General features: G+C 50.2%; 3 protein-coding genes across 4 annotated transcripts; all 3 read right to left on the bottom strand.

Moving 5' to 3' along the window:
* Nucleotides 1–5,154: 5,154 nt before the first annotated feature.
* KRT4 (keratin 4) lies at nucleotides 5,155–13,595 on the bottom strand. Its single transcript, XM_055247165.1, has 9 exons — nucleotides 13,092–13,595; nucleotides 11,260–11,474; nucleotides 10,254–10,314; nucleotides 8,883–8,978; nucleotides 6,851–7,015; nucleotides 6,378–6,503; nucleotides 5,728–5,948; nucleotides 5,447–5,481; nucleotides 5,155–5,336 (listed from the first exon to the last, which is right to left on the bottom strand). The coding sequence occupies exons 1-9, from the start codon at nucleotides 13,593–13,595 to the stop codon at nucleotides 5,155–5,157; spliced, it is 1,605 nt and encodes a 534-aa protein (XP_055103140.1).
* A 7,342-nt stretch (nucleotides 13,596–20,937) lies between these two features.
* Nucleotides 20,938–33,882, bottom strand: KRT79 (keratin 79). Its single transcript, XM_055247533.1, has 9 exons — nucleotides 33,355–33,882; nucleotides 30,973–31,193; nucleotides 29,793–29,853; nucleotides 29,584–29,679; nucleotides 23,732–23,896; nucleotides 23,418–23,543; nucleotides 22,551–22,771; nucleotides 21,876–21,910; nucleotides 20,938–21,607 (listed from the first exon to the last, which is right to left on the bottom strand). The coding sequence occupies exons 1-9, from the start codon at nucleotides 33,829–33,831 to the stop codon at nucleotides 21,402–21,404; spliced, it is 1,608 nt and encodes a 535-aa protein (XP_055103508.1). The 5' UTR covers nucleotides 33,832–33,882; the 3' UTR covers nucleotides 20,938–21,401.
* Nucleotides 33,883–38,501: 4,619 nt separating this feature from the next.
* Nucleotides 38,502–48,646, bottom strand: KRT78 (keratin 78). 2 transcript variants are annotated; one of them, XM_055250593.2, is made up of 9 exons: nucleotides 48,171–48,646; nucleotides 47,530–47,744; nucleotides 46,384–46,444; nucleotides 45,817–45,912; nucleotides 44,183–44,347; nucleotides 43,718–43,843; nucleotides 39,296–39,516; nucleotides 38,985–39,019; nucleotides 38,502–38,904 (listed from the first exon to the last, which is right to left on the bottom strand). In XM_055250593.2, exons 1-9 carry the CDS (start codon nucleotides 48,552–48,554, stop codon nucleotides 38,654–38,656), a joined length of 1,554 nt encoding a protein of 517 aa, XP_055106568.2. In that variant the 5' UTR covers nucleotides 48,555–48,646; the 3' UTR covers nucleotides 38,502–38,653. The 2 variants fall into 2 exon arrangements, with proteins under 2 accessions (XP_055106568.2, XP_055106569.2); XM_055250594.2 differs by lacking the exon at nucleotides 48,171–48,646 and adding an exon at nucleotides 47,841–47,894 and having other exon boundaries at nucleotides 38,639–38,904.
* Between the last annotated feature and the right edge of the window lie 21,107 nt (nucleotides 48,647–69,753).

The following is a 69,753-nucleotide window of genomic DNA, read 5'->3' as shown; positions in this document are numbered from 1 at the left end:
GACTGCAATTCAAAGCACATCATGGGCCTCCAGGCCACACCCTGAGAGCAGGTGGCCCAGAGCTACCTCCTCATCCGTTTCTGAGCTTAATCTCTCAGACACGCCTTGTTCTGAGCTTGTTTAGTCTTGGAACATAAAGCCCAAACCCCAAACAAATTGGACAATGGGCCAGCCCATGTCCTCCACATCCTGGCCTCAACCTTTCTCTCTAGCATCCTCTCCCACCACTCCCTGCCCTGTCTTGAGCGATGCTAAGCTGCTTTTGGTTTGGTACTGCACTGAGCCACACTTCCCTGTCTTTACTCTGCAATTCTTGCTGCCTAGAGTACCCTGCTCCCCTGCACCCGTCTCGCAAGCTCCAGGTCCACACCCCTTTTACGTGGCTGGCTTCACAGGTGTCACCTCCTCCAGCGAGACTTCCTTGAATCCCTGGCAAAAGCAAATGATTCTCCCTTAGGCTTCCAGAGTCTCAGTGCTTGCATACACCATTGCTTTTAACATTTTCCTGAAAGTATGGAAAATGTGTATTTAATGTGTTCTACACTCCCCACACTTACGCACCATTTTCACATTAAACTCTGCCCTTCTCAAGGGTGAGGACCATGCTGCAATAAACTTTATATCCTCACAGCCCTACACAGAGTCTGACACAATGTAGGTGCTCAACAATGCTTCTCGAGCTGAAGCAACTGCCCCTGCCATGCTCTTGGGTGGTGGATTCACAGGAGAAGGAGCTCCCAGCCCGATGGGAGAAATGCTGCAGCTTCACAGGACACTACACAGAAAAAGGAGTGTGACCAAAATCCAGTATGAGGAGGCCTAAGGGAGACAGAACAGCAGGATATTCCAAAGGGGTGGAGCCACTCCTAGAAGACTTCTAGACGAAAGGACTCCTCTTAGGTATCAGAATCCTGCCCTCTGTAAGGAGAGCACCTGCCCCGTCTCTAGCATCTAGGGCCTGCTTCTCCCTCAAGACCCCACTTCAATACCGCCTCCTGCATGAAGCCTCCTGTGATTGTCAACCTCTCGCTCTAGACTAGAAGTAATTTTACTACCCTCTGGACTGTCATGTCCTTCATTTGTAACTTCCAAAGGCATTCATCTGTCTATCTGGTTACCAAGTTCTTTATGTGCATGTTTTTATCTAGACATTATCTGTATTAAAAGTTCCTTGAAAATAGAGTCTAATTCTTCTTTGTATAATGGGTCCCCATTGCCCAGTACAAACTAGGCACTCAGTAAACATTATTCAATTAACATTTGTTAAACAGCTACTATATGGCAAGCACAGTGGCCCTGGAATGTCAAGATGAATAAAGTTATGGTTTCTGCCCATAAATAATTTATAGACTAGTGGTTTGTTGAGTAAATGAGTGAATGGGTGGGTGGATGGATGAATGAATAGATGGATGATGGATGGATCATGGATGGATGGATGGATGGATGGACGGATGGATGGATGAGTAGATGGGTGAATAGGTGGATGGCAAATGACAATCAAAACACTTTCTCCAGAAAATGTCTTCCCAGCTTATCTAGCTTCTCATCCACTTTCTCGAATTTTTAAGGATCAAATCCACAACACTCAAAGTAAAAAAAACTGCAGATGCAGAACAATCCTACCTTGACCCAAAGCCAAACCAGAAAACCATGGGCAGCAATGAGCCTGAGTCCTGGGGCTCCCACCACCAATTTCCTTCATGGCCGCAACTCTACACTCCCAGCCCTCTTAGTGGAATAACGAGATGATAACGAGATGACTGTTCATACCCTACCATCAACACAGAAAAAAACAATGGAAGGTGCTAAAATGGCTTTTTTCCCTTCAGCCTGCTCCCTCCCTTTGTCCCTCATTGGCCCACAGTTACCATGTCCTGAGGGCCCACAAAGGGGACACAGCCCCCTCAACTATTTCCCCTCGTAGCTGTCTCACTAAACCCTGAACATCCACCCAAGACATGGGAGCAGCCATGCCTTATTCTGAGGTCCTCTGGTCTTAGAACACAAAGCCTGGCCCTGGTCAGTAAGTTAAACCAAAACCCCACAGTGGGACATTAAATAAGCCCCTCTTTGCTATAACCTTCTGGGTTTACTAGCAACGACGTAGGGAGACTTCAGAAGTATCGGTGAGAACTTTCTGGAACTGAGAGGGCTGAACCCAGAGCAGAGGGTCTTGGTGAGGTGGGAGGGATCTATGCAAACATAGCAGTTACAGGTGCCTGAGCCAAAGCGATGGTGGGGCTGCAGCCAGGGCTGGGAGCCAAGAGCTTGGGGAATGGAGTCAGGGCAGATGAGCCAAATAAACCAAGTTAGAGATCTGCCAACCTGCAGTTGGGCTCTTTAGATGTGAAAAGTTATTTCCGTATACTTAGAGGTGAAGCATTTAAAAGAAAAGGGAGAGCATGGGGCCTCCAACGGGGCAGATAATGAAAGCCATGTCTCCCTGTTTCCTAAGCACTAGGAGCTGGCCAGAATCCAATTAGAAGGATCAGAGAGAAGGGTGGTGTCTATTATCTCAGCAGTATATTTACCCCAAATAATCCCCTCTGACTAGCCAGCCAGCTTCAAACATATGAATCAAGGCCAGGATCCACTCTCCTGGACTGTTCTAGAAACAGAGACCAACATGAGGGCTTTTCCTCTTTTATGTAAAATAGAAGACTTTTTTTTGAGACAGAGTCTCTCTCTGTCCCCAGGCTGGAGTGCAGTGATGCGATCTCAGCTCACTGCAATCTCTGCCTCCTGGGTTCAAGCGATTCTCCTCCCTCAGCCTCCCAAGTAGCTGGAATTATGGGCACCTGCCACCATGCCAGGCTAATTTTTGTATTTTTAGTGGAGATGGGGTTTCACCATGTTGGCCAGGATGGTCTCGATCTGTTGACCTCGTGATCCACCCACCTTGGCCTCCCAAAATGCTGGGATTACAGGTGTGAGCCACCGCACCGCGCCTAAGAGACTTTTTATATAAATAAGAAACACTGACACACTCACATAGCCATGTGCCTATGAATACAAACACATTTATTCTAAGATGCATATACACATGTATAATCTACGGCCTGACCTTGCAGTGTAAATCACTGAGTTCAACCAAAGAGATGCTGAGGCACGGAGGGCTGCTCAGGCTGGTTGCTCCCACACTCAGAGGGCATGGGAAATGCTTTAACCTGCCCCTTGTCTCTCTGTGAGGCCCAACGCAACCTGCAACCTCCTGGTGGGTGAACCTGAGAAGCTCCACCCCTACTTTCAACCCTTAACTCCTCCTCCCCACTCCCAGAAACTCAAAAAAAAAAAAAGAGCCCATCTGCATTTTGCAGGGGAGGAGTGCAGCCCTTGGAAGAAGTTAAAGCCGCCAAATGCAGCTGCAGAGGCTTCCTGTTCTGACTGACACATGGGGCTCAACGAGCCCTAAGACAATAGGGACATTACGACCAGGCTGGTGAAGGACAGAGCCTAGGTTGCTCCTGGCAAAGTCCCCTGCCCAGAGAGCACAAGCCCCAGAGATTAACCCTTTGCTACTCTGTCCCCGCTTTCCCAAAGGCAGAACAACCCTGAGCCTACCTTGGATCTGCACGAGAATCCCATGGGCAAAGACTGGTCTTGGGCAAACCATGTGCCTTTCTGCCTGGACACCATTAGGCCCCATGGACACAGGGCTGAAGGAACTGGAGTCTGAATGAACTCTGTGGCAGTCAAGGGTGTGAGGCACAGTTGGGTGGCCAAGGCAAAGAGTGCATTCTGCATCTGCAGCAAACTGATTTGGGTCAGACTGCAGAGCAGGAGCTGGGAAATCTTTGGAAAACAGGAGACTGTGCTGCTCCGGGTACTTGGAATTGGTCCAGTATAGAAAAAGGGTGTCCTCAAAGGCTCTACCCAGACCCCCACCTCTGACTGTCCTCTCCCCGCTTCTGTAATCGGGCAGCTCCCTCCACTGCTGCTCCACAAGACCTGCTCCACCTCCAACATTCTTCACCACTCAGGGACAGCACCACAGATATAACCCCAGGCACCCCTGAGGAGCTGGGGAAGTAAGCAGCTGGTGAAAACTCTAGGAGAATGACGCGCATGCACGCCTCCCTCCAACAATCCAACAACCGTGACCTTGTTGATTCTTAGAACAGGTTCCTGAAAGCCTTGTTGGGCCAGTGAGATTTAGCCCCATGCATGGAATTTCATGAAAATAGGGAGGCCTTGCTGGACACAGAGTATAAGCACTCTCATAAGCTCCATAACTTCTTGCTCGATATTCAGCAGAGACCCCTGGCCTGCTTCTCTCACACCTATCAAATGCCCCCCACCTGCAGGCTTAAACCCCTTCCCTCCAGGTTTATTCCAGGATCAGCATTGAAATGGTGCTACCCCAGGGTGCCCTACAATGGACAATGTGTGTATAATTGTTGGATGCCCCTTGAATCTGTGCAACTGCCCTGTAGGCAACCTTCAGCCTCTGTACACTGTACTTCTCCCCCCAATAATTTGAGCAACTTAGAAGTAGAGACCTGAGAAACTAGTCGATGACCCAGATCTGTATGAACAGATCCTTCACACCCTCAAGCATCCACCTTCACCAAAATTATCTAGTTTTACAGGATTCTAGAGACCTCTCCCCAGGGAAAAAAGACCATTGCTCAGAATGAATGACAAAAGCATTTTATTGAAGATTCACCTGCAGATGGATAAGAGGGAATGAGAGGAGTAGAATGGGACACTAAGTGGTTCTCGTCCTAAGCTTGCAGGGCCAGGTGCTGCCGGGTGATGGAGAAGTAGCTTGGTTCTGACGTAGATGGATAATACAGGATCTAGCGGGAGATGGCGTTGGGCTGGGAAGGGACATACGTGACCCCAATAATTCTGGAGATGACACTCCTAGTCATTTTCTTCTCTGTCCATGGGAGGTGAGCGGTCAGCTGACATCCCTCCCATTCCAGGTGGGTCACCAGGCCCAAATCAAGAAGTAGCTACAAAACTCCAAGAGGCAGAGTCCCTGTCCCAGCACAGAAGATCATCCTGGGGCAGAGAGAGACCATGGGATAGTGGAGGGGACACTAGTAAGATGAGCCCCAGAAAGGGAGGATGGAGGTGAAGTGAAGGAAGCACAGAGACACCAGTGCTGGGCCCAGCTGGACACAGTGAGCCGCAGGGACCTCGTCTCCTCTATCGTCTCTTGTTCAGGGTGGTGGTAGAGATGATCTTGCTGCTGGAACTACCAGAGACACTGCCACCAAACCCAAAGCCACTTCCAGAGCCGGAGCCAAAGCCACTACTCAGGCCAAACCCGGAGCCACTTCCTAATCCTCCGCTGATGCCTCCAGTGCTGGTGCTACCGCTGACCACAGCTGCAGAAAAGACGCAAAGGACACAGTTATTCCAATGGTGCCAGCACCCCAGGGGTCTCAGCCAAGACCCGGGTGAATGAACAACTACAGCAGGTGTGGAAGGTACTTACAGATGCTCACGGCACTCTGGCATTCTCCAGACATTCTGTGGGGGAAAGAAAAGGCAGTGAGCCTCAGGGAGCACAGAATTTCGTTCAATAAGCACGCCTCACTCACCTCTCTTATCCTTGAGCAGCCTCTGAGTTTGAGGGTCCAGTGTGAACCTATTAGCTGAGCTGTCCTGGTTCGTAATGCACCGGCACAGCACTGACGCTTGCAGTTCAGCAGAGGCACAAGCTCATGGCCCTGGACCTCTCTAGCCCTCATGTTCACACCCTGCCTAACCCCTCACCTGTACTCCTCGCCCTCCAGCAGTTTGCGGTAGGTGGCGATCTCGATGTCCAAGGCCAGCTTCACACTCATGAGCTCCTGGTATTCACGCAGCATTCGTGCCAGCTCCTCCTTGGCCTGCTGCAGGGCAGCCTCCAGCTCTACGCGCTTGCTGTGGGCATCTTTAAGGGCATTCTCGCCACGCTGCTCTGCATCAGCCACAGATGCCTGAAGAGTCTGGCACTATAGACAAAGGCATTAGATATGTGGTCAGCAGTGCCCTGCCTTCAAGGCCTCTACACCTGTCCCCTCCCCTGGTCCAGCTTTCCTTGGGTTAGGATGTCAAGATTCTATCTGTTCTGCCCACTTTCCCTGACACTTACGCATCTCATTCACTCCAGCCATAGCCCACCAATGCCTCCACCAGACTGATTAAATAAAGATGAGCAAAAACCCATGAAGAAGAGCCAAGAAACCTATGCATAGGAGCCTCATGGTGTGCCAACTAGGATATTGCTGAAAAAATCTGGGTATGCTTTGCACAAAGAGCTATGAATTCCCAGCAACAAGTTCAGGGTCTTCTGGCCCGAAGCTTTATCTGCTTGTCCACTCTGGAGATGTCTGCCTGAGGCCCCTGGCCTTGTGCTCCATCTGGAAGGGAGTGACACCCACCTGCTTCTTGATGTTCTCGATCTCTGCCCGCAGCCTCTGGATCATCCTGTTGAGCTCTGCAATTTCACTCTTGGTATTCTTCAGGTTGTCACCATGTTGGTCAACCGAGATCTGGAGCTGCTGGACCTAATACTCAAGAAGACACAGAGAACCAGGGGTCAAGGGCATCTGGGTAGGGTCCATTCTCAAGTGAACTCAGTGAGAATTGCCACAGGTGGCAAGAATAACACCAAAAGTCAAGTAATTTCAAATCAGACCAGGACCAACAATGCCTGTTTGAGTCTGTTCACATCAGGTGGCAAGAATAACACCAAATGCCAAGTAGTTTCAAATCAGACCAGGACCAACGATGCCTGGGAGAGTCTGTTCATATCTGACTTCTGTTGGGCTTGAGCTAATGATCACCTGTTCACAGACATCAAAAGCAGAGCCCCAAAGCCAGCCCCATCTCCTGAGAGATCCATACCACCCACCTTGGTCTGGTACAGGGCTTCAGCCTCAGCCTTGCTCCTCTGGGCAATCTCCTCGTACTGGGCACGGACCTCGGCAATAATGCTGTCCAGGTCCAGGTTGCGGTTGTTGTCCATGGAGAGGACCACGGACGTGTCGCTGACATGGGTCTGCATTTGGGACAGCTCCTGCAAGGCAAATGTCTCACATCAGCCCCCCAGGAAAGCCTTCACTGACCTGATACAGGCTGAGATAGGAGTAGAGCTGGCATTCACAATGTGTAGGAAGGGGAGAGACAGGTAAAGTTCTAAGTAGAAATCAAGTGGTTGTGACAGTTCAGGATGGAAGAGCAATGCTTCTGGTCTTTACTGGTCCCCAGGAACCATAAGCCACTCTAATGCAGTGAGTGCTGGTGTGTTGGATGGAAGGGAAGGGAATGGATCCATTTCCCCAGAAAAAATGCTAGACAGCAATGAATTCTATTCCAAGCACTCTTTAGATCTAATCACCCCTTCTAAGACCAAGATCACATCTGGTTCTAAGAATCTCCCAGTTGATATCTGATCTTTGACAAACCTGACAAAAACAAGAAATGGGGAAAGGATTCCCTATTTAATAAATGGTGCTGGGAAAACTGGCTAGCCATATGTAGAAAGCTGCAACTGGATCCCTTCCTTACACCTTATACAAAAATTAATTCAAGATGGATTAAAGACTTATATGTTAGACCTAAAACCATTAAAATCCTACAAGAAAACCTAGGCAATACCATTCAGGACATAGGCGTGGGCAAGGACTTCATGTCTAAAACACCAAAAGCACATGGCAACAAAAGCCAAAATCGACAAATGGGATCTCATTAAACTAAAGAGCTTCTGCACAGCAAAAGAAACTATCATCAGAGTGAACAGGCAACCTACACAATGGGAGAAAATTTTTGCAACCTACTCATCTGACAAAGGGCTAATATCCAGAATCTACAATGAACTCAAACAAATTTACAAGAAAAAAACAAACAACCCCATCAAAAAGTGGGCAGAGGACATGAACAGACACTTCTCAAAAGAAGACATTTATGCAGCCAAAAAACACATGAAGAAATGCTCCTCATCACTGGCCATCAGAGAAATGCAAATCAAAACCACAGTGAGATACCATCTCACACCAGTTAGAATGGCCATCATTAAAAAATCAGGAAACAACAGGTGCTGGAGAGGATGTGGAGAAATAGGAACACTTTTACACTGTTGGTGGGACTGTAAACTAGTTCAACCATTGTGGAAGTCAGTGTGGCGATTCCTCAGGGATCTAGAACTAGAAATACCATTTGACCCAGCCATCCCATTACTGGGTATATACCCAAAGGACTATAAATCATGCTGCTATAAAGACACATGCACACGTATGTTTATTGCGGCACTATTCACAATAGCAAAGAGTTGGAACCAACCCAAATGTCCAACAATGATAGACTGGATTAAGAAAATGTGGCACATATACACCATGGAATACTATGCAGCCATAAAAAATGATGAGTTTGTGTCCTTTGTAGGGACATGGATGAAACTGGAAAACATCATTCTCAGTAAACTATCGCAAGGACAAAAAACCAAACACCGCATGTTCTCACTCATAGGTGGGAATTGAACAATGAGAACTCATGGACACAGGAAGGGGAACATCACGCTCGGGGGACTGTTGTGGGGTGGGGGGAGGGGGGAGGGACAGCATTAGGAGATACACCTAATGCTAAATGACGAGTTAATGGGTGCAGGAAATCAACATGGCACATGGATACATATGTAACAAACCTGCACATTGTGCACATGTACCCTAAAACCCTAAAGTATAATTAAAAAAAAAAAAAAAAAAAAAAAAAAAGAATCTCCCAGTTGAATTTCCCACTTCAAATCTTTCTATGCATGACCTTGATAAGAATCCACTGCCCTAAAATAAGGGAGCTGGAGTCCTTTCAAAGAACTGTGAATCCCAACCAGCAGCGTCACAGATGGGGGATTCCCTTTCCCTGAATGGAGGGGAGGATGGAGCCCTCACCGCATCATAGAGGACCTTCAGGAAGTTGATCTCATCATTAAGACTGTCCACCTTGGCCTCCAACTCCACCTTGTTCATGTAGGCAGCATCCACGTCCTGCAGAGGAGGAAGGAAGATAAGAGATGAGAAGCAGGAATGCCAGTAGGGGGACGGGGCAGTGAGTGACACCTACAGGTGTTCTCAGCAGCATTTAGGAAAGACTATTCAGCAGCAGGTGAGCTGGTGGGGGACCAATTATTTTATATATTCTTCCCCTAGAGCCACCTGAAGACATGGAAGCTGATTATCCAAATAGGCTTTTCTAACAGTATGGAGATCGCTCGAAGAACTAAAAATAGAACTACCATTGGATCCAGCAATCCCACTGCTGGAATTCCACTCAAAGGAAAAGAAATCATTGTAACAAAAGGATACCTGCACTCATGTTTATCGCAGCACAATTCACAATAGCAAAGATATGGAATCAACCTAAGTGTCCATCAACGATGATTGGATGAAGAAAATGTGATACATATACACAATAGAATACTACTCAGCCATAGAAAGAGAATGAAATTATGTCTTTTTGCAGCAATGTGGATGGAACTGGAGGCCATTATCTTAAGTGAAATAATTCAGGCACAGAAAGAAATACTCCATGTCCTCACTTATAAGTGGGAGCTAAATCATGTGTACACATGGACATAGAGCGTGGAATGATAGACAATGGAGACTTGAAAAAGGGAGGGGTGGGAGGATAATGAGAAATTACTTATTGGATACAATGTATGTTATCCCAGCAATGGATACACTAAAAGCCCTGACTTCACCACAACACAAACTATCCATGTAACAAAATTACACTTGTACCCCATGAATTTATAAAAATAAAAATTGGCTGTGTGCAGTGGCTCACACCTGTAACCCCAGCACTTTGGGAGGCTGAGGCAGGCAGATCACCTGAGGCTGGGAGTTCGAGACCAGCCTGACCAACATGGAAAAACCCTGTCTCTACTAAAAATACAAAATAGCCAGGCGTGGTGGTGCATGCCTGTGATGCCAGCTACTCGGGAGGCTGAGGCAGGAGAATCGCTTGAACCCAGGAGGTGGAGCTTGCGGTAACCCAAGATCGTGCCATTGTAATGCAGCCTAGGCAACAAGAGTGAAACTCCATCTCAAAAAAAAAAAAAAAAAGCAAATAGGCTTTCCTCCCAAACTTAATTACTTAGAACCTGGTTTGGTTACCCACTTTCTTTGACTGTATAGATCTAGATAGTTCCAAGTGAAGCAGAGATGAGGCAGAGATGGACCAAACCCATGACTTCAGCCAAAGACCACTCCCCAAGGGAAGGGGCACCCTGAGGGCACTCCCTATCATCCTTCATCTCTTACCTTCTTGAGGACCACAAAGTCATTCTCAGCTGCTGTGCGTTTGTTGATCTCCTCTTCATACCTGGAGGTGGGCACGGGGAGAAAAAGACAAAAGCCCACAGTGAGATGGTGTTTCTCAGATCTCTGCTGCTTGTTTTCAAGCATTTCCAAACAAATTTGGAAATATCCACGTAATTAGTTACTTTTCCCATATTCATACAGATATTCATTTAACCTACATTCATTGAATATAGGAAGTACCAGTTTAGGCCAGGGTTTATTCAGATACATGAAAACCAAATTTTAAAGAGACTGTTTTCGATAGAAAACCCAGCAATGATGTAGTTGAGTTAATGTCCCTGAAAGGGCTGTCCTTTTGGCCATTTTGGCAGATTAAATTCTCAGCAATGTCATCAGCACACTCCATTTCCCTTTGTTTGGTGGGTGAGTGAATTGAGAGACGGGGTTGGTACTTATTTTGTCAGTCCTATCCCATAGTGAGTTTAATGAGAGCTGCCGTGTATTCAGTGTCCCTCTGTGTCCTGAAATATGCCACATGCTTTCTCTATTTCATTTAATTCCATTTAATTCTCACAACCCATAAATTAGGAATATTATCCCCATTTCAAAGATGAATAAAACCAAAGCTCAGAGAGGTTCAGCTATTTACCCAAGGTCACACAGCTAGTAAGTGAGGACTCAGTATGCAAACCACCTCCATCTGTCTCTACAGCCTGTATTCTTCTAACCATACTATACTGCTTTTCATCTATTTGGGTTCTGATCTTGTTCATATATGGCAGACCCAAATCCCTGAATCTATCATTAAATTTCCATTTGGAAAAACTTGTGGTTACCAGACCTCACCCTGAGAAAACGTGACTATGTGGATGTAGGAAAACAGACTAGAGGGCCTTCCTAGTCCCCTTCAGAGCCTGAGATTCTAAGCCACTGGAGAGAGCCCCAGGAGCCTGGGCATGGCTGGGCACACGTGTCAGATGGCATCCCCTCCTTTCTCCCCACCTACTTGGTCTTGAAGTCCTCCACACTGTCCTGCATGGTCTTCAGCTCAGACTGCAGGCGCCCTTTGTCATTGCCCAAGGTATCTAGCTGCTTCCTCAGGACACTGAGGTAGGTCTCAAAGAGAGGCTCAAGGTTTTTGCTGGAGGTGGTGGTCGTCTGCTGCTGGAGCAGGTTCCATTTGGTCTCCAGGACCTTATTCTGTTGCTCTAAGAACCGCACCTGTGTTGATAAAGGTGCCAGCCAACTGATGAGGGCCTGAAGTGTGGCAGGAGGGCCAGCCAAGGCAACACCAACCCAGTCAATCCCAGGGAACCACACGGCCCAAGAACCACCCAAGTAGGGCCACTATGTTGCATCTCCAGGGCACCATAATGGGACATGATGGCCCCATTCTTGAGCCCATAGCACCAAGGGGGTCACATAGGTTGTAGAGAACAGAGCACAGCCAGAGAAGCAGGACCTGACAGTGCAGCAAGAACAACTTCCTAACCACTGGCACCCAACGCTCCAGAGAAGAACATTAAACTTCTATGAAATAAAAAATTAAAATTAGGAGACATCACAGTCTGGAGGCTCTTGCATTCAAAGTGATCCTGACCCAAGGCAAATGAAAGATAAAATCAGCACAGATTTTTTAAATAAGCTTACTTATCAATGGACCTGGTATGTCCCTGTGAACCTGTGAACAACTGAGTATAGATATTTAAAACCAAGGCCCTGTACACATTGTCTCACCTAAACTCCATTCTGCAAAGGACTTCCCTGAACTTTCCCTCCCTCTATGAAAAAATCTAGCCAGACAAACCAGGACAGCAGCTTAGCATGACATTTCCACTTTATCAGCCTCAGAATTGAAAGGAAAGCAGGTAAGGGAGACGGATCACATTTTGACCCCAAAAGGTAAAATGAGATGAGATGAGACAAGGATGCATCAAAGAGCCCTGAGTTTTTGCTATCATATCTGCCTGTCCTGTAGTCACAGTAAAACCTCTTTAAGCTACTATGGGTTTATTCAAACTAGCAAGAAGAACAAATATGCACCTTATTCTACTCCAAGAGTGTTCATTCTTGCCCCATATGTCGAAGCTGCCTAAGACTTTGATGCCTGGTGAACCAGGGCAACCTGGACCAAAGAGCGGCACTCATCCACCCAGTCATCAATCTTTGGATGACTCGGCTCTCTGGGGCTGCACCGCTCACTGTCATCCGTCATGCATGACTGTAACTGAGCTTAAAGAACTTGAACTTCTAGATGTTGCATGAAAAAGGAAGTTGGGCTACAAAAAGAAAAGAGACCTGTCTCCTTTCTTCGAACAGACCCAGACATGAGCAGTTTTGTCCAGTCAAAGGAATGAAAAAGGTAAATTTCCAAGGCCCTGGTGAGACCTAGAATCTGCCATAGGAGCCAGTCCCTTTTTCATTTGCAAAATCAGCTTAGTTTTCTTCTGTTCTAAGAACCGAAGTGGCCACTATTAAGTGATTAATGGAGTTAACTGCACTATATTCAAAACCAAAATCTGAGAAAAAGCAGAAAAATAATGAACCCCCTTTATAGGTGGGATGACTAGAGCCAGAAAAGCCAAATGATTTGTCCAGTATCCCACAGCCTGTCTCGGGAATTCCAAACACTTAACTGCCTTGAGCATCCCACCTTCCCACCAGCCACGGGACAAAAAGGAAGGCTCAAAGTCATGATGCCCCTTCAACAGCTGGAGAATTGGGGCCCAGGGAAGTTCAGTGGTCTTCCCAGCACCTCTGGCAGGCTCAGGTCTGAGACCCCAGGACTCAGGACCGCTCTCTTCTAACTGCCCCTCTCCGGCCGAGGACACAGCTCACCTTGTCGATGAAGGAGGCAAACTTGTTGTTGAGGAGCTTGATCTGTTCGCGCTCCTCCGTCCGGACTTTCTGGATCTCAGGGTCAATCTCCACATGGAGGGGGTTGAGCAAGCTCTGGTTGATAGTGACCTCCTGAATTCCCCCAGCGGGGCAGACAGGGAAGCCAGGGCCACCCTTACCACTGAAGGAGCCCCCAAACCCACCACCAAAGCCAACAGTGCTGAAACCAGCTCCAAAGCCGCTGGCACCAAAGCCACCAGTGCCGAAGCCTCCAGCACCCCCAAAGCAGGCGCCTTGTCGTGACCCAGCCACACTCATGGAGATGCTTTTTTTCCCTCCGAGGTTGTAGAGGCTTCTGCTGCCAAATCCCCCAGAAGAGCATCGGCCGGCACCTCCAGACATGGAGACTGAGCTGAAGGCACCTCTCTTGCCACCGCCTACAATGGCCGAGCCACAACTGAAGCCCCGGGGCCCGCCTCGGACACACTGCTGTCTGGCAATCATGGCTGCAGAGAGTGAGCTGGGAGCTATCAGAGAAGTGAGACGGCCCAGGCCGCTGAGTGCTGGAGCCCTCAGCCTTGGTCTCTTATATGTCCTGGAGCAGCAGGGCTTGGTTGCAGGGGCATAAAGGGAAAAATCTGAAACATCTCTGGGCTTGGCCCTTGGCACAAGCCCATCCTTCCCGCACCTGTTGAGCGTGTCACTAAACACACCTACAGAAGTCATCTGGAGGGCACAGGTTACTGGATCCCATCACACTCCTCTCTGGGAGAACCTGAACCGGCGCCCCAGGGCCTCCTAATCAGAAGCCCCTGCCTGGGCCCAGCCCTCCAGGCCCGCACCCACTGTACCTGCATCTCGCCAGGCTCACGGCACCTCTCTCCTCCAGAAAAGACACCCCATCACCCATCCTCTCACCCCACAGAATGTGGAGTTAGACAGCCTGAGTCTGAGTGCACAGCCTGCCACCTCCTAGCTCTGCAAACTGGAGCAAGTCACCCTCTGAGGCCCAGTTGCTTTCCCTGTAAATTGGAAGTAATACAAATATTTGCCTTGCCACTTCTCAGGATAGAGTGAGCTAGTGATTAATGGAGTGCTCTGTAAACTGTCAAAAGCCACATATATATTTGTTATTCTTAGCATTCTTATTCCTCCACATGTACTTGGCTCCATGTACCTATAAAAAGGAGAAATATTCTGTATTCCAGCCTTAGGCTTCCAACCTAGATCCAGATTCACTTCAACTTGGCCAACAGCTACTGAGAAACTGCCAGGCATGGAGCTAGGTACTAAGGAGATGGGGGAAGACAAAACACCTCCCCTAAGAAAACCGTGACTGTCTTTCTCAGCCCTGGGTACCCATGCTGCCCCACAGGCCTCCCTTCAATCTGTGCTTGCACAATTCTAGATGGGCGTTCTCCAGCGGAGCCTGGTGGTGTGCACTCTGCTGCTCCATTTGCTGTCCAGTTGTTTGCTAGGTGTGTTCTGGTTTTCTGCAATGGTGCAGAATTCAGGGCAGGAGTTCATAACTTTTTTGCTGCTGGGGATCCCTTTGGCAGAATGATGAAACCTATGGGTCCCTTCTCAGAGCAATGTTTTTAAACGCAAAATCCTAGTTTTAAGCCATAACTTAAATTCTTCCCAGCTGAGTGTAACAGATCTGTGTTCAAATCCCTCCTGTTGCCACTAACTAGCTGTGTAACCTTGGGTGGGCCATCTAAGCACTCTGAACCCATCTGATATGGTTTGGCTCTGTGTCCCCACCCAAATCTCATCTTGAATTGTACTCCCATAATTCCCACACGTTGTGGGAGGGCCCCGGTGGGAGATGATTGAATCATGGGGGCGGTTCCCCCATACTGTTCTTGTGGTAGTGAATAAATCTCACGCGATCTGATGTTTAATAAGGAAAAACCCATTTCACTTGGCTCTCATTCTCTTTCTTGCCACCACCATGTAACAAGTGACTTTCGCTTTCTGCCGTGATTGCGAGGCCTCCCCAGCCACGTGGAACTGTAAGTCCAATAAATCTCTTTCTTTTGTAAATTGCCCAGACTCAGGTATGTCTTTATCAGCAGCATAATAATGGATTAATACACCATCCAATCCATCTTCTCATCTACCAAATGGGACACCTGCCTCACAAGGAATTAGACAATGTCCCCATGGTGCCTCGCATATAGGAGGTCAGCAGGCATTCATTCTCTTCTTTCCCAGGCTTTGCCATTGCCATTTACGAGAAGAAATCTGGTGTCTTTGTTCTCCCTCGTTTCCTCAATTCCTCATAGGTGAAATGACCCCAGGTCTGAAGAAGAGCGGTCACTAGCATCTGGATGATCCCACAGACCCAAGCTGCCCCTAGCTGAATGAAAGCTGGCCAAGGAGACCGTGAACGGCTGCCTCCATGCACAGAGAGAGGGCAGGGGCCAGTGCTGAGGACAGAGTGGTCAGGAGATCCCACCCCAGGGATCTTCCCTGGCAGGGAAGGCCAGGCTGGCTGGGAGTTCAGCCAGCTCCTTCTCCAGCCACTTCCTCCCTTGTCCCCATTCCCCCAACCCCTCCCTCCCCTACCTCTGGTCTGTCTCTGCCAAGATGGCCTCTAAGTAAGTGGAGAGGGGGCGGAGGGGCTGTGACCATGAGGACTGGAGGCCCCAGGCCCCATCACAGAAGAATGCCTGGGTCATGGGTCAGTCCACCTGCAGTAGGTGAGCATTCTAGAGCCAGAACCATCTCCTAGAAGGAAGGGGTTGGACTTTCACTGATCCTTTCTGCCCAGATTCACCAAGCGCCAACTTTGTGCCAAGCCCTGTGCTGGATGCTTTACCTACACTTGATCAACTAGTCTACTTAGAGGCTCTATGCAGTCAGCACCATTAGCCTTCCTTACAGATACTCAGAGAAGTACAGTAGCTCCCAGGGTCACACAGCAGCACGTGGTGAAGCCAAGATTTAAACTCACATCAGTCTGGTCCCAAAGGCTCCATATTATTTTTGGGGGGTTTTGTTTTTGTTTTTTTTTTTTTTTGAGAGGGAGTCTCACTCTGTTGCCCAGGCTGGAGTGCAGTGGCGCCATCTTGGCTCACTGCAAGCTCTGCCTCCTGGGTTCATGCCGTTCTCCTGCCTCAAACTCCCGAGTAGCTGGGACTACAGGCGCCTGCCACCGCGCCCGGCTAATTTTTTTTTTTTTTTTTTTTTTTTGTATTTTTAGTAGAGACAGGGTTTCACCGTGGTCTCAATCTCCTGACCTCGTGATCCACCCCCCTTGGCCTCCCAAAGTGCTGGGATTACAGGCGTGAGCCACTGCGCCAGGCCCAAAGGCTCCATATTCTATGGCCTCTCACTCACACTGTTCTGCCTGGTATAAAGCCACTCTGTCTAAATTGTGTCACAACCAATCCAGAATGGGCATCCAAATAAACCTGATGGAACTGGCTGTTTGGGTCAAAGGGGCTCTGGGGGCACTAGCATCCCAGAGTCTATTGATTTCCACTGTTGCTCCTAAGATGGGCATGGCTTGGAAGGAGGGTGGGAACTACTGCAGGTCTTTGGGGGCTGCAGCTGCAGGAGCCAAGGAGACATGTGAGCCTCCCCCTTAGGAAGCTGAGATCCAATTGACTGGTTACCTGCCCCAGAGGACATGGCAGGGCCATCAGGATCTCACCCTGAGTGAGGCCTGGAGCTCAGCCCTCCGGCTGCCTCACTTCAGCCTCTGCACCTGCCATTCACTGCTTTCTTCTCTGGTAGCCCCTGGGATTTGATGGGGACTATCACAGGCCGGGGTATAGGCTTTGCCTGAGCACAGGTGAATCCCTGAGATGGCTCGTAGTGTGCTTATTGCGTCTTTTACTCTGTGGCTGTAACACTCCAACACTAGGAGAAAATGGCGTGGGTTTACTGCCCCTAGAGTTGTGTCTACTGCTTAGAACAAAAAGCAAGCCAGGATCCAAGGGGATTTTCAGGGAAACAATATAGAATATGCAATCAGTCTTATTTTGTGCTTGTAGGCCACCCAAATCATGGAGCTACGATTGAGGTGCTTCTCATGAAGGTGACTTGAGGTGTGCCATCCCTGATACAAGAAGGAAGATGAAGGAAAGGCAGCGGTGCCTCTTGGGTAGAAGGGATTCTCTGTTGGAACTACTGTTATATGCTGAACACTAGGTGCTTCTTCCAACAACCCAGCCAAAGAGGTGTTTTGCTATGTCCAGTTTGGAGCTGCAGACACTGAGGCTCAGAGGGGTATGTAACTTGCCTGAGATAACACAGCTAGGAAGTGGTAGAGATGGGAAGTCAGTCCTATCTGTCTGACTTCAAAGCCTGTGACCTTACAACGTATAAAACGGTAGGTACAGTGTTTTATATGAGTGTCTGGCCTGCACAGAATATGCAGGGAAAAAAATACACAGCAACTTATACAGCCCTGTAGCTCATGGTCCACCAGGACAGCCATGGGGTGTGGCCAGCAGGCTGCAAGCTCTGCAGATGCAGCTCCACTCTTTTTTATCCTTACCCTCAGCACATGGTCAGTTGCTTGGTTGATGTGGCCCTGTCCTTACAAGTACCCAATAAGGTATGACACTGTCCTGAGGGGCCAGTTTTGTATCCTCCAATTAACTAAATCCAAATTAATTTCATGACAAACCCTACAATAAACCCAATCCAAACAGGAAGAAAGTTCTAATCTAGAGCCACATTCTGTGTCCTTATATTAAATCAGAATTGCAAGAAGCTCACAAAATCTTCAAACTGAGCCTGAGAAACCAAAGGTAGACATAAGGAAGAACTTCCTATGCAAGAGTGCCTTTACACCCTAGAGTGAGAGAGAAAGAGAGATGAGTTTCTTTTCCTGAAAATAGGAAAGACATTGCCTTCATATCTGGGCCAGAGGCAGGTGGCTGAACAAGGTGCCACTACCCAGCAGCCACAGCTAAAATCTGGTCTCCTGCTCCTCCCCAGACCTCCACACGCAGATTCAGCTACTGCCCTCCGTGACCCTTCCTTGTTTGGCAGTTCTTCCCCATCTTTTCACAGAGGGATGAGCAGCTGACAGGGGTGTGGAGCCAGGTGGAGAGAGTGTTTGCCCAGGGTTTTCTGGGTAAGGGAGGTAAGCCCTTACATTCAGCCCTGGGATTAAGGGATCTTGAGGGCTTCTGTCACTCTCAGCTCCAAACCCACTGTGTGGTGTGGGAAAGTGCTCACACTACCCTCCCTGGCCAGGCAGGCACCCTCACCCCATTCGGTCACCCAACCTCAACTGCCCCACCGGGCCTGAGTCATTCTTGGGGAACCAGAGCCAATATGAGGATCAGAGATTCTGCAGAAAAGGGCCATCAGCATTTTAGGGAGAGGCCAGTGAGGGCAATGAGAGGACAGGCACTCCTGAGAGCCAGGCGTGGGGGTCTGTACCCAGGGACTCCTCTTTCCCCAGGCCAGAGAGCTGCCCCTGCCGGCCTCCTACCCCAGGCACATACAGACAAGGGCTTCCCAGCATGTTCTGGCGGCAAAAGCACCCTCATAAACAAAATCACGTGCACAGCCTCATGAGTAAAACAGATAAGGAGAGATGATCTAGTTGGTGCAGAGGAGGGACCATGATTCTTCTCACCTGCTGACCTCCCCCTGCACCCCTGAAAGCAGCCCTTAGGGTCCTCAGTTTGGAAACGCCTGGGTCTGGGCCATTCCCATTCTTTGACAAGTGTGTCTAAGCAGCATGTTATTGTTGGTGGGCCCCCCGGGGCTGCAATATGATCTCTGAGGCTTTTTTCCATGACAACTGAAAGTTTCTATTGTTCAGTTTTTGAGCTCTAAATATAATTTTTTTGAGACAGGGTCTCCCTCTGTCACCCAGGCTGGAGTGCAATGGTGCAATCACAGCTCACCGCAGCCTCAACAGCCTCAAGTGATCCTCCCACCTCAGCCTCCCAAGTAGCTGGGACTACAGGTATGCATTATCAAACCCAGCTAATTTTTGTATTTTTTTGTAGAGGTGGAGTCTCACCATGTTGCCCAGGCTTGTCTTGAGCTCTGGGCTCAAGTGATCCACCTGCCTCAGCCTCCCAAAGTGCTGGAATCACGGGCAGGAGCCACCACACCTGGCCTATGATCTCAGTAAAACTGATTTTTTTAACACTGCCACTAAGTTACCGTGGCTTTGGATACATTCTTCCCCTTGCTCAACCTGTTTTCTTATCTATGAAATAAAAAGTCTGGAGTCCATTACATCCAATGCCCCTTCTAGCTCCAGCATCCCCACCTGTCTATTCCTTTTTCTATATAAGCAAAATAACCTGGTGGTTAAGAGCTTGGGCTATGGAACCAGATTGCTTGGATACCACACCTAGCTCTGCTACTTCCTAGCTGTGTGACCTTAAACAAGTTACTTAACCACTCTGTGCCTTATTTTCCTTATAGGCAAAATTAGGATGATAATAGTATTTATATTACAGGCTGTTGTGAAGAGAATCAGTTAAAGGCTTGACAGCAGTGCTGGCACACAGTTGGCACTCAATGAGCATTAGCAAGTATTCCTCAAAGTGTTGTACATGGGGTGGACTATACTCCATCTGTCTGAGAAGGGAAGCTAGAGACCACCCAGGCTGGTGAGGCAGAGCTGACCCTAAACCTCTAGGCCTTTGTGTTCCTAAGCTGGAGGTTAGGGTTTGGCTGAAAATCCCTCTGCTGACCTTCCACAGCCCTGGAGGAAGCTTTCTCAGGGCTCTTCAGGGCTCCTCTGAGGAGGATGGAGTGATCAGTCTGGAAGAGTGTGGGGTGCATCCCAGTAAGGGCCAGGAGCCCTAAGGTTGCCAAGGAAGGGAGCAGAGTGGTGACAGCCTGGGGTCCGGCCGACTGGTTTGATAGCAGGGTGGGGAGGGCCTGAGAGGTGCAGGGTTGAGAGGCCAGCCAACTGGGGAATCACTTGGGTACAGCTTGAGGAGTGGGGTCCAGACTCAGAGTAGAGAACTGTGGAGATGAAGAGGAAACGAGGTGATACCAAGAGACACATGGAGGGAGGAGCAGTAAGATTTGGCGAGTGACGGAGGCAGGAGTAAGACGGAGGTAGCTTCTGGGGTGACAGGACAGAGGGCTTGAAATTGCAGCCCTGGACACTACTGACCCGCCTCCAGCCAGCTAGATGACTACAGCGTGAGAGGTCACTTCTGTGAGCGTGAATCACCTCACCTGTAAACTGGAACACCACGTGCCCACTACTGAACCTAGGGCTGTGGTGATGATCACAGGCAAAGTAACGTATTTGTAAACCACAAAATCCAATTAAGTGTAGATTTTTCTTGCCGACTGGATGTGGGGGCTGAGAGAGACATCACTGAGGCCAAGAGGATAAGCTGGGAATCCAGAAGTCAGGGAGTGGGGAAGCAAAGAAACCTGATTCCCGAAAGAGCCTCTATAAGCCAGATGCTTTACACATGTTCTTATCACAACCCACTTTTACAAAGGAGGAAACTAAGGCTCAGGGACGTTAGGTAACTTGACCGAGGTCATACAGCTAGTAAGTGGCAGAACTTGGATTTAAACCCAAGTTGCCTAGTTCTGAAGCCTAAGATCTCTACACTGAACAAAGCATGCTGTCTGCCCCTACAGAGTTAGTGGGAGGCTGAACAAGCACCAGGGGTGGCTGGGTAATAGGCAGCCACTTAGCCAGGTCTGGCCTTGAGCAGCTTACATATTCCCTCTGAGCCTTGGTATCCTCTTGTGAGCTATGTACAGCCCTGGAGTGGCGATGGTATCAAACTAATGTACCTAAGTAAGGATGGCAATTGGGGTGTGGTGAGTGTGTGATTATTGCTGTGTCAGGCATCAGGACGTTAATCAATGGACACAATTTCAGTTCCCCAGGCAGGACAGACTGCAGCCACAGGCAGCTAGCTGCAGTTGCACCATTTATTGAGACACAGACAGGGAAGGGGGATGTGGGTAGATTCAGGCAGAGGGTGGGTCTGGTGGGGGACCGGAGAGGTTGAAGGGTCTTTGGGGACCACTCCCAATTTCTCTCTCTCCTAATGGCTTGGGAAATTCAACCTCCTCTCAGTGGTCAAAAGGTCACCCCCAAGTCACCCAAGCACATCACTCAAGCTGGCAACTTTAACCTCCCCTCCCATCCTACCGCAGGACCAAGGAGAAAACCTGAGTAGATTTTAGCCCTTCCCAAGATGCAAATAGTCTGGTATGAAAATACCCTGGGTCTGAGGTCCCCTGGCCGTTCCTGCTCCTGAGAAGTGGCTGGAAAGGGCAGCAGAGGTGGGGTGAGGAGGGCAGGGACAGGATTGCAGGGGCCCTTGCAGGACTCAGCAGCTAATATCTCTGGCTGGACGTCTTGACCGTGGTGGTCTTCCTCAGGATGGAGGTGCCCCCAGAGACTGGCCCTCCCTTGACGGTGCCGTAGCCCACATTTGTGCTGAATCCACCCTTGGTGGCCCCCCCACTCCCACCCAGGGAGATGCCACCTCCAAAGCCGGCTGCGCCACCTCCGCACACAGTGGTGGATTTGCCAGTCACAGCTGCAAAGCAAAGGGTCTGGATTAGTCAGGGTGGCTGTGCCATGAGAGGGCTGGGGGACACCCAGAAATCAGTGGGGAATCAGAACAAAGTCAGGCAGCAGAGCTATGGGAAATGGATAGAGAAGCCCAGTACTAGGACCCTCGGAACCTGTCTCCACGGGCTTGAATGGAGTAGACCATGCTTTAGGGCAAGGACAGGTTGCATAAACTGAGCAGAGTTCTGGGGCCTAGCCAGGGGTGGAGCAGGAAGTGGGGAGTAAATACTCACAAATGCTGACTGCACTGGGACATTCTCCAGACATCCTAGGGGACACAGAAAGGCCGGGAGAGCAGTCAGTGGTCCCTGGCGCCCACATGAAAACCCTCTCCTTCCTTCTGCCTTTACATTGGATCAACTCAGTGAATCCTGATGACAAGACCAGGAAACATGAGAAGTATGTGTATAGGGCTGTGCCCAGGTCCAAAAGCCAGTGCTGCAGAGAAGGCAGAGCCACCAGTAGGCTGTGCCAACTCCCATCCTCCCCTTTTCTTTCCTCTCTGCCCATGTGGGCTACGGACAGCATCCCTGCCCCAATGGAAACAAGCCCACAACCAGACAGAGCTGCCTAGTTTCTGCCCAGTTTCTCTCTGTTTCATGCCTTTCCTAAGGACAGGGATGGTGGATTTTTTTTTTCCAAAGCTTCCACTGCTGGTGAAATCTGCTGGTGAAAGAGGAAGTTCCCTTCCTACCGGGCTGTCAGCCACAGTAAGGATTAACAAGAGTTGTGCCAACCAAGGAGAGGAGTGGTGGAGGCAGTGGGCACAAGCAGAATTTCCCCCCGCGTGAGTCAGGATCTTGCTCCCTGCTTCCTCCCTCTCCCTCTTGACCCCAGAGCACACTCCTTGGGCTCTCCCCCAGGGCAGGCCTGAGCAGCTCTCTGGGTCGGGCAGGAGGGGCCACCACCTGCTCTCCTCGCTCTCTAGAAGCTTGCGGTAGGTGGCAATCTCCACGTCCAGGGCCAGCTTGACATTCATCAGCTCCTGGTAGTCACGCAGCAGCCGTGTCAGGTCTTCCTTGGCCTGGTGCAGGGCCACATCCAGATCCCCAAGCTTCTTCTGAGCATCCTTGAGCACCAGCTCCCCATGCTGCTCCGCTTCCGCAATGGCCGTCTGCAGCTGCTGACACTGCCCAGGGGAGAAAGGTGGTGGAAGCACCCTCCGGGATCATCCCATTCATCTCTCTGCCCTCAAGCCATGGAGGCATCATCATTCCCACATCCCTGCCCCCAACCAACTGGGAAAGAGAGAAGAGAAATATTCATCTGAAGAGATGCTATTACGCAAGCAGCATCAAGTAAGGCCACTAAGAAAGTCCTTACTGAAGTCTAACCTCAACCCCTCCTGCTGCAGATCAGCCCAATGCCTCAGAAGAGATGAAATAAATAACACAGCCTTATTAGTAACCAGGTGCTTCATTCCAATCTGTGAAGGAACCCACACTTTTTAGCCGTCCTAAAGATGGAGTCGGCATCAGCATCTGTGACCTGGCCCCTTGAACCCTCTACCTCCTGTTCTGACTTCCTGGAGATGGGATGGATCAGTTTCCTTGGAGAAGGTTGTCCCACCTGCTCTACCACTCATACAACGTGTGACGTTGGACAAGCCCCTTCCCTCTCTGTGCCTCAGTTTCCCCCCGTAAAAGGAGCCTGTAATCAATGGCCTAGCATTCTATTGTGTCCATCAGAACAGCAGGCCTAGCCCCTCAAGATGACAATGAGAAGGCCCTGCCAACACCCAGTCCAGACCCCCAACCCCCCAGGTAGAGTCCCACCTGCTTCCTGGCTGCATCTGCCTCCCCCTGCAGCCTCTGGATAGTGCGGGTGAGCTCAGCAATCTCGTTCTTGGTGTCCCGCAGGTTGTCCCCATGCTTCCCAGCCGTCACCTGCAGCTCCTCATACTGGGGACCAAAGAAGTGGCAGTGAGCTTTCAAATGGCCCCAGCCCACCCTCACAGCTGGAGGCCCCATGCAGGTTGAGTATATCTGGCCCCCCAGACTCCAAGGTTCCCAGAGGCCCAAGCCTCTCACAATGGGAGAAGATCTGATCCGACCCCAGGCCTCACACCTGAGCCAGCTATGCCTCTCACCTTGGTCTGGTACCAGGCCTCGGCCTCAGCCCGGCTCCTCTGGGCAATCAGCTCATACTGGGCCTTGACCTCGGCAATGATGCTGTCCAGGTCCAGGTTGCGGTTGTTGTCCATCGACAGCACCACATTGGTGTCAGACACGTGGGTCTGCACTTGGCTCAGCTCCTGAAGAAACAGAGACAGCTGCCACCAGCACCCCTGCTCCAGGCCCCAGGAAGCATCAGAGGGTGAAGGACATGGGCCCCCAGGTAGCATCAGGAGGCCTGTGCTCTTGTCCAGGTCCAGCCTAGAGCAAAGTAAGGAAAACTGCAAGGAAAGGCCTCAGTCTCCCCAGCTGTAAAATGAAGCTCCCATTTTTACAGACTTTGTTTATTTTTATGGGTTTGCAAGCTTCCAAAAGATTAGAGAGGGAGCTGTCGGCACTAACACTGGTGCCCGGCACTGTGCTAGCACATTCACTAACCCCTCTAGGCCTCAGAACACCCTGTGCAGCAGGCGGGCCCATGGCAGGCTCACAGGGTGCCTTTGTGCAAATTGGGGAAAGACACCCCTACAGGTGGAAGCAGCATGTCCAGCACCAGCCAAGTCACCAACTGCATCACCATCCACAGTAGTCCTGACCGTGGACAAGTGAGGAAAGAGGTTTGGAGAGGAGGAGTTATGCATCCAAGGGCACCAGGTCCAGGGTGGGACCCAGCCTGGGACCAGTCAGTTGCAGCACAAAGCCCAAGTGGTTCCCTCTAGAGCACACTGAAAGGTATAGACTGTCGTGATGCTCTTGGGCCCTCCTGTTTCTAGAACCATCGTCTTTCACACATAAGCAGGCTTCAGGATGCTGTGAACGGCAGGTTAGGTGATGGGGAATCGAAGGTCTCTGTTCTGGCCTTGGGACCAGCTGGATCGCTGGGCCACGACTGTGATGGCTCCCACGTGGGGCTCTGCCTCCATCTCTCCCATGGTCCTTCCCACTCTGGGCTGCCCATAGAATGCCCTAAACTCCAGCTCTGACAAATCACTCATTCACTCAGTAGTCCTCAGAGGCTCCCTGATGGGTGGAGAACCTTCCCCCTAAAACCCAACACCTCCCATATTCTGGTCTTCTCTCCATCCTTTCTCAAATACTGGCCCTTCATGGCAGCCCAGGGAATTATAACAGAATAATAATAACAACCCTCTCATGCTGAGCATCACTGTGGTTCAGGCTCTGCATTAGGCACGTGGCAGGTACTAACTCATTACATGCCCTTTTCCAGTAGCACAAAGAGATGAAGTAACTTGCCCCAGATCACAAGCCAGTAAGTGAGGAGTTCAGTTTCAAACCCCAGGAGTCTGACATCAGAAACTGAGGGGACATAGACTAAAATAGAGATAGGCAGAAACAAAGGGAGACAGGGGGAAAAGAGAAATACCAAAGGCAAAACTGATATCCATACTGATGCAGATGTAGATTGTTAAATTAGATTGTCTTTCAAAAAGTGGGATGAGGAGTTTAGAGATCCAATCAATCTAGTCACTACAAAAACTTGTGGTTTTTGGGAAGATATGAGTTTTGGAGATAGACAAGCCTGAGATCAAGTCTCCAGCCTGACGTGCACTGGCTGTGTAGCTGACGTAGCAGCTAAACCCTGTGATGCCTCAGTTCCCTCTTCTGTAACACAGCCTGATCATACTTTCTTCCTGTGGTGGTTGTGGGGCTTAAGATCCATGTATGACCCACGGCATGTGCTGAGTAAAGTACATTCTTACTTGCCCAGACTTCTCTGAAGGCCATTGGAGGTGCCCATAAGGCCTATTTGTCACAGATAAGATTGTGTTGTCACAGCTGCTTTGTCTCCTTCCCCACAGAGATGAACTGTCAGCATTATCGTGAAGCATCCTGCCCCTGCCCTCCTCAGCTCAGGGTCTCTCTCCAGCCCCATGTCAGAGCATAGTTCTGAGGAAAATCAACCCGAAACTTTTAAGACAAGGAGGCAAAATCTCTCTACTGGATGGCATCAAGAGTGGATGAGATGATGCAATGGTCTTGCTGGAACAAGGGGATAGAAAGGTCAGGCTTGGCCAGGTGCAATGGCTCACGCCTGTAATCCCAGCATTTTGGGAGACCAAGGCGGGCCAATCACTTGAGCTCAGGAGTTCAAGGCTAGCCTGGGAAAAATGGTGAACGCTGTCGCTACAAAAAATACAAAAATTAGCCAGGCATGGTGACGTGCGCCTGTAATCCCAGCTACTTGGGAGGCTGAGGTGGGAGGATTGCTTGAGCCCAGGAGGTCGAGACTGTAGTGAGCTGTGATTGCGCCCTCCAGCATGAGTGACAGGATGAGACCCTGTCTCAAAAAAAAAAAAAAAAGTCAGGCTTTCCAATGAAAGGGAGCTCGTGAAATCAGAGCAGAAAGAGCTCTGTGAATCGCTAAGGTGTGTGTCTCCTTAGACACCAGGGACTCTAAGGGGGAAAGATAGTGGAGACTTTTAGGCAAGGGTAAAGGGAGCCAGCGGGCAGAAGTGGCACAAGCGGAAGAAGGACTGGGTTCCACAGACACCCCAGGCCAGAGGGAGGCCACAATGGAGGCTACCTTCCTGCCCTATGAGACACCCAGTGATAGGTGGTTCACCCCCCAGATTGCCATGGGATCTGGCTTGGCCAAAACCAGACCATGGTATTGGTTACTGAGAGCCATGCTGATTCCATGACTGATCGAGCCCATGAGGCAGCAAGGGAACGACTGTGCTGATCTTTGTTCTCACCCCACGGAGGCACTGCTGGGCTGTGAGGACCTCTGACAGGAAAGGGCCCAGGCTTGGTCCCTACCTCTCTTTCCCTTGCCTCCTGCTCACCTAACTGTGCCCACACTCGATGTGGGCACTCACCACCCACTGGTCCCCAAGCACCATGCTCCTTCATGCCTCCGTGACACTGCACAGGCTGGGCCCCAGGCTGCCAAGTCCTTCCTGCTCCTCCTCTAGAAGTCTAGCCCTTCCATCAAGATCCAACTCAGATGTCATCTCCCTCGAAGGCTTCCACAGCCCTCCCAGGAAGGGTCAGCCACGGAGTCCCCATGTGCCTTTGCACCTGTGCCTGTCCCCCACAGCTCTTATCACTTGATAACCTGGCCCCACAAGAGCTGAGACTTTGTCTTTGTTGCTATGTGGAAGGTGCTCCGTAAATGTTTGTTAAATAAACAAGGCATAGCAATGGAAAGGAATGCTGAGTGTGCCAGCCATGTCCTTAGACCAAAGAAAAACCAATTCCTAAACATTCAGAAAAGAGGGGGAGAGAGAATGGGACCTAACGGACCACAAGGAGGCCCCAGACCATGAATGACCATCAATGACCCTGGCAAAGTAGAAACTGGGGAAGCACATAAAAACTCAGCACGGCAGCCCAGAACACTTCCCAGCAAGTTCCATCCAGACAGGCCGTGCGGAGATGCTGGGAGGCAAGCAATCCAGCCAAGGATAAGCCTGAGAAACACCAAAGCCAGGGGTCAGAGGCTGCTAGATGAACTCTAGGCAGAAATAACATGGAGGTCCCTTTGGGCTGATCCCTACAGAAGATCCAGGAAAGGCCAATCGCTCAGCTGCTTTGTCATTTGCCTCTTTTCCATCAAGAACAAACTGGTCATCAAAGTGGAAAGCACAAGAAATATGCTTGAGGGGAAATAGGAACCCAAGACAGGGTAGACGAGAGGCCTTGGCCTTGTTAGAGATCACAGGGATCCAGGCCAGAAGAGCATACACTCAGAGGCTCCAGGGACTGCCAAGGGGAGGAACGCCCTGGTCATCCTTGAGAGATATGGAGAGGAGGAGACCCCAAAACCCCAAACACAGCAAATGGCCTGATTTTCAAACAGGAGAGGTTTGGAATTTTTCAAATAAAGCTGACGTCAACCTCCTCCAGACCCATAGAATGAATTCCTAAATGTGTGTGAGAGGCATGAAGCCATCAAGCGTTCCCTAAGGAAAAGTGGAACCAAGTGGATTTCATTTTCCTTCATGATTATAATATTAAACTGCTAAAGGCCTGCCATGGACAATGTTTGACCAAGCCTTTCATAGCATTCTTGAAAGAAGACAGAAAAATGTGATCCTGGTAACAGTACTGTTAAGGGGATTTTAAAGTAGCTGAGGCTATTTAACCACAAATTATTGGTTAACAGACTAACAGTCCCTTGGAAAATCACCACTGAAGACCCACAGGACTTTATTTTAGGCCCTGATTGCCTTAACATGTGTATCAATGATTTACACTGAGATGCTATCAAATACCTAGACTGAAAGTTTATCCCATCTGCAGATAACACAAAGCTATGCATCACTAATACACTGGATAAAAGAATCAAGTTACTAAGAGCCCACATAGCTTAAAATGTTGGGAGGACACCACAATGGCATTTCATAGGAAAGAAAGGGAATGGTTAACTATTCCACTCAATTTCAAAATTCAGCTACCCAAATACATGAAGTTGGAGGAGAGTAGATGCATGTCTCATTTGAAAGGATTTATGTGAAAAAGTCCAGAAGGGGTTCTAAGAAGCCAACATTGTGAAACGACTTCTAAAACAACACATAAACTAGTGCACTATTAGGCTGCATCAATAGAAGTTTGTATCTGGTACCTCCCTCCACACCCCTCTATCTTCTGAATACTTCACTAAGAGCCCTGTTTCCTGAACGTCCTCACATGCCACAGATTTTTATCCTGTCATCATCATGACTTCTAAAGGGCTGTCATGTGAAAGGCATAAGTCACATGGAAGACAATTGGGCAAAGTCAAGGGCAGAAGTCATGAGAAGGAGATCCAAGTCAGTGCTCTAATAAAGTTGTTCAACAATGGCAATGCCCGCCCTAAAAAGTAGTGAGCTCACTGCCACCGGAAGTATTTGAGTAGAGGTTACATATGATAGGGTTATGTCAGGGATATCATAGAAAGTTTTCTTGCACTGGATGGAAGGTTGGTCTTGAGGTCCCTGCGGACCCTAAGAGTCTATGATTCTGCGATCAATTCATGTTAAGTTCAACCCTCTCACTCTAGTCTCCAAAGCCCTCTTGTCTCCTGGAACCCCTCCTGGATTCTTTAATCTACCCACACCTCACCTTCTACTCCAATCGGGAATCCCAGTCCCTCCTTTCTGCCCATTCCTCCTCCTCATCCCTTGCTCCATTACAAACCGGGCAGGAAGAGGGCAATATAACAGTGGTAAGAGTCAGACTTCGGGGTTCAAGAGCCAGATTTGAATTCTAGCGTGCTTCTTCTTAGCTATGTGACCATGAGCAAGTAACTCTGAGCCCCAGGGTCCTTGACTATAAAATTGAGACAATAATAGTACTTGCATTCTGGGGTTATTGAGAAGATTATGTTAAAAGTTTGCCCCAGTACCTGGCCCATCAAAAGCACTCAATACGTGGAAGCTAGTATTAATTAAAGTGTCAAGGTTTTAGGCTGGGTGTGGTGGCTCACGCCTGTAATCCCAGCACTTTGGGAGGCCGAGGCGGGTGGACCACCTGAGGTCAGGAGTTCAAGACCAGCCTGGCCAACATGGCAAAACTCCATCTCTACTAAAAATACAAAAATTAGCCAGGCATGGTGGCGGGCACCTGTAGTCCCAGCTACTCCAGTGGCTGAAGCAGGAGAATCGCTTGAACCCTGGGGGCGGAGGTTGCAGTGAGCCGAGATTGTGCCACTACACTCCAGCCTGGGCAACACAGCAAAACTCTGTCTCAAAAAAAAAAAAGTGTTAAGGTTTCATCTTCCACCAATGAGGTTGCACTGGTGAATTCAGGTCAGACCTCCATGGAAAACCCCCAGTGCTGTTTATGGTATATGCAAACTCTCCCTGCCCATTGGCCACCTCACCATTTCATAGAGTTGCTGCAGGAAGTCAATCTCCTGGGTCAAGGTGCCCACTTTGCCATGCAGATCCATCCGGCCCATGTACACTGCATCCACATCCTGGGGACGAGAGAGCAAGACAGATCCTCAGCCCCCAGGGATGTCACCTCTCCCCGAATCAGCCCAGTACCCTGGCAGCCAAAGGACCACCTCCCCCACTCCACTGGGCTCACCTTCTTGAGCACCACAAACTCGTTCTCTGCAGCAGTGCGCTTGTTGATTTCATCCTCGTACCTGTTACACACGGGAGACTCAGGCCAGGCTCAGCCTGGCTCTGCCTTTCAGGCATGGGACCCACTCAGCCTTACGGAAGCCCTGATGGGTCCCTCACTGATCAAGAACACCTCTGGGGAGCAGTTCTTTAATGTAGCCAACCAGTGAAGAAACGTGGGGTCTGCCTTGATTTAAACATTCTCTCTCCCCACCCCATTTTAGGGAAAGAGGCACAGAATTTGTGCAATAATATGGCAATCAAGAGCTGCCATCTCTTTTGATCCAAGCCCTTAGGGGGCTTTAGAGGGACAAGTGAAAATGTGTCAACAGTGGCTGACCTTTACCATCACTTTCAACAACACGGTGTCATTCAAACAAGCTAACTCCTCCCCAACCACTTTTGATGAGATTTTAAAGTTTAGAAATTGCCATGGTCAATTTATGGGAAAAGTCATTTTTAAATGTGCGTATTTAAAAGTTATAAATACGCATATCAACCAATTATAATATATAAACCTTCTTTGGAGCTTGAGTCAAACAAGCTGTATTTTTTAAATTTATGACATGTATGGGATCACTGGAAATTCAAAACTGGCTGGATATTTAATGATATTGAGGAATTATTGTTTTAAAATTTTTTAGGTGTGATTATGGCACTGTATGTTTTATTGAGTCATAGATGAAATACATTCACATGCAGATATATGAGTATAACTTATAAAATATTAGTGAATGAAATGACAAGATGTCTGGGATTTGCTTCAAGACTACAAGGGAATCGGAACATGTAGAAAAAGGCAAAGTTAAAAAAAAAAAAAGACTACACGAGAAGAAGGGAAGTGGGGAGGTGTAAAAAATGCAACAAGATTGGCTATGAGTCGATAATGATTAAAGCTGGGTGACAGGAACATGGGATTCATTATACTATTCCCCCTACTTTAAAAACTTTTTTAAATTACAAACAAACCTGCCAATTCTCCAGGTGGCAGCAGGTGCTGGACCTGAGCACCTGAGGGAGCCAGCTCTGTCTGTGCATCCCCCAGGTGGGCCTGGGACCCCGGGAATGGGGTGGCCCTCTTGGCAGGTTTCCCACTGCCCCTCCTCACTCCCACATGGCCCCGCCTGGCCTGCTCTCCTCACTTGTTCTTGAAGTCTTCCACAAGGTCCTGCACGTTCCTGAGCTCTGAGTCCAGCCTCCCCCGCTCGCCCTGAAGTCTGTCCAGCGTGCTCCGCATGCTACCCAGGTAGGCCTCAAAGAGGGGCTCCAGGTTGTTCCTGGTGACACCCAAGTTCTGGCCCTGCTCCTGCAGCAGTGCCCACTTGGTCTCCAGCACCTTATTCTGTTGCTCCAGGAATCGCACCTGAGCCAGAGCAGAAAGGGTGGGCTGACGTCATCCTCTGGTCACCAGAGGAGCAAAGGATGGGGTCCATTGCCACCTCCCCTCCAAGGCCAGGGCACCATAGGGACACTGCAGCCGCACCTACACTTTGCTGTGGGCAGGCACTCTTTAGGGGAATAGACTGCTGGAAATGACCGTCCAATCTGATGGAAAGAACCCTAACAAGTTAATAAGCACAAAAGCCCAGCTCAGTAGCAGTACCAATTTACTAGTTGGTCACCCTGGTCGAATCATTTCTCTCTGAGTCTCCCTCTCTCACTTGTCCTGCGTAAACTGGACTAGATCTATGTTTCTGACCCCTAATTCTGCATTAAAATCATCTGTTTAAAATGTAAATCAACTGTTTAAAATCATACACTTTGGGAGCCTGAAGCTGGAGGAGTGCTTGAGCTCAGGACTTCAAGACCAGCCTGGGCAACATAGCAAGACTGTCTCCACTAAAAATCAAGACAATTAGCCAGGTGTAGTGGCATGCACCAGTAGTCCCAGCTACTCAGGAGGCTGAAGTGGGAGGATCACTTGAGCCCGAGGGATGGAGGCTGCAGTGAGCTATGATTGTACCACTGCACTCCAGTCTGGGAAACAGAGCAAGACCCTGTCTCAAAAAATAATAATAATAAATTAAGAAACTTGGCGAACTGGGTGAAAGAGTATACAGGAGTATGTTGTACTATTCTTGCAACTTTTCTGTAAATTCAACATTTTTTCCCAAAAAAGTCTTTTTTTAAAATACCAATGGCTGGGCCCTTCCTCTATAGACTCAGAAGGAGGCTTATAGTGTGGGTTTAACAGGACCCCCAGGGAGTTCTTGGCCCAGCTGGGGTTCCAAGATAATCTCTCAGCCCTCCAGCTCCAAGGCTGTGATTTTGCAAGCCTGAGAAAGGTTTTGGCTTGTTTGGCCTCTGGGACAGTCCCACAGGAAAACCAAAAGTCACTAGGGGAGAGTGTGAGGAGGCAGGCAAGATGGCTTGCTTCATATTCTGTCATCCAGTCTCCCCAGGTCCCACCTCCACACCACCTGGGCCTCAGTCACATGGCCTGGGAGCACCATGCAGCAGGTGTGCCTATCATGAGCAGTAACACCTCTTAGTGCCAAAAACCACAGAGTCCAGGGGCCTGGGTCTCGGTCCCACCTCTGCCTCCAACTCCTTGTATCATCCTGGGCAAATCATTTGAGCTCTCTAGACCTCAATTTTCTCATCTCAAAAATGGGCACAATATCACTATTTCTGACTCTTCATAGAAGCACTGTGGGTACCTCAGGAGAAAAGGGATGTGCATGTTCTTTGGAAACACACAATTCACAGAACCAAGGTACATTTGTCTGCCAGACCTTCCCCATCATGACCCGCTGCCTTGGCTCAGGACCGAGGTGGACAATGCCAGCGAAACAGACCAGGAAATCCCAGCACCAGTGTTGCCCCCATCCATCTGGAGGCAAGGGCAAGGTTCAGGGCACACCTATGGGCAACAGGTCAAACTCCACACCCCCAGAGCTTGGTGACCTGGCGACCACCCTCCTCATTGTCCACCCCAAACTGAGCTTCTTCACTCAAACGGAGAGTAAAAAAAGGAGAAGCAAAAGGGAGCCTACCCCTAGGACCCCACCCCCACACAACTGTGTTTTGATCACATCTTGCCCTCAAGCCTCCTCCAAGCCTGAAAGAACAGAACAAACAGGGCTCCATACTCTTAACCTTGAACAACTCTTTCGAATCCTGAGCCATCGTTCCCCAGTTGTAAAATGACAAGAGGCAATGCAGGCCACCCCACTAAGAGGAGCAATGAGGACAATCCATTTTTTGATGATGAGGTAAGGCTACTGTGTCATCAACTGTATTAATCATGGTGGTAGGACAGGCTTCAACATGGGCAAGGTGGGCTTGGCAAACAGGACTCATGAGTAGACTGGAGACTCCCCCACACAGGCACAGCGAAGACCTGAAGGCCGCCTCCAGCCACCCACGTCTTGGCATCCCAGGCTCAGACTGGGAGAGCTCCAGAGCTCTATCAACCACCATCCTAGTACAAGTAGGCTACAGCAGCCCTGGCCCAGCCCACCCTCTACTAGAGGTCCCGCTTCTTCCCCAAGAGCTCCCTTCCTCCTTCCTGCTTGGCCCACCTTGTCGATGAAGGAGGCGAACTTGTTGTTGAGGGTCTTGATCTGCTCCCGCTCCTGAGTGCGCACTCGCTGGATCTCGGGGTCGATCTCCACATGGAGGGGGATCAGCAGGCTCTGGTTGACAGTGACCTCCTGGATCCCCCCAGGAGGACAGGCAGGCCCAAACGTCTGCCTGCCAGCCCCCTGTCCCATAAATGCCCTGCTGCCAAAGCCAAAGCCCCCCAGAGCCCGCCCCGATGAGGCCCCTCCGGCCACACTGACAGAGATACTCTTGTGGCCCCCCAGGTTATAGAGGCTTCGACTGCCAAAGCCACCTGTGCCGGGGCCACAGCGGGCCCCACCACCACTGCCACTGCTCCGGGACACCGTCACTGAGCTGAAGCTGGTGCGGGCCTGGGACCCACTTTCTCTGCTGGCAGAGTTGGAGCTGAAGCCCCCTTTGGTGGAGTATGTTTGCCGAGAGACGGAGGACCTCATAGCTGCAGAGGGGCCGGAGGGCAGGACGAGAGGGCAGGAAGGGAGTGCCGTGAGCTGCTGGGTCACTGTGGGCTTTTTATCTTTTCCCAACTGGGCCGGCTCCCCAGCGCCACAGACACTCCTGCTCCATCGCCCCAGGGGGAGAGGGAGGGGTCCTGTGGGCCACGGGGAGTGCCCTCTCCCCCAGCAGGAGGGAGGGGCCCTCCCGGTTATCACCTGTGCTCCAGAGCTGGGGCTGAGCCGAGACTGTCTGGGGCAGGATGCCACCTTCTCCCCCTGCCCCCAGGCTCTCCTCTGTTGGCACAGGATGATACGGGCTCCCACGGCCACCCCCACCACCCAGTGGCTGACTTGCTGTCCTCCCACCCAGCCCCAGTGGCCACTGTCAATAGGACTCTGTTCCATGGGGCTTGTCCCAGGCCCCTGTCGTAAGCCAAGGCAGCAGGGCCTGGGGCTGTGCAGGTGGTAGGAGAAGGAGCATTTGGCAATGGGCTGCCAGAGAGAGCATCCAGGCCTGCTCCCATCCTACCCCCAGCCCACGGCCCACTGCTGCTTTCAGGTCCAGGGTGGGTGACACAGGTGACAGGGTGAGAGTGGGGATAGCCTGTGCCTCTGCCGTACAGTGGCAGAGCCTTCAGGGAAGTGAGCCTGTGCTGGCAAAGTGGATTCAAGGACAGAAAGAGGATCCCTGCCCAACCGTGGGGCCCAGGCACTTCATCAGGAGGTAGAAAAGGCCTGGGGTCCTCAGACAGGGCGCAGAAGCCTGGGAGCAAAGGACATTCTTATGGAGGCTGAAGAGAGGGCAGAGGATTTAACCAATACCTGAGATCCCTGACCCTCTACCCCACAGCAGAGTCCCCACAGAAAGGTTCAGCCACTTTGGAAGGAGCTGGAGGTGGGTCAAGGACACAGACCACCCTGGGTGGAGACAGGCACAGCTCCAAAAAGCAGGTATTCCGAAAGAGCCCCAGGAGGCCCACGCAGCAGCCCCATCACTCCCATCTTCCCCTGCCCCACATGCAGAAGCCCATGTGTCTGATTCAGAGGGGCCAGGGGAGTTCCTTAAATCACCTCATATGGTCCCCCCCACTTCCTATTCACCTCAGTCTGCTGGGACCAAACACAGCCCCAAGCAAAGACAAAGACATCAACTGTCAGGGCCGAGGGGTGACTGAGGAGGTGACTTTAGACACTGGCCCTCCCCACCCCCTTCTCTCAGCAAGAAGATGGGCTCAAAGTGAACAGAGACTTGCCTGAAAAAAAGGAGCGAGGACAGCATCGCTGTGCTCCCCACCCCCATCAGATAAGCAGGACAACCGGCCAGCCTGTGTCCCCAGGATCCCAACAGAGAGGACATGGGACTGCCATGGAGAAGGCTTGGCCTCCCTCCCATGTTCCTCACAGCCTAGGGAGGGCAAGTGAAGAGAGAGCCTACTCCAGGACGAGAGGGAGCTGTGGGATCTTCTCCTAGGGTCCCTGGGAGGCTGTAAGTGGCTCCCAGTTGCTTGAAGAAGTTGAACTCGGCTCCCATGAGGAATGGGAGTGAGAGCACTTGCAGAACTAGTCCCTTAATAGCCAAGAGGAGATTTTGGAGTTAGGACACTGGGCATTTCAGGGAGCCAAGCCGAGACGTCTCCCACACTGAGCTGTGTGTCCTGAGGCAATTCGAAACTTCTCTGAGCCCCATTTCCTCTGCCTATAAGCAGGGCCCTCCGTGAAAGCCCTTTGGAAAAGTGATCCCTAGATGAAGCTGCCCCTTCCCACTGACCTTCGTCTCCTTTCCCCAGGCCGAGATCACTTTCTCAGCCTCCCTTATCTCTCCCTGGGCCGCGTGGGAGGAGGAAACAGTCATGAGTGGGCCCTAGCCTCCAGGACGCGGCTGTGGGCCCCCTGGGCAAGGGAGTGTTGTCAGCCCTCTGAGTCACAGGGCAGCCAAGCTGGTGAGAGTGAGAGGCAGTCAATAAATACAAGTCTCACCTCACCCCAGACGCGGACACTTACGCCAGTCCCTTGCACACATTTACCAAGCACGCTCTCTGGGCCACGCTTTGTGCTGGGAGCTGGTGACAGGTGCACAGGGCCCAGGGCACAATCTCATGGAGCTCCCTGCTTGCTGCTTGGAGACAGCCTCCCTCCCACCCAGGCTCACAGCCCAGGCCCAGACAGAAGCCTGGGAGGCCACTTTGCCTTCACCAGCCCTTACTCTCCACTCTACCTTCAGACAGGACATGCAAGCTCAGACCTTCTTTCTGTAGCCCAGGAAGGAAAAGTTTCCTCCCCTCCTGCCCTCCACAGAGAGGAAGAGCTGCTGCGCACTGCTGCACTCATTACTGAGGGGCTCCATCTCTGGAGACTGTCACCTGCCCAGAGTGCCTCCCTGATGGCAGGACACAAAAGCAGAGGGGAATGAAGGTTGCCACCGCCAAAGGGAGGGGGCAAGACAGTGGATACTGCCAACCTAGTACCTACCATGGGCCAGGCTGGGTGCTGAGCAATAGGAAAGTTACAGGGACAAAGGAATCCCCCGAGGGTAGGGCTTTCTGAGCTAATTATCATCATTACAGTCAGCACTTACTGAGTACGTACTATGCGGCAGACAGTGGCCTGGGCACCTTCCTGCAATGGCATGCTGAGTCTCCGCGCTGGGTGATGCTCCATCTGCCTCCCTCCCGCTCCATTCTCCACCCTCCTCTGACCCTTGAGGGCTGCTCCCTGGTACTCTGGCTTCCAGTTGAGTTGACCAAAGGGAGACACTAGCAGGAGATCAGAGGGAGGAGAGAGGTCAGATGTTTCTTCCCGGCTCCCTCCCTGCTTCCAACCACTTCAGACCACTGTCTGGGGACATGGCGGCATCTCCCCATGATTACAGCTTCTGCCACCTCACTGCTTCTCTTGATCTTCAGCTCTACATAAGGCGACCAGCCCATCCTGATTTTCTCAGGACTGCCCGGCTTTAGCCCTGCAAGTCCTCTCAGTCTTGGACACACTGAGAGGGTGGACCTCACTCTAGGTGTGGTAACAGCTTCTCGCCATTGCTGGTGCCTGGCTTCTCCATCCCTGTTCCCTCAGCCCTACCCACACCTCTGTAAGTAATCCTTTCCTTAAAGTCAATTTAGCCCTCTCAGGTCCTCACTTCCAAGAAGACAAAGAAAAGAAGGAACAACAATCACGCCCACAGCCACGTGCAGCTTATTCACTGCACAGACTCCACCTGATACATGCCCCAGGGCAAGGCCATTAAGGAGGTCTTAGTCTGAAAAACGTGGTAGAGGCCACCGCCATCAGGAACATTTCCAAAGCTAGTGTCTTGGATGTCTGGGTGCTTCCCAGGCTGTATGTGAAACTGCATTACCATGTGAGGTGAGTCACTCACAGCAGGCCAGGCAGGAAGCAGCCTTGTGAAGCCCAGAAGGACCCAACACCCATATCCCCAGTCAGAACAGCCGGTGCTGCCCACAATCTCCACCAACGCCCATGTAAGGGGCTGAATCCCTCAGCACTAAAGAAGAGACTATCCTCTGGGGAAAAAATAAAACGGAAATTATACTTTTTCAAAAAGTCAATTTAATTGAACTACCTTGGATGAATTTAGTTTCCTTCTGGGATCCTAGTGGCACTGTCGCCACACAGCCCTGTGAGGTACATATTATTATTAATCTCTTTTTACAGATGAGGTAACTGAAGAGGTCAAGCTGCTTGATCAAGGTCGCACCATTAGGAAACGGCAGAGCTGGGATTCAAGCCTAGGAGTTCTAGCCACTTCCTCACTGGCTCTGGTCTCCTTCACACAAAGCTGCAAAGCCTTCTTGCATAATTTGGAAGGAGCGATTCATGGATCTGAGGAAAGGTCTGCCCTCCCTCTAAAGCAAGGAGAGGCGTAGTGTGACCTCCTGCAGCCCAGACTATGGAGTTTGAAAGAGCAACTGCAGGCACCCATGAGGCTGCTGCGGGTGTGTAGAAAAGGTGCTCCTTCTATCCCCTCCTGGCACCCCACCCGATTCCCACACTCCTGGCTTCCTGCAGAGCTTCCTGAAGGAGAGGAAGGAGGAGAAGTTTCCAGCCTCATGTTCAGACTTGCCCAAGGATAAGATGAGAGCCAACAGATAAGGGGGTAGGGGCAGAGTTTGAGCCCCAATCTCCATCAGAGCCCCCAGGCACAAGCTGAGCACATCCTTATCCTGGGTGCAGGAGTGCCAGGCTAGTAGAGAAGCTGAGTCCCTTACCAGAACCAGACAGACACAGAGCCTGGGACAGCAACAGGTGCAGCCAGACTGCCAGGGACAGGAAGGGCCCAGTAGTTTAGACATGGGAATTAGAGAAGGTTCCTAGAAGGAGAAAAATTTGGTGCACAGTCAGGAAGAAGGAGGAACAAGAAGGAAGGGGGCTGCCCCCGGTCAGGACTAGAACCTCTTAAAACAGGCAATTGATGAGGAAGTGAGCTACAAGCACAGCTAGAACATCAGTGGAGGTGTGGGAGATGGAAGGCACCCCAAGGAACACACTGGAGAGCTTGAAGGATGCCTTGATAGAGTGGCTGGGATGTGGAGTGAGATGCCAATAGGACACGTTTGGACACAGATATGCCACAATTGCCTTCCGAGGAGAGGAAGCTGGGGAGCCACACAGCTTTTGTTTTGCCAGGTGAGGTGTGCAAGCACTTAGAGCATTCAGAACAGCAGGAGGGGAGACTTTATTGATTTTTGCAGCATCTGCTGTGGGCTGGCTTGGGCTGTGGGCAGTGGTCACGGAGTTGGCCTTGCAGAGCCGGCTGATGGGGGGAGCAGGCCAAATGTGTTCAGGAAGGAGGTGGCTGCTGGGTCTCTCAGTAGGTGATGGATGTCTTCAGACTCGACTCGACTGTCTTCTTCAGGATGGTGTGGCAGCTGGAGCCAGAGCTGGAGCCAGACACAGAGCAGGAACCCAAAACAGGGTCCTTCCCAGAGCCCAGGATGGTGTTGGAGCCTCCAGTCACGATGCTGATGCAGCAGGACCCAGGGCTGCCTTTCCCACCACAAGTGCTCCCCAAGCCTCCACCAACTCCTCCAGACATGACAGCGCTGCCTCCCACCGAGGCTGCCAAGAAACGCACCGGGTCAGAGCAGGGTCCTCAGCTCCCCGTGGGGATCCCATCCCTAAAGTCCCCTGATACTCACAGATAGTGACCTGGCTGGGGCACTCCCCAGACATCCTAGGGGAAAAAGGACAAGAGGGGGATGCGCTAAGAAATACTGCAAAGAATGCATCCCCATGAGCTTTTAAGCCCCTCAAAGCAGGTCACCCACCCTCTCAGCAGATAAAATCCACAGTCCCCAACTTAAAATCCCTCTCTGCAGCGTCGGTTGCCCTTAGCACCTCACAATGTCAGGAAATCTCTCAGAATCCTCTTTAGCAAGCAGCTCACTGTGTTGGCATCCCATCCTCCTCCCCAACCTCATATTCTCAGGTCCCTCCAAGCCTCCCTCACCTGCACTCCTCGCCCTCCAGCAGCCTGTGGTAAGTGGCAATCTCCACATCCAGGGAAAGCTTCGTGCTCATCAGCTCCTGGTACTCGCATAGCAGCCGGGCCAGGTTCTGCTTGGCCGTCCTCAGAGCAGCCTCCAGCTCGTCCACCTTGACCTGAGCGTCCTTGAGGGCCAGCTCCCCACGTTGCTCAGCATCAGTGATGGCGGCCTGCAGGCTGGCGTTCTGGAAGCGGGGAAGAAATGAACGAGAAGGTGGTTGTAAGTCCAACATAGCCTCTCAAAGCACCCACTGTGGATATCACTTGAGGGCTGGGGCGGATCATAATCTTATGAGCTCAAAATTATCCATGGCCGTGTGTACCAACACCACCCCTGCAGCAGGCTCCTCTCATTCTCAGGGAAGGTATTGCTTCCCTCACTTCCTTACCTCCTGCAGTAGGTTGAAGAGTATCCCCCAAAACTTTCATGTCCACCCAGGACCCCAGAATGTGATCTTATTGGAAGTAGGGTCTTTACAGATGTAATTAATTAAGGATCTCATGATCATATCATACCATATTTAGGGTGAGCCCTAAATCCGATGACTGGTGTCCTTATGAATAGAAGAGAGAACACAGAGACAGACATGGAGAGAAGAGCTCATCAGAAGAGAGAGGCAGGGCTGGGCGTGGTGGCTCACGCCTGTAATCCCAGCACTTTAGGAGGCTGAGGCAGGTGGATTACAAGGTCAGGAGTTCGAGACCATCCTGGCTAACACGGTAAAACCCCATCTCTACTAAAAAAAAAAAAAAAAAAAATTAGCCGACCATGGTGGCACACGCCTGCAGTCCCAGCTACTTGGGAGGCTGAGGCAGGAGAATTGCTTGAACCTGGGAGGTGGAGGTTGCAGTGAGCCGAGATCGTGCCACTGCACTCCAGCCTGGAGACAGAGCAAGACTCCATCTCAAAAAAAAGAAAGAAGAAGAAGAGAGAGGCAGAGATGGGAATGATGCAGCAATAAGACGAAAAATGCCAAGGAACTCCTGGAGCCTGCAGAAGCTAGCAAGACCCAGGGAGTACTCTCGCTGCACCTTCAGAGGGAGCACGGCCCCGCCAACACCTTGACTTCAGACTTCAAGGCTCCGGGACTGGGAGAGATTACATTTCTGTTGTTTTAAGCCACCCAATTTGTGGTGATTTGTCATGACAGGCCTAGGACACTAGTACAACTCCTGTGCCACCTCCCCAAGTGCTCTTTCCCTATTTCTTCCCACTCCCAGCCCTCGGCACCTCTCCCAGGGTGCTTAAAGCTCTTCCTATACCATGGATCACTATCTGCAAGGCTCCCCCTGAGGGCCACAACGGTTCTCATTTTTTTCAGACAGTCCCATTTCAAATACTTTGTCCTGTTGTCAGAGTACATCAAACCATGTGCCTCAATTTGGGGCTTGAAAAATATAATCTCTGCCGGGCGCAGTGGCTCATGACTGTAATTCCAGCACTTTGGGAGGCTGAGGTGGGCAGATCACTAGGTCAGGAGATAGAGATCATCCTGGCTAATACGGTGAAACCCTGTCTCTACTAAAAATACAAAAAAAAAAAAAAATTAGCCGGGAGTGGTGGCACGCGCCTGTAGTCCCAGCTACTCAGGAGGCTGAGGCAGAAGAATCGCTTGAACCCGGGAGGCGGAGGTTGCAGTGAGCTGAGATCGCGCCACTGCGTTCCAGCCTGGGTGACAGAGCGAGACTCCTCAAAAAAAAAAAAAAGAAAGAAAATATAATCCTTTTGCTTACAATAGAAAGCTAGAGGAAGGATGAGATCCCTGTCTTTATCAGCCTTACAGTTGATTTGCCCTCACATCTGACTCAGGAAAGAAGGAATTGTCTAAAGGCTGTTATTATTCGATTCCCACTCTGTGGATAGAAACATAATCTCTACTCTATAGATGAAGAAACTGAGGCTCAGAAGAGTGGCAGAACTGGGATCCTAACCCACAGGGGCCTGCACAGGGGAGCCCAGTTCATCATGTTTGTGCAGGAAAAGGAGCAGGGGACAGTGCTATATCCCCAGGAGGGATTGTCCTGGGAAAGGCACATTGCTGTGTGAGGAGCTGTGATTCCCAGGCCCATGTACCCAGTACACACTCCTGCGTGCTGCCACTGGACTCTCAAGACCACATGCTTCAGAACCAGCTGGGCAACCTCATTTAAAAAGCAGGTTTCTGGGCCCCATCCTTAGAGATTCTGACTCCTCAGCTCTGCCAGGAGGCCAGGAATCAGGATCTTAACAGCCACCCCAGAGGACTCCAAAGCAAGGGGTCCAAATTTGTTGGTGAAACATAGTGGCGCAAATTGAGTAAGAGGATTCATCACATTCATCTCAAGCCCTGCTTCTCATTGCAAACAAGAACCAGAAGGATGGTCTGGGATGAAGTGTGGGTTCTGGATACTCCCAGAACCCTCCCCAGAGGGCTCTGCTTGGGAGTCAAGGGACCACATGTGACTTTCAAATCAAGCTGTAGTGCTTGAGGAAATGGCCTGACTCTGTGGTCTCTGCTCTTCATCCTCCATTGATCCCCAAATTGATATTTTGGGTTTAGAAAATATGAGTGCAAGAATACTTAACAGTTTGAGAATTCAGAACACTTCACATCTAGAAGTGAGGTCTCTACACCACAGGAGGAGCAGGAAACGGCCTCCCTCCCCTTGCCAATCCCTTCCTCTATTTCTGACCCTTGTAATGCACCTACCTAAGGAGAAGTTAGCCCCACCCTGCCGCCCACCTCACCTACTCTCTGAGGCCCTGGCTCCCAACTTCCCCCACAGGGCACCAGGACCTTCAGTGTTTGACCTTAAAGTCCCTGCTGAGCTTGAGAAGTAAGAGTCAAAAGAAGAGATAAGAAAAGAGATGTGGGCTGATCATGGTGGCTTACACCTGTAATCCCAGCACTTTGGGAGGCTGAAGCTGGTGGATCACCTGATGTCAGGAGTTGGAGACCAGCCTGGCCAACATGGTGAAACCCTGTCTCTACTAAAAATACAAAAATTAGCCAGGCGCGGTGGCGAGCACCTGTAATCTCAGCTATTCTGGAGGGTGAGGCAGAATTTCTGGAACCTGGGAGGTAGAGGTTGCATGAAGCCGAGATCACGCCATTGCACTCCAGTCCGGGCGGACAACAGTGAAACTCCATGAAAGAAAGAAAGAAAGAGATAGAGAGAGAGAAAGAAAGAGAGAGAGAGAGAGAGAGGGAGGGAGGGAGGGAGGAAGGAAGGAAGGAAAGAAAGGAAGGAAGAAAGGAAGAAAGAAAAGAAAAAGAAAGAAAGAAAGAAAGAAAGAAAGAAAGAAAGAAAGAAAGAAAGAAAGAAGAAAGAAAGAAAGGAAAAAAGAAAAGAAAAGAAAAGAAAAGAAAAGAAGAAAAGAAAAGAAAAGAAAAAAAAGAGATGAGGCTGGGTTCACTGGCTCACAACTGTAATCCCACCACTTTGGGAGGCCGAGACGGGCAGATCACTTGAGGTCAGGAGTTTGAGACCAGCCTGGCCAACATGGTGAAATCCCATCTCTACTAAAAATGCAAAAATTAGCCCAGCATGGTGGTGAGCGCCTGTAATTCCAGCTACTCAGGAGGCTGAGGCAGAAGAATCCCTTGAACCCAGAGGCAGAGGTTGCAGTGAGCCAAGACTGCGCCACTGCACTCCAGCCTGGGCAACAGAGTAAGATTCTGTCTCAAAAAAAAAAAAGAGAGAGAGAGAGAGAGAAAGAAAAGAGATGAGGCTGGGTGCAGTGGCTCACACCTGTAATCCTAGCACTTTGGGAGGCTGAGGCGGGCAGATCACTTGAGGTCAGGAGTTTGAGACCAGCCTGGCCAACATGGTGAAACCCCGTCCCTACTGAAAATGCAAAAATTAGCCAAGCATGGTGGCACATGCCTGTAATTCCAGCTACTCAGTAGGCTGAGGCAGGAGAATCCCTTGAATCCGGAGGCAGAGGTTGCAGTGAGCCAAGATCATGCCACTGTACTCCAGCCTGGGCAGTGGAGTAAGACTCTGTCTCAAAAAAAAAAAAAAAAAAAAAGAAAAAGAAAAGAAAAAGATAAGAAAAGAGAAAACAGATGAATTAACCATCTCCCCAAGGGGCTGAAAGCAAGATGTACACCTAGACATAGGCTACAATGCTGTCAGCCCCCTCCCCAACGCCAGGGAAGTGCAGGGCAGTGGCACTATCCCACAAAAGCCAACATGCGACTAGAAGTCACAGCAGGAAGGCTGAATTCACCCTAGATGGGGCTTGAAGTTCTCGTCTCCCCAAATTATCCAAAGCTCCAGCAAGTTATCAAGGTCCTCGACACACTCACTGGCAACCCGACTGGAGAGAGAAGCTAGGAACTGGGAAGTGAGTTGAAGGCACAAAGGCAATGAGAGGACATTTGGGGGGCTCTGGGAATCTACCTGCTTCTTGAGGTTCTCAATCTGACTCTGTAGCCTCTGAATCTCTTGGTGCAGCTGAGAGATCTGGACTTTCGTTTCCTGTATCCTGTCCCCATGAAGCTGGGCAGACACCTGAAGCTCCTGGTACTGACAGGGGAACAGAGGGGACACCATTAGTTGAGAGGACCGCCACCTTTGACCATCTCCTCATGTTTGAAAAGCCACCTCTCACCCCTTATTTGGAGTGTGGGTTAAACGCCCAAGCCAGGACACAGTGGGATGTACTTCCAGAAGTCCAAGCTTATCTCCCACGGTTCCTCTTTATCACCTCCCACCTGGAGGGGAAATGGCCCTGCCCACCCAGCCCCAGACCTTCAGGGAGGTAACTGGAACTGCCCCAATGGGATCGAGGTGAATGACCACCCTAGAGTTTGGGCATGGAGACCTAGCCATTTCCAGCATGGTGCTGCCCCCAGGTCCCACCACCTTGGTCTGGTACAGGGCCTCAGCCTCAGCCTTGCTGGTCTGGGCGATCTCCTCGTACCGGGCGCGGACCTCAGTGATGATGCTGCTGAAGTCCAGGTAGCGGTTGTTGTCCATGGACAGCACCACAGACGTGTCGCTGGCCTGGGTCTGGAGCTGGCCCAGCTCCTGCAGAGAAGACAGACTCAGTGTCCACCCACCCCCAGCTCCCTCTCCCCTTGAAGCCTAGGATGGTTGAGCAGGATGGTGAATTTCTGCTTACACGCCATGACCCCCATTCATCCCAGGTGGCTTTGAGTATGCCCTGCTCACCATGGGACTCGATCTCCTCATTCAAAAATGAGAGCCATAGGAGGTGGTCTCTGAGGTCTCTTGCAGCTTGGACATTAATGGAAAATGGCCTGCAAGGCCCGAAATCACCCAGCCTCCATCACTCCTCAGGCCTCTTTTTTTTTCTTCTTCTTCTTCTTTTTTTCTTTTTTTTAAGATGGAGTGTTGCCCAGGCTGGAGTGCAGTGGTGCGATCTCGGCTCACTGTAACCTCCGCCTTCCAGGTTCAAGCCATTCTTCTCCCTCAGCCTCCCTAGTAGCTGGGATTACAAACACCTGCCACCAAGCCTGGCTAATCTTTGTGTTTTTTGTAGAGACAGCATTTCACTAGGCTGGTCTCGAACTCCTGACCTCAGGTGATCCACCTGCCTCAGCCTCCCAAAGTGCTGGGATTATAGGCATGAGCCACCGTGCCCGGCCATCTTCAGACCTCTTATCACACTCCTCTCCCTCTTGCTCCTACTACTCTGGCCACACTGACCTTCCTGCATTTCCTCAGACAGCACACTCCCGCTGTGGGCTGCAGCCACTGCCTGGAATCCCAGAAACCCACCTGCGTGGTGACCTTCCTCACCTCCTCCAAATCTTTGCTCAGATTCTATCTCCTAAATAAGGCCTACCCTGGCCACATGATTTGAAATTGGCACCTGCTCCATGTTCCCAATCCTCCTTTCTCTGTTCTCATTTTCCTTTTTTCCATTGCGTTTATCACCTTCTTGCATACTATATAATTTCCTTATTTACTAAGTCTGTTGCTTATTGTCTGTCTCCCAATAGAAAGCAAACTTAGCTGGGTGTGGTGGCTCATGCCTGTAACCCCAGCACTTTGGGAGGTTGAGGCAGGTGGATCACGAGGTCAGGAGTTCAGGACCAGCCTAGCTAAGATGGTGAAATCCCATCTCTACTAAAAATACAAAAATTAGCTGGCCGTGGTGGCGGGTGCCTGTAATCCCACCTACTCGGGAAGCTGAGGCAGAGAATTGCTTGAACCTGGGAGGCGGAGGTTGCAGTGAGCTGAGATCGTACCACTGCACTCCAGCCTGGGCAACTGAGCAAGACTCCATCTCAAAAAAAAGAAAGCAATTTTTTTATCTGTAGTGATTTTTTTCTGGTTATTCATTGATGTATCCCCAGGACCTAGCAATTCACATAGAAAGTTTTCAGTAATTGGTTGTCGAGTGACTGAATGACCCAGAATTTAAGCCACCCTAACAGACTTCCCCTCTTGGCCACTCTCCTCATGGCCACGGGGAGCCTGCCCACCCAGTCCTCTCTCTTGGCTCCCGCCTGCCCTTCGGTTAGCCTCACTTCTTCATTCAGATGCTTCAAGAAGTAGAGGTACTCTCTCAGAGTCTCCAGCTTGCCCTCCAACTCCATCTTGCTCAGGAAAACGCCATCCACATCCTGGAGACAGGGGGAGAGAAAACATGTAACCCCCTCTTCCCCTTTGGGGGCTCTACTCTGGCTCAGGAATTCTGTTCACCCACTGCTCAACACCCATCCACCATGCCTCCCAAGAACCCCTCCTTCCTCCTCCAGCCCCACGCTGTCCTGCCCTCTCCTTTGCCCAACATTGACCCAACATCACCTTCAGGAAGTCTTCCCTGATTAATCGCAACCAGTTCTGCTTCTTCCTCTCCCTCCCCGCCCTCTCCTGCAGTGACATCAAGAGCTCGTCAAGCAGTCCTTTAGTCAGATCTTGTCTTGGGGTCCCTGTGTCTAGGCAGATGTCCCATTTCCCCAGGGGACCCCTGCAGGCAGAGTGATAGCCTGTCCTAAATCAGGACCTCCCACCTTTTCCCTCCCAGCCTAGGACTAGGCTCCTTGTACAGTGGATGCTCAGGATGTAAGTGGAGCACTGGCCCCCACCCTCACCTTCTTGAGGACCACAAAGTCATTCTCGAGTGTGGCACGCCTGTGGGCCTCCTCCTCATACCTGCCAAATAAGTAGAGAAAGACGCAATTTGAGGCTCCATGGTCAGAGCTCATGCCCCCACGTCTAAGCATGACCTCCCTGAAAAAGACTCCTTGCCTTAGAATGCCCCCAAACAGGACGATAACCAGCCCTTCTCTCCTTTCCTGCCACGTCCTAGCTATGTACCTGTGCCACCCTTTCAGCCCATGTCCTTTTGATGATGACAGCCACATTGTTTCAGTTTATAAGGCACATTTGAATACCTTTTCCCACTTGCTACTCACACCCATCAGTTGAGGCAGGAAGTTTGGGTTTTATCAGAGAGATTAGACGATTTGACCAAGACCCCACAGATGACTAGGTAGACAAAGCAGAGCCAACCCAGGTCTCCTGACTCCAATCCCGGGCTCCTTCCAGAATCTTCCTTCCTCCACCTCGCATCCCATCTTCCCAACAGCCCTGGGAGGCCAGAAGGTCAGGTGACATTTCCCAAGTTTACAGAAGGGAAACCAAGTCTGGGAGAGACGAGATGCCTTGCCCAGGCCACACAGCTACCCCTCACTCACAGTTGCCCCCACCCAAGCCCCCATTAGTCCAGGGCTCTCTACACTCCACCAGGTGACCTAGACATGGAGCCCAGAACCACAGCCCATCTGTGAATTGTGTCACAGGCCTGGGGACAGCCCCACTAAATTGATTCCCTTCCCTCCTTGGAACCAGAGAACATCTGAATCACTTCAGCCCACAGCCCGCTGAACAGGAATTTCTCAAGAAAAAAAAAAAAAAGCCACTGGGGCATTGTTTAAATAAGCCCTTCCCAGCCTTGACCGGAAACATGGGCCCTTGTAGCTGGGGCGTGTAGGACACCGGTCTCCCTGCCTTTTCTCCAAGGTTCTCCAGACCTGGGTGGGAACTGCGGGACACCTCGTTTACCTGTAGCAGGTGGGCACCTGAGAGCCTGGGGAAGGGGGATGCGGAGGGGTAGAGGGGAGGCCAGTCATGTGCCTCTGGGTGCTCAGTATGTGGGACACCTCCTGGCTGACAGACCCAATCTGAGTCATCCCAGACCCTGCCCACATGGCATGGAGAAATTTCAGTGTGCCTACTTGGACTTATACTCCTCCTCCTGGTCCCGGCAGGCCTTCAACTCAGCATCCAGAGCCCCTCGTTCTCCCTGGAGCTGCTCCAGCTGCTTCCTAAGCTGATCCAGGCAGGCCTCAAAGACAGGCTCCAGGCCCTGCTGGCTGCCACTCAGCCCCTGTTGCTGCAGCAGGTGCCACTTGGTCTCCAGGACCTTGTTCTGCTGCTCCAGGAACCGCACCTGCAGCAGAAGCAGAGGATCCCTGAGGCTCCCGTGGGACTCCCTGTGCACAGCCTCTGGAAAGTAAAGCCTGAGGGACCCTCCCATCAGCCTCACCTTTCCCCTGTCTCCCTGCCCAACCTGGGCAGGGGAAGCCTCATGACCTTCCATGACACTCTGAGCACAACAAAATGACTGGACAGACTAATGGGGCAGGGCCTTCCCCCCTGCTGGCTGGCAGTTCTCTGTCCCTGAGCCCCAATCATGGAACAACAGGGCCTCAGCATAGCCAGAGAGAGTCCAGTTAGTCCACAGGAGGGACTTCTTTGCTGCAGAAGTTATTAGAAAAGTGGTAGAAGGAGGCCAAACTTCCCATTTCCAAGTCCATCAAAAGCAGCTCCTCCGAGGGAGGCACAGAGACAGGGGCTTGGCTGAGTTGACCCTCACCTTGTCAATGAAGGAAGCAAACTGGTTGTTGAGGATTCTGATCTCCTGGGTCTCCTGTGTCCGCACCACCTGGAACTGGGGATCGATCTCAATCTTCAGTGGGGTCAGCAGATTCTGGTTGATGGTCACTTCTTGGATGCCCCCCGGAGGGCACAGGGAAAGCCCAGGCCCACCACTCCACTCCCCAAACCTCAACCCCAGCCTTCCCCCTGACCCCCAGGTACTCCCACGAGAGCCTTCCAGGCACCCCCCAAAGGAATTAAGGCTCTTGCTGCTGAAGCCGCCCCTGCTGCTGAAGCCTCCCCTGCTGCGGCCCCTTGAGTGAGCAGAACAGGCTGAGCGAGCGCTGAAGCCCCTCTGGGCCCGGCATGGGGAGAGAGACATGGCAGAGACAGACAGTCACGCAGCTGCAGACGGACAGACAGATTGTCAAGGTGTGTGAGTTTCTGCCCTGGGGCCCCAGCACGAGACTTTTATCCACTCCCGTACCTGGGCTGGGCCCTGGAGAGCAAGATCCTCTTGACCTGACTGTGTCTGTCACTTGGCTCTAGCTGACTTACTCTGACGTGCCTGGAGAATAAGTGTCCGGCACGTGCAGAGCCAAGGGAGAAGGAAACCCAGACCCTGCCCTCAGAGCTCCCAGGCTGTTGGAGAAATAGGCATGCCCAAAGACAAGGAAGCAGGCAGGAGACTGGGATGTCAGTGCTGAGGGACAGGGAGGGATGGCAGGAGCAAAGTCACTGTGGCCCTCAGGGAAGGCTTCCTGAAGGAGACAGGGAAGCGAGGGGAGGTTGAAGAGGAAAGAAAGCTAGAAGGGGTTCAGAGGAAGCATCAGAGTGCCATGGATTCTCAAGGGAGAATCTGCCTCAAGGAGTTGGAGAAGGAAGGCCCTTGCAGCGCCACAAACAGAGGAGGTTAGTGGAGGTGTTATTGCCATCCTTGGCTAAAAGACACTCCAGGATTTGGAAATGAAACAGAAAAACAGGGTTTCCAAGTCTTTCCTCTTGCCCAACCCAGCAATCATCCATGAGGCACCACCCACTGAAATCAGGCATCTGCATCCAGGATCGCATGGGACAGCATGTTTCTGACCCAGCCTGTGGCTCTGCTCCTTCCACAAGCACTTGGGGCCAGGCCCATCCACCTGCCATCAGGCTCCGCTTCCTCAGGTTACAAATCAGAGCCACCCAGGCTCTGAAATGAAATGTGCATTTAGGGCCGGGCACAGTGGCTCATGCCTGTAATCCCAGCACTTTGGAAGACCGAGGTGGGTGGATCACTGGAGGTCAGGAGTTTGAGACCAGCCTGACCAACATGGTGAAACCCCATCTCTACTAAAAATACAAAAATTGGCCAGGTGTGATGGTGCACACCTGCAATCCCAGCTACATACGAGGCTGAGGCAGGAGAATTGCTTGAACCCAGGAGGCAGAGGTTGAGCAGTGAGCCAAGATCGTACCACTGCACTCCAGCCTGGGCAACAGAGCTAGACTCCATCTCAAACAAAAACCAAGGTGCACTTAGAAAAATGCTCCTAAGCCGGGCACTGTGGCTCACGCCTGTAATCCCAGCACTTTGGGAGGCCAAGGCGGGCAGATCACGAGGTCAGGAGATCAAGACCATCCTGGCTAACGCAGTGAAACCCCGTCTCTATTAAAAATACAAAAAATTAGCCAGGCATGGTGGCGGGCGCCTGTATCCCAGCTAATTGGGAGGATGAGGCAGGAGAATCGCTTGATCCCAGAAGGCAGAGGCTGCAGTGAGCTGAGATCTTGCCACTGCACTCCAGCCTGGGTGATAGAGCGAGACTCTGTCTCAAAAAAAAAAAAAAAAAGAAAGAAAGAAAAATACTCCTGATGGACTGGGAGCAGAAACAGGACATTTGGGGTTCCCTACAGGACAGCCTCTGCCTCTGGCCTGAAAGTCTGGTGGGTGAAGGAGAACTCTAGGGTTCATCTGATACTTCAGTACAACCTCTCCTGAGTGGCAGGACTCCTGGAAGGAAGGCATCCAGTAGACTCCACTTAAGCCCCTCCACCACTGGCCGGCAAAGCTGGACCACTTTGATTTGGGGAAGTATCTAAAATTTCTTATTTACATGGCAAGGGGGCTATTTCTCCCTGTCCGCCTCCCCTCTTCTAGAGCGTGGCACATTCGCAAGCAAGGACACCGGGGCCTTTGACAACGCAACTGAAAGCTAGGACAAACGAGGGCTCAGAATACTGAACACTCAAGAGATGTGCTATGAGGAAGTCACTCTTAGCAATTTGAACAATCCCACAGATACTCCACCCCAAGGCCAGATAGCAGTGAGTGTGCCTCACCTCCCTCCAGAGGATTAAAAGCCCCTTCCTCCTTCCCCTGGCCCCAACCGGCAGCACGCCTGAATGAAACTGAATGGCAGGTGACCTCAAGAGGAAGAAGAGGCAGGATCTTCAGTGGGGAGAACAGAGGAGTTCAAGGAGCAAAGGACCAGGTAAGGAAGAGAAGAGGAGAGAAAAGACCCAGGAGGAGAATTAGGTGCAACAAGGAGAGAGGAGGCAATGGGGAGCAGCCCCAGAGTCCAGAAGAGGGCTGGGAAATGCATTGAATTCTGCTGATTCCTCGGGGGAATCCAAGACCTACCCCCTGGGGACCACTGTGCAGGGGCAAGTTTCTGTGCCTGCCTTCCAGACCCCACAAATGTGCTTGAGAAAGATCTCCGTGAAATGAACTCTACCATCCCTCCCTCTCAGGATTAAGGGTGGAGGACAGAGGCCACATTTGGGATGGGGCCCAATCCACCTCCATGGAACTTCCCCATATTTGTAATTTTATAGATAATAATTGAGCCAGAAGGGCACTTCAAGGTCATCTGAGCCAATGCCTTTGTTTTACACTCGAGGACCCTGAGGCCCCATAGGTGTGGGGCAGGGCATAGAGAATATACTCTTGGGCAACCTAAGAGGTTGCCAGGTGACCTCTAAGTCTGCTCTGGCCCATCCCTCTGTGATCTTAGGGACTTGCTCAAGGCCACCCACAGAACTCCTCAGGCTGGAGGCACCACCTGTATGCAACTCAGACCACTGCCCCATGGAGCAGCCCACAATGAACCTCCTCCCTGTTCCACATGCCCGCCCTTCAAACTTTCTAAGACAGCACCACTAAACACTGAATCACAGCTCCATGATGTATGTCCTGTCCACCCCTCTATCCAGCTCAGCATCTGGCATAACTAGGCATCAACAACTATTTGTTTAAAGAGATGAATTTTTATCCACGACCATTATACCCAGGGACCTTGCAAAATCCCCAGATTCGCAATTGCTGCTGTAACAGGTATTGCCCCTACTTGGAAATAATTCCCCTACTTAGAAAGACGGTCATGCAGTGATGGAGAGAATGACAAAACACTCTGGAGATTGAACCAGGCCCCTCAGCAGCCAAGTGACTTGGTTTTGCACACGAAGGTGCACAAAGATCCCAATTCATGCAGCAGCAAAAGTATAAATGGCTCACATCATGGACTTAATATTAAATCCTGCAGTGTCAAGGCTCTAATGGGTATATATTTCCTCAGTTTCCCCTGCTCCAGGTTAACCCTTCTCAACCACACCTCATGCTCTGCAGCCTCTCCCAACCTTGGCCCTTGTCAATGGGAAAGCCCCTGCCACCACAGCTTTTTTTTTTTTTTTGACAGGTTCTTGCTCTGTCGCCCAAGCTAGAGTGCAGTGGCACAATCTCCACTCACTGCAGCCTCAACTTCCCAGGCTCAAGCTATCCTCCCACCTCAGCCTCCTGAATATCTGGGACTATAGCCACACACCACCGCACCTGGTTAATTTTTGCATTTTTGGTAGAGATGGGGTTTCGTCATGTTGCCCATGTTGAACTCCTGGGTTCAAGCGAACCGCCCACCTCAGCCTCCCAAAGTGCTGAGTTTACAGATGTGAGCCACCACGCCCGGCATCTCAGCACAGCTTCTTGTGGCTTTCCTGTGGCCCCTTCTCTCATTGTACCACCCTAGGTTCACCACTGGCCACAGCTACAACTCTCCAACCTTTCTCTCTAATTGCTGTCAAGCCAGTTCTTGCTTGTGCAGTCGATCTTTTCACCCAAAAGTCATTTATTCACATTTATTCATTTATTCAACAACATATGGTTGAGCACCTACCATATTTCAGGCCCTGTGCTGAGAGTTAGAAATTCACCTGAGACCAGGCCGGGCACGGTGGCTCACGCCTGTGATCCCAGCACTTTTGGAGACTGAGGCAGGCAGATCACCGGAGGTCAGGAGTTGGAGGCTATCCCGGCCAACATGGTGAAACACTGTCTCTACTAAAAATACAAAAATTAGCCGGGCGTGGTGGCAGGCGCCTGTAGTCCCAGCTACTCAGGAGGCTGAAGTAGGAGAATTGCTTGAACCCAAGAGGCAGCAGTTGCAGTGAGCCGAGATCACGCCACTCCACTCCAGCCTGGGCAACACAGGCAGACTTTGTCTCAAAAAAGAAAAAAAAAAAAAACAGAAATTTACCTGAGACCAAGCCCCAGCCACTGAACTAAGAGACCTTAGAGTCTATTGGGGAAACGGATATGAAACAAGTCTTTAATTGTAATTACAATAAGAAGAGAAAAGTATAAGGCACAAAAGAAAGCTAACCTAGTTTATCCCCTAATTTATTCTCCAACATTCCAGAACACTCCAGCCTCAGGGCTTTGGCACTCGCTGTGTCCTCTTCCTGGAATGCTCTTCCCCGGATACCCTCCTAGCTTGCTCCCCATCTCCTTCTGGCCTTCATCCGCCTTCTCTGGCTGCCCCAAACCAAAACTGCAACCCTGAGACCAACCCTCCTTTGCCACTCTTCTCCCCTTCCCTGCTTTCTTTCTACTTGGCATCTATCGCTTCCTCATACACCGTGTATTCTACTCACTCATTCTGTTTGGCAGCTTTCCTGCACTAGAATGTGAGCTCCATGAGGGAAGAGATTTTGTCGCTCTTGCTCACCTCTGTCTTCTCTGCACTTAAGAACGGTGCCTGGCAGCCAGTAGGTGCTCAGTACATATTAGTTGAATGAATGAATCCCCATTCAGTTTCATCTTGGTGATTTCCTGCCAATCTCTGGAGATCCTTCTGATTCTCAATTATCTTCTCTGAAACAATAGACATCCCCCGCAACCTGCCCACCCAAGCTGGGAGCATCCCATTCATTTGGGAAATGTGGTTTCCTTACTCTATGTGCACATGAGTATGTGTTATTGAGCATCTGCTATTGGCTGAACACTCAGCTAAGTGATACAAGAAATACACAATGCATAAGCCACCTCCCCAACCTGTCCAGTCTCATGGAAGATGCATACATGAGCACAGAAACCAAGAGGAGGAAGGAGCTGAGAGGGTCTGTCCTGATTGCAAGTTGGCATGTTGGTTTGGTGGCGGAGTTCCTATTGCTCCAGTGGCCTGGTCTTGAAGAAAAGCAAGGACAGGGCCCTGTGGTGTGCTCTTCTTAAAAACCCTCCCTCTGTTTGGGAATCTACCCAGCTGTACTTTTCTCCAGATCCCATTTTTCCCGTCTTGCCTTCAAGAACATCAGAAAATTTGTCAAATGTCTCATTGAATCCCAGAGAGCCTCTGTCTGACCTACAAAAACTATCAAGATAATGTTGTCACTGGGCACTGTGGCTCACAACTGTAATCCCAGCACTTTGGGAGGCCAAGGCAGGTGGATCGCTTGAGCTCAGGAGTTCAAGACCAGCCTGGGCAACATAGCAAAACCCCATCTCTACAAAAAATACAAAAATTAGCCAGGCATGTTGGCACACGCCTGTAGTTCCAGCTACTAAGGAGACAGAGGTGGAAGGATGGCTTGAGTCCAGGAAGCGGTGGTTGCAGTGAGCCAAGATCACGCCACTCCACTCCAATCTGGGCCACAGAGCTAGACCCTGTCAAAAAAAAAAAAAAACAGTACTGAATGGGCAAAAACTGGAAGCATTCCCTTTGAAAACCAGCACAAGACAAGGATACCCTCTCTCACCACTCCTATTCAACATAGTATTGGAAGTTCTGGCCAGGGCAATCAGGCAAGAGAAAGAAATAAAGGGTATTCAGTCAGGAAGAGAGGAAGTCAAATTGTCTGTTTGCAGATGACATGATTTTATACTTAGAAAACCCCATCACATCAGCCCAAAATCTCCTTAAGCTGATAAGCAACTTCAGCAAAGCCTCAGGATACAAAATCAATGTGCAAAAATCACAGGCATTCCTATACACCAAGAACAGACAAACAGCCAAATCGTGAGTAAACTCTCATTCACAATTGCTACAAAGAGAATAAAATACCTAGGAATCCAACTTACAAGGGATGTGAAGGACCTCTTCAAGAGATCTACAAACCACTGCTCAAGGAAATAAGAGAGGACACAAACAAATGGAAAAACATTCCATGCTCATGGATAGGAAAAATCAATATCATGAAAATGGCCACACTGCCCAAGGTAATTTACAGATTCAATGCTATCCCCATCAAGCTACCACTGACTTTCTTCACAGAATTGGAAAAAAAAAGCTACTTTAAATTTCATATGGAACCAAAAAAGAGCCTGCATAGCCAAGACAATACTAAGCAAAAAGAACAAAGCTGGAGGCATCACACTACCTGACTTCAAACTATGCTACAAGGCTACAGTAACCAAAACAGCATGGTACTGGTACCAAAACAGACATATAGACCAATGGAACAGAACAGAGGCCTCAAAAATTACACCATACATCTAAAACCGTCTGATTTTTGACAAACCTGACAAAAACAAGCAATGGGGAAAGGATTCCCTATTTAATAAATGGTGCTGGGAAAACTGGCTAGCCATACATAGAAAGCTGAAACTGGATCCCTTCCTTACGCCTTACACAAAAATTAACTCAAGATGGATTAAAGACTTAAATGTAAGACCTAAAACCATAAAAACCCTAGAAGAAAACCTAGGCAATACCATTCAGGACATAGGCATGGGCAAAGACTTCATGACTGAAACACTAAAAGCAATGGCAACAAAAGCCAAAATAGATAAATGGGATCTAATTAAACTAAAGCGCTTCTGCACAGCAAAAAAAAAAACTATCATCAGAGTGAACAGGCAACCTACAGAATGGGAGAAAGTTTTTGCAATCTATCCATCTGACAAAGGGCTAATATCCAGAATCTACAAAGAACTTAAACAAATTTACAAGAAAAAAACAAACAACCCCATCAAAAAGTGGGCAAAGCATATGAACAGGCACTTCTCAAAAGAAGAATTTATGAAGCCAACAGACATATGAAAAAATGCTCATCATCACTGGTCATCAGAGAAATGCAAAATCAAAACCACAATGAGATACCATCTCATGCCAGTTAGAATGGCAATCATTAAAAAGTCAGGAAACAACAGATGCTGGAGAGGATGTGGAGAAATGGGAACACTTTTACACTGTTGGTGGGAATGTAAACTAGTTCAATCATTGTGGAAGACAGTGTGGCGATTCCTCAAGGATCTAGAACTAGAAATACCATTTGACCCAACAATCCCATTACTGGGTATATACCCAAAGGATTACAAATCATGCTACTATAAAGACACACGCACACATATGTTTATTGTGGCACTATTCACAATAACAAAGACTTGGAACCAACCCAAATGTCCATCAATAATAGACTGGATAAAGAAAATGTGGCACATATACACCATGGAATACTACGCAGCCATAAAAAAAAGATGAGCTCATATCCTTTGCAGGGACATGGATGACGCTGGAAACCATCATTCTCAGCAAAATATCACAAGAACAGAAAACCAAACACCACATGTTCTCACTCATAAGTGGGAGTTGAACAATGAGAACACATGGACACACGGAGGAGAACATCACACACCGGGGCCTGTTCGGGGGTGGAGGCTGGGGGAGGGATAGCATTAGGGGAAATGCCTGATGTAAATGATGAGGTGATGATGCATCAAACCATCATAGCACATGTATACCTATGTAACATACCTGCACATTATATACATGTACCCTAGAACATAAAGTATAATAATAAAAAATTTTTAAAAAGATAACATTGTCAGTGAGCTATTTTATCCAAAGATCAAACAATAAGTGGGGCCTTTACAACAGGCCGGGTTCTCAGAACTTACATATCATAAGCATTTAGTGTTTATATTTACACTCCAACTTTAAAATATTTAATGCTAACAACCCTATGAAGTAGGTACTTTATCATCACCATCTTACAGAAGGGGAAACTTACAGAAATGGGCACGAAGAGAACAATAATGGTAAATGGCAGAGCCAGGATTTGGACACACGCTGCAGGCTTCAGAGTCTTTGCACTTTACCACCACACCGTGCTCCTCTCAGAGCCCCAGGAGTGTCAGTGTTAAAGGATACCTTAGCTAACTGAAGCCCAGAGAAGTGGAGCAACGTACCTAAATCCCAAACTGAAACTCATCCCTCAACAGTCATTCACTCAACATTTCGTAAACACCACCAGGTGCCAGTCACCATGGGAGCCCAGGTTCAATGAAGATTAATCAAAGTCTCTGCATTGGAGGAACTTGCAGTCTGGTGAGGGAGAGGAAGGGTTGGGGAACTGGGGAACTTACGTGAAAACCAATAAGGGCAATAGAGTGTTGGAGGCACCAATTCAGAGACTGTGGAAGGCAGCGGGTTTTCTTGAAGCAGAAGCAGCAGGCATTCTTATTCTTGGCATGCTCCAGGAAAAAACAAAAGTCATCTCCTGGGGTCTGGAGGCTCCAGGCACAAAGGGAGCAGAGTGTAGGCTAGGAGGTGAGGATGGAGCTCCGCCTGGGAGAAGGGGAGGCTGGCCCATCCACATGCGTTCAGGTCCCCTGGCTTTCACAGGCCAGTGAAGGGCTTGGCTACTGTTGTGTTGCTTGAGAGGGCCTGCACAGAAAAGGCTGCTGTGTCCTGTCCCTGCCTTTGGTCAGCCTCCCCTCCCTCACCACTGACACCCCAGTGACCTCCCTGATCTAGGCACAATGGAAGCTTCTCTCAGTTTTTGGCTTTTGCAGCTGAGAAGTACATGCCAAATTCTAACCCAGGATATCCTGACTATCTTGAACATCAGTCATTTGCATTCAACCTTTACCATCAAGCCGCATCGACATTCCATAGGTATTATGGTGTACTTAAGATTTTTCTTTAAATCAAATCTAAATCAGTTCACTTTTTTCTTATCCTGACCCTAAACAATAACAGCCTTGAAATCTTGGCTTCTGTGTGCTAATTCTTAATGCTCTAATTGATATTCGAATAAAACATAACTATTAAAATGTATGACATTTGGCCAGGCGTGGTGGCTCACACCTGTAATCCCAACACTTTGGGAGGCCAAGGTGGGCGGATCACCTGAGGTCGGGAGTTCAAGACCAGTCTGACCAACATGGAGAAACCCCGTCTCTACTAAAAATACAAAACTAGCCAGGCATGGTGGCACATGCCTGTAATCCCAGCTCCTCGGGAGGCTGAGGCAGGAGAATTGCTTGAACCCAGGAGGCAGAGGTTGCGGTGAGCAGAGATCACGCCATTGCAATCCAGCCTGGGCAACAGAGCGAAACTCCATCTCAAAATAAAAAAGAGGCCCGGCGCGGTGGCTCATGCCTGTAATCCCAGCACTTTGGGAGGCCGAGGGGGGTGGAACACCTGAGGTCAGGAGTTCCAGACCAGCCTGACCAACTTGGAGAAACCCCATCTCTACTAAAAAAAATAATACAAAATTAGCATGTCTGTAATCCCACCTACTAGTGAGGCTGAGGCAGGAGAATCACTTGAACCCTGGAGGCAGAGTTTGCGGTGAGCCAAGATCACACCATTGCACTCCAGCCTGAGCAACAAGAGCGAAACTCCATCTCAAAAAAAAAAAAAAAAAAAAAGTAAGACGTTTGTCTTCGTGCCATCTGAGTCCATCTTGTGTTTCTTCAGTGGCTTACAACTGAGTACTCTCTACTAAAATCCCTTGAGGAAGGGCTCTAAGTTCCTCCAAAGCCAGGAAGGGCAAAGATGAATGTGGCTATTCCCTGACTTCTAGCACCAATCTTGGCCTGTCGGGCAAGAGAGAAAGGAGGGAGCAGATTACAGAGTGTACCCTTCTCTACCCCATGCCCAGGCAGAGCACACTCTGGCGTTCTCTGCCCCTGGTACCCTCCTGCCTGCTGGGCTGCAGCAGGTAGCCCCCTCTCCCCTCACTGAACTGGCAGTGAAGGAAAGTGGCACCCATCCAGGCAACGGGTTCACTGCAACAGGGAAAGGGTGCCCCACAGGTAAGCCAAGCTGCTGCCTCTGCAGCCCACCCACGCCCAGGTAGAGAGGCCCCGAAACCCACAAGGAGGGCATTCTTAAGGCAGAGACCTTGGAGAGAAAGGATTAGCAAAACATTGGGAGGCCAGAACTGAAGTATATGTCTCCAAGTTCCACGCTGAGGGTGGGAGTGAGGGATGATGCCAAATTTTGGAATAATAATGGCCCTTTTATCTACAGTGGCTAACATGATCACGTTCTACAACACACTTTAAAAAGTACTATTGGGGGCCGGGCGCAGTGGTTCACCCTGTAATCCCAGCACTTTGGGAGGCCAAAGAAAGCAGATCACTTGAGACCAGGAGTTCAAGACCAGCATGGCCGACATGCTGAAACCCCATCTCTACCAAAAATACAAAATTAGCTGGGTGTGGTGGCGCATACCTGTAATCCCAGCTATTCAGGAGGCTCAGGCAAGAGGATCACTTGAACCCCAGAAGTGGAGGTTGCAGTGAGCAGAGATCACGCCACTGCACTCCAGCCTGGGCAACAGAGTGAGACTCCATCTCAAATAAATAAATAAATAAAAATACTATTGGGAACTCTCAGTGCCAATCACTGTGCTGGGCCTGTGCAGATCCTTCATCTTCTTTTATCTTCACCATAATCTGAGATATGGGTATTAGTTTTCCTCGCTCTACAGACACAGAAATAAAGCAATTGTCCAAGATGTCAAAGATGGAAAGAGGCCAAGTTAGGATGAAAACCCAGATCTTCTAAACCTACACCGCCCCAGTAGTCTTCCCGGGAACACTGTACAGCCTTCACGTAGTGTGTATATGTACATGTTTCCTGTATAACAAAGAGACCAGAAGTTTCCCTGGTGCTGGGGGCTATGGGGAGAACCCAAAGGAGAAGACACCTGCTGCCACTCTGCTGCAACACACAGCACTCTGCTCAGGGATGGGGCAGTGGCATGTTATTGTTACACAAGGGGCTCTCTGTCAGGGAGGGAAGATAAGTCTGTTCTGTAGCGTTTGCTATTTTCTGTGCTGCAAATATTCCATGGCTGATTTCAAGCTGCCACCATGATGTCACTGAACGCAGAGCTGGGAAGATATGCACACAATCAGGTCTCCCGAGTTTGCTCAAGCAGGCCCAGCACACCATGGGCCAGGGGTGAAGAAAGGGAGACTGTCCCAGGCTGGGAGTCAGGAACACACATCCAGGAACAAACTGCTGGTGCCTGAGAGAGGAAGGGGATTAGACAGAACTTCCAACTCTGGGGGCCCCTGAGCGGGGAAGAGGGAAGTGTTCAGACAAGAACTTGAGTTGAGAGTCCAGACATGCCTGTCCAGGGCTTAGTACCCAGCCACTGCAACCCTGACCCAATCAGGTTCAGCCAGTTGGGTGCCCTGCTGCTAGCAACAGCTCCTGACTTGGCAAATATTATGAGGCCTGTTACTAAGGACAGCCTCCCAACACCCCAGAGGGTGAAGGGCAACTTCCAGGGGAAAGTTGCCAGGATTCCTACACCCTGAGGATGTTCAGTCAAAGCTGCAGCAGGAACACCTGGACTGGGAGACAGGGTGGGAGATTACATGGACCAGCTCCCTCCCTGTCAACTGTTTCGCCAGCTTCTCTCCCGTGGCCATCTGAGTGCTATGCCCTGGGTGTTGGAAGTAAGGTTCTGCCCATCTTCAAGGAACTTCCATCTGAGAGGAGATCTGTATTTTCAAAACTGCAAGCTACAATCCACTAGTGGATTGTGAAATCAATTGCATGAGTCTTTACCAGCACATAAGTGTGCATCACAGGTAGTAAGGGTAATATTGCACCATGAAATTTTGTTCGGTGTGTATGTGTGTGCGCGCATGCACACAGAACTGTAATATAAAATGAATTTATTATTAGAGATCATTGTTCAAAAAAAGTTTCAGAAATTCCCTGACAGAGGAAGTGGTACCCACACCCAAACACACACAAACCCAAGAAAATAAGACCAGAAACAGGAGCAGCGTTAGGTGTCAGGACTTGGGGATAGAACATAGAGGTTTAGTCTGGGAAACTTTTCCAAAGGAGAGAAGTAATGAAAAGCAGAGTTAGAAAGGGGAAACAAGAAACTGAGTCATCTCTCCCGATCTATCCTGGAAGGGAGAGGAAATTTTCTTAATATCTAATCTAATCCCTAAACCCACTGATGTGCTCTTCCCTGAAGCCCACCCACTCCTCAAAAGGAAAACCCACAGGTCCCTCCTCCAGGTAACCATCTTTCCTGGGTCATGACAGTGACACAGCTGGTCGGGGCTAGGGAGGGTGGAGTGAGCTGGGCTCGGGGGCACAGACAGCAGCATGCTAGGCACAGCCAGGCAGGAGGGCCCAGTGCTGTGGGTGCTGGGGCAACACAGAACCATACCAGATTCATGCCTGCCCTTGGGAAACGTAGACCGTAGTTAAGAAGACCAAAGTAGGCCGGGCACGGTGGCTCACGCCTGTAATACCAGCACTTTGGGAGGCCAAGGTGAACGGATCACGAGGTCAGGAGTTTGAGACCAGCCTGGCCAACATGGCGAAAGCCCATCTCTACTAAAAATACAAAAATTAGCCAGGTGTGGTGGCATGTGCCTGTAGTCCCAGCTACTTGGGAGGCTGAGGCAGGAGAATTGCTTGAACTCGGGAGGCGGAGGTTGCGTGAGCCAAGATCGCGCCATTGCACTCCAGCCTGGGGTGGAGCAAGAATCTGTCTCAAAAAAAAAAAAAAAAAGATCAAAGTAACACACACTAGAGCAAGTGTGTGCTCCTGGGTGGAGCAAGAATCTATCTCAAAAAAAAAAAAGATCAAAGTAACACACACTAGAGCAAGCCAACAGCAAAAGCATCCCACAGGGGCGTAACACTTGCCAGTGCAGGTGGCAGAGCAGTGAGATCTTGCAGAATATCTCATCCAGCACGCTGTTTCACTGCACAAGAAACTGAAGCCCAGAGAAGAAGAGCAACAGGCCAAGGACACATAAGAAGGCTGGGACTAGAGCCCACTAGGCCAGGACTCATTTCATCTTGCAATATGTACAGCCTGGAACAAACCCTGAGACTAGGATGGAGACACAGGGAGGGGGACCTCAACACCCCACTTCAGACAAGCTCATTCATACTATTATCCACCCATCAACATTGACTGGGCACTTCTCAGTGCCAAGCACTGTGCTGGGTGCTTCAGATGCAACGAATAATCCCATTTAGGGGAGAGTGGAGTGCACCTGTTGCCCTCCAGGAACAAACACGGGCTCTGTGACCTCGCTGACCTGCTGCAGCCTCCTTTACCATCAGGAAGCTCTCAGGTCTAACCTCACTCCTTCCTGCTGCAAGATCAGCCCAGTTCCCCTTGGCCCCAGAGGCACTGCTTGCTGGCCTGACCTGGCAGGTGGGGAGGGTTCTTGTATGGCCCAGGGCCCTCTCCCAGCTCCTGAGTCAGCCTGATCTATTGTTCCAGTGACTCCGCCTGCTAAGGTGGCTTGAAAGACCAGCGAGCCCTGCCAGCTAAAGCTTGTGGGTGAAGAAGGGGCAGAGAGAGGGAGAACTGGGGAAGGCTGATGTTGGGTGGGGAAGCAGAGGGAGTAGAACAGGCAGGTCTCACCCACTGCCTGGCCTCTTAAACTCAAAGTTTATAGGGTTTTTTTGTTGTTGTTTGGTTGGTTTTTTATTGTTTTGTTTTGTTGTTTTTCTGTTGTTTGTTTGTCTGTTCTGAGATGGAGTTTTCGCTCTTGTTGCCCAGGCTGGAGTGCAATGACACGATCTTGGCTCACCGCAACCTCTGTCTCCCGGGTTCAAGCGATTCTCCTGCCTCAGCCTCCGGAGTAGCTGGGATTACAGGCGTGTGCCACCACGCCCGGCTAATTTTGTATTTTTAGTAGAGATGGGGTTTCTCCATGTTGCTCAGGCTGGTCTTCAACTCCCAACCTCAGGTGATCCGCCCACCTCAGCCTCCCAAAGTGCTGGGATTACAGGCATGAGCCACCACTCCCGGCAGAAAGTTTGTAGTTTTAAAGATGTAGAGGGGGGCTTGGCACAGCGGTTCACACCTGTAATCCCAGCACTTTGGGAGGCCGAGGTGGGTGGATCACCTGAGATCAGGAGTTCAAGACCAGCCTAACCAATATGGTGAAACCCCGTCTCTACTAAAAATACCAAAAAGTTAGCCAGGCGTGGTGGTGCACGCCCCTATTCCCAGCTACTCAGGAGGCTGAGGCAGGAGAATTGCTTGAACCCCAGGAGGCAGTTTGCAGTGAGCCGAAATCGCACCATTGCACTCCAGTCTGGGTAACAGAGTAAGACTCCATCTCAAAAAAAAAAAAAAAAAAGATGTAGAGAGAGAAGATCCTAAGCCTTTTGGTGCTTCCTTCTCTTTATATAAATAATACTCAGAATTAAAAGTGTTAAATCAACAGACAATAAAATAAAATCAGAAAAAATAAAACTCTTCTAAAATACTGTCACCTAGAAGTAGGCACTATTAACATTTTAGTATTTAACCTTCCAGGTGTTTCTATATACAAATATCTTTCAATTTATTCAGTCAGCACATATTTATTGGACACTTACTATGTGCCAGGCACTATTCTAACAACGGGGATATAGCAGTAAACAAAACAGATCATTGCTGAGTGCAGTGGCTCATGCCTGTAATCCCAGCACTTTGGGAGGGCAAGGCAGGAGGATGGCTTGAGTCCAAGAGTTTGAGGCCAGCCTAAGCAACAGAGTGAGACTCTCTCTACAAAAAATAAAAAATTAGCTGGGCATGGTGGCACACACCTGTAGTCCCAGTTACTTGGAAGACTGAGGTGGGAGGATCGCTTGAGCCCGGGAGGTCAAGGCTGCATTGAGCTATGATTGCACCACTGCACTCCAGCCTGGACAGCAGAATGAGACCCTGCCTCTAAATAAAACATAAATAAGTAGAAGGGCCGGGTGCAGTGGCTCACGCCTGTAATCCCTGCACTTTGGGAGCCCAAGGCGGGCGGATCATGAGGTCAGGAGATCGAGACCATCCTGGCTAACACAGTGAAACCCCGTCTCTAGTAAAAATGCAAAAAATTAGCTGGATATGGTGGCACATGCCTGTAGTCCCAGCTACTCAGGAGGCTGAGGCAAGAAATCGCTTGAACCTGGGAGGCAGAGGGTGCAGTGAGCCGAGATCACGCCATTACACTCCAGCCTGGGCAACAGAGCGAGACTCCATCTCAAAAAAAAAAAAAAAGTAGAAGGAATACATTCTAAAATAAAGATAAAAAGTAGAGTAAATATACAAGCCAGTAACATAGTCCTTTACTATCACGATCAAGTATTATGTACTATATGTAATTTCATGTGCTGTATATTGATACAATTGGCAGCACAATAGGTTTTTTACACCAGCATCTTCACAAACACGTGAGTAATGCGTTTTGATATATTATGATGGCTACGATGTCAATAGGCAAGAGGAATTTTTCAGTTCCATTATAATGTATGGAACCATTATCATATATGCACCATATATACAACCGAGACCTCATTATGCAATGGGTGACCATACTCACGTGTCTGGTATAGCAGTATATTCTACTGCAATAGATGCATCATCTATTCATATTAATACATATTTCCAGGCCCGGTGTGGTGGCTCACTCCTGTAATCCCAGCACTTTGGGAGGCCGAGGCAGGTGGATCACTTGAGGTCAAGAGTTCGATGCCAGCCTGGCCAACATGGTGAAACTCTGTCTCTACTAAAAATACAAAAATTAGCCAGACATGGTGACGGTTGCCTATAATCCCAGCTACTGGGGAAGCTGAGGCAGGAGAATCACTTGAACCCGGGAGGTAGAGGTTGCAGTGAGCTGAGATCATGCCATTGCACTCCAGCCTGGGTGACAGAGTGAGTCTCCATCTCAAAAAAAAAAAAAAAAAAAAAAGCCAGGCACAGTGGCTCACGCCTGTAATCCCAACACTTTAGGAGGCTGGGATGGGTGGATCACAATACGAGGTCAGGAGTTTGAGACCAGCCTGACCAACATGGTGAAACCCTACTAAAATATAAAAATATATTTTTTATATCTACTAAAAATATAAAATTAGCCAGGCATGGTGGCGCATGCCTGTAATCCCAGCTACTCAGGAGGCTGAGGCAGGAGAATTGCTTGAATCCGGGAGGTGGAGGTTGCAGTGAGCCAAGATTGTGCCACTGCATTCCAGCCTGGGCAACAGAGTGAGACTCCGTCTCAAAAAAAAAAAAATTTTATATATATATATATATATTTCCCATAAGTGGGATCATATTACACATATGAATTTAAGCAGGCTTTCCCCCCATCTCTGTCAATAAACACATCCTTAGATTACTGTGAAAGGCTCAGAATATTCTCTTGCACAGATTCTCAGGGGTTTTCACAAGTCCACCACCTGATTCCTTTCCCAGAGGAGATCTGAGCCTTGCTCTAGAAGCCTCATCTGATCACAGACACACACACACACAGGCACACGATCACGCATACACACGCTGGAGTCCATAGGAGCCAGACGGTGGCTCACCAGGCAGCACAGTCTAATCCAGTCCTGCTCTCAGACACCTGTCCAGGATTTTCCAGGGCCCAGACCCATTCCCGGTATTCCCTTGCAAGCAGGAGCAGGAGCAGGAGCAGGAGCCAGTTTCTCCCACTCTTGACTCCCCCTGCAGGTGGCCAGGATTCTTGCAACCCAGATGCCTGGGAGCTGGGCTGGACGCCTGGAATGGAAGCAAGGGGCAGTTCATGATCTTCCTGGAAGCCTCTTCTCTGCCACCACCTCCCTGATGTGGGGATAAGGCCAGAGGACCCCATATGGGGACTCAGAGCCCTGGTGATTCCCAGGCCTTTTTCTGGACCTTGAGAAGTCCGGGTAGGCCCTGGGCCAACGTGGGAAAATTCACAGTGCATAGACTCTCGGAAGCTAACTCTTGAGATCCTGGAGACGCTTTGGGCAGAACACAAAATGAGGCTGAGAATCAGAGAGAAAGGGGCCCTAGGGCCTGATGGTCAAGATCAGATCCGGAGTCCGACTGCATGGGTTCAGACACTGTCTCCACTACGGCCTAGCCGTGCAGCCTCAAGCTAGTGACTTAACCTCTCTGTGCCTTCCTCCATTTTCCAGCTATCATAAGGGGATAATTGGCCAGGTGCGGTGGCTCATGCCTGTAATCCCAGCATTTTGGGAGGCTGAGGCGGGTGGATTACCTGAGGTCATGAGTTCAAGACCAGCCTGGCCAACATGGCAAAACCCCATCTCTACTACAAATACAAAAATTAGCCAGCCGTGGTGGCAGGCACCTGTAATCCCAGCTATTCAGAAGACTGAGGCACAAGAATCACTTGAACCTGGGAGGCTCGGGTTGCAGTGAGCCAAGATCGCCCCACTGCACTCCAGCCTAGGCGATAGAGCAAGACTCAGTCTAAAAGAAAAACAAAAAATCAGGGCGTGGTGGCTCATGCCTGTAATCCCAGTACTTTGGGAGGCTGAGGTGGGTGGATCACCTGAGGTCAGAAGTTCGAGACCAGCCTGACCAACATGGAGAAAACCCATCTCTACTAAAAATACAAAATTAGCCGGGCGTGGTGGTGCATGCCTGTAATCTCAGCTACTCCGGAGGCTGAGACAGGAGAATCGCTTGAATCTGGGAAGCAGAGGTTGCGGTGAGCCGAGATCACGCCATTGCACTCCAGCCTGGGCAAAAAGAGTGAAATTCTGTCTCAAAAAAATAAAAATAAAAATAAGGAGGGATAATCATTCCTATTTCCTAGGGCTATTGTGTGTGTTAACCAAGACGACACATGCAGAGTGCTCAGAACAGTGCTTAGCACAGCAGTGCCCACCAACTATTCGATTTTATTATTATCTTTTTTTTTTTTTTTTTTGAGACGGAGTCTCGCTCTGTCACCCAGGCTGGAGTGCAGTGGCGCTATCTCGGCTCACTGCAAGCTCCGCCTCCCAGGTTCACGCCATTCTCCTGCCTCAGCCTCCAGAGTAGCTGGGACTACGGGCGCCTGCCACCTGGCCCAGCTAATTTTTTGTATTTTTAGTAGAGACAGGGTTTCACCGTGTTAGCCAGGATGGTCTCGATCTCCTGACCTCGTGATCCGCCCGCCTCGGCCTCCCAAAGTGCTGGGATTACAGGCGTGAGCCACCGCGCCCAGCCTCGATTTTATTATTATTATTATTATTATTATTATTATTATTATTATTACTATCTTCTGAGCCCCACTCCCCACCAGGCTTGGCCTACTAGATGCTGACTTGCCTGGATCTCCTCTTGCTCTCACTGTCATCTGAGGACAACCATCCCTTCTGGCTCCCTGAGATGAGAGGGGAAGAGACAGAGAGAAAGAAAGAAAAAGTGTAGGGACAAGAGTATGCAGGGAGCTTGTAGGATGTGTGTAAATAAATGGGGGGGGCATGAGTGCGAAGGTGCAGAGATCATCTATGATCATGCAGGGGCATGTGCGGACCAGTAAAATCATAGGGGCTATGAAAGTAACACAGTTATGTGTGAGTGAGCCAGGCATCGGTGTATGTGGAAGGGTGGAGTGGGATTGTGTACCTTCTGTGGATGGGTATAGTGGATGCTTGCATGTATCAGTGTGTACGGGTGTGTGTGAGAAAGAAGCTAGGCATGTGAGTATGAGGGTGTGTTATAAATGTGCAGGTGCAGGTGTGTGAAGGTTGTGTGTGAATGTTCACCTTCCTCACCTCCACCCCAAACACATATCTCTTGGTGAGGGGGCTTCATCAGAGACAAAAGTACCCCAGGCTGATAGGACAGTGTCCCTGACTCTGGAACAAACGATATTTTTCTCTTTCAAAGCTTTCAGGTGTTCCTGAAGAAGAGCTGCTAGCTCAACCAAGCTCAGCCTTAAACCCACCCCTCTGATCGAAACTAAGGAAGGAAACCAGCACCAGCCACCCCCGCCCTGCACCCCCACCCCTGCCCGGGAATGCTCTATGCCAGCAGAAAGCATGCCACTCCCCCCATTTCTCCCTCCCTGCTTGGGCCCACGAGCTCTCCCCAGCCACTCAGGGTGTCCAGGGCAGCTCCCAACCACCAACAGAAGTTTAAGCCCCTCTCCAGGCTTTGGGAGCACTTTGCTACCTGCCCAGGCAGGCACTACCCCCGGGCAGGCAGGCCACTCCCTGCCAGGGGGAACTGAGAGGTGGGGGGTAGGGGGTGGCAGCTTCAGAGCACACAACCAACCCCCTTCCCGGGAGGCAGGCACTCCACACCCCCTGCATCTCTTCAAGAAGACAAAATCAGGAAAGAGGGCTGGGTGGGGAGGGCATCTCAGGAGGAAAGAGCCACTTAGAGGCAGGGTTTGAATGTCACGAATGTCCCTTCCTTTCATTCAAGGGTCGCAAAGAAGACCATTCTTCCAGGAAGTTGTCTCAGTTGTCAGTAGCATTATATGTATCAAGAATAATTAGGCCAGGTGCAGTGGCTTACGCCAGTAATCCCAGCACTTTGGGAGGCTGGAGCAGGTGAATCTACTTGAGCCCAGGCATTCAAGACCAGCCCAGGCAACAAAGTCAGACCCCCCATCTCTACAAAAAAAAATGAAAATTTGCTGGATGTAGTGACGCGTGCCTATAGTCCTAGCTACTTGGAAGGCCGAGGCAGGAGGATCACTTGAACCCAAGAGTTTGAGGCTGCAGTAAGCCATGATCGCACCACTGCACTGCACTCAGCCTGGGAGACTGAGGGAGACCCTGTCTCAAAAAAAAAAAAAAAAAAAAAAAAAGAAGTAGAATTATCACTTAATGTGCAACTACTACATGACAGGTGCTTTACATAGCATACCTCCGATTAACCGCATGTTATAGATGGCGAAACTGAGGCTTGGTTGTCCTAGATCACACAACCAATAGTGGTAGAGTAAGAATTTGAACCCAGGTCTATCTGTAAAGCATTTCTCAGGTCTATGCCTGCATCTGTCTGTTCTCCAGCTGGAATAGCCACCCATCCACCAGAGGGGATGGAGGAATCCAAAGAGAGAATGCACTCAGGCAAGATGGGGCAACTAGCAGAGCCATGGGCTGGGCAGCTGGCGAAGGCTCCAGTGAAGGGGAGTGTAAGGGGCCTTGGGAAGAAAGGGGGAGAGATTGTTAAGTGAAAGAAGGGATGAGGAGGGGGGCCAGGCCTCTGTGCCACCTGACTGACAGGGCAGGCGCATGGCTGCATGCAGTGTGGGAGGGAATAGGGTGCAGAGATGGTGGAAAGGAGGCCTGTGGCTGAGCCCAAGTGCCTACTTCCCTGGGCTGTCACTGCCCCAGGGAGGCCTGGGCCATTTGCCTCAAAGCCAATGGTGGGCCAGGGGCCTCAGACCCCAAGGAGTGTACATGCTGGGAGCTTCCTGGGCAACCAAGAGCCTCCAAACTCTGGAATGTGCCAGGGTTTCATTCCTGGAGCCACCTCATTCCCAGCCACAGAGAGGAGTGCCCAAGCCCCGAGGGTCTCCAGGGAAGAGAAACTCAGTGGGACTCCAGAGTGACCAGCCAAGAAGGTTCCTAGAGGGGCAGACACAGAGAAGAGGGGCACCTGGCTGGAGATTCAGGAGACAGGAGATGGGCAGGGACCGGGGAAGGTGTGGAAAGCAGCAGAGACAGCAGGGGAGGGGAAATGAAGAATGTGCGAGGAGGAAACTGGAATGAAAGTGCCAGCTGGGGCTGGAGCAGAACACTTTGAGGAGGAGACAGAGCAAACCTCACCTAGGGCCACCACCCCCAGCCCCATCCCAGCTTCCCCAGGCCCTGCTAAGTACTAGGAAGACACGGTGACAAATGTAAGAAGGAGCAGGGCGTCAGTTCCCCACAGCCCTTTCCAGGTCTCTGGAGCTCTATTCCGGAAAGGAGAGGAGACAAGTGTCACTGGAAGCCCCCAGGCTTCATGAAGGCCTTTTGCAAGAGGGAGGCACAGAACTACATCAAACCCCCTTTAAAAGTTTCTTGGCAAGCCTGACCCACCACAGGGTAATAGGCTGGTGCTGCCACAAAGGGGACTGAAGTTAGGTGGCTACAGCCATCTCTGAAAGGACAAAGTCAATATACAGAAGGACTAGGTCCAGGGACCCTGGTCAGGCAGGGAGAGGTGGCCCCATGGAGCTGGGAAATAGTCAAAATGTCTTCTCTAGATCCCCCTCCCACATTTGACCCTCTGCCCCAGTCTTTTTGTGCCAAACCACAGCCCAGAGCCCCCATTCTCAGGGACCTCTCAGAGGAACTCTGCTCTCTAGGTGGTGGTGGTGGGGCCCCCGT

Source organism: Symphalangus syndactylus, chromosome 17 (assembly GCF_028878055.3).
Source record: "Symphalangus syndactylus isolate Jambi chromosome 17, NHGRI_mSymSyn1-v2.1_pri, whole genome shotgun sequence".
In the NCBI taxonomy this organism is placed as follows: domain Eukaryota; kingdom Metazoa; phylum Chordata; class Mammalia; order Primates; family Hylobatidae; genus Symphalangus; species Symphalangus syndactylus.
Note: the sequence above shows the minus strand (reverse complement) of the source record. Positions and strands in the feature narration are given on the sequence as shown.

What these genes read in the sequence shown, in the direction of transcription:
- KRT4 (XM_055247165.1), bottom strand. Translation starts at nt 13,595, where the DNA reads ATGATTGCCAGACAGCAGTGTGTCCGAGGCGGGCCCCGGGGCTTCAGT. An exon ending in ACTTTGTGGTCCTCAAGAAG is followed by an intron (nt 8,979 to 10,253) that starts GTAAGAGATGAA and finishes CCTCCTCTGCAG; the next exon opens with GACGTGGATGCTGCCTACAT. An exon ending in CTGGAGGGCGAGGAGTACAG is followed by an intron (nt 5,482 to 5,727) that starts GTGAGGGGTTAG and finishes TTTCCCCCACAG; the next exon opens with AATGTCTGGAGAATGCCAGA.
- KRT79 (XM_055247533.1), bottom strand. Translation starts at nt 33,831, where the DNA reads ATGAGGTCCTCCGTCTCTCGGCAAACATACTCCACCAAAGGGGGCTTC. An exon ending in TGCAGCAACTCTATGAAATG is followed by an intron (nt 23,897 to 29,583) that starts GTGAGGTGGCCA and finishes CTGTTTCTTCAG; the next exon opens with GAGCTGAGCCAAGTGCAGAC. An exon ending in CAGATGCAGCCAGGAAGCAG is followed by an intron (nt 22,772 to 23,417) that starts GTGGGACTCTAC and finishes TCCCCTGGGCAG; the next exon opens with TGTCAGCAGCTGCAGACGGC.
- KRT78 (XM_055250593.2), bottom strand. Translation starts at nt 48,554, where the DNA reads ATGTCTCTCTCCCCATGCCGGGCCCAGAGGGGCTTCAGCGCTCGCTCA. An exon ending in TTGCTTCCTTCATTGACAAG is followed by an intron (nt 47,745 to 48,170) that starts GTGAGGGTCAAC and finishes CTTCTGCTGCAG; the next exon opens with GTGCGGTTCCTGGAGCAGCA. An exon ending in AGGCCCTGTACCAGACCAAG is followed by an intron (nt 43,844 to 44,182) that starts GTGGTGGGACCT and finishes TTCCCCTGTCAG; the next exon opens with TACCAGGAGCTTCAGGTGTC.